The sequence below is a fragment of the Polypterus senegalus genome, chromosome 9, assembly GCF_016835505.1.
Source record: "Polypterus senegalus isolate Bchr_013 chromosome 9, ASM1683550v1, whole genome shotgun sequence".
NCBI lineage: Eukaryota > Metazoa > Chordata > Cladistia > Polypteriformes > Polypteridae > Polypterus > Polypterus senegalus.
The window spans coordinates 121,886,465-121,947,412 of NC_053162.1; the positions used below are offsets into that span (position 1 = coordinate 121,886,465).

General features: G+C 37.8%; 1 protein-coding gene across 1 annotated transcript; it reads left to right on the forward strand.

Moving 5' to 3' along the window:
• The first annotated feature begins 27,485 nt into the window (after positions 1-27,485).
• Positions 27,486-59,919, forward strand: tnfrsf1a (tumor necrosis factor receptor superfamily, member 1a). The gene is made up of 10 exons (XM_039763680.1): positions 27,486-28,060; positions 50,241-50,400; positions 50,607-50,735; positions 51,686-51,835; positions 52,334-52,418; positions 57,706-57,773; positions 58,622-58,750; positions 58,860-58,897; positions 59,076-59,199; positions 59,295-59,919. Exons 1-10 carry the CDS (start codon positions 28,019-28,021, stop codon positions 59,561-59,563), a joined length of 1,194 nt encoding a protein of 397 aa, XP_039619614.1. The 5' UTR covers positions 27,486-28,018; the 3' UTR covers positions 59,564-59,919.
• The last annotated feature ends 1,029 nt before the right edge of the window (positions 59,920-60,948 follow it).

Sequence of the window (60,948 nt, forward strand, 5' to 3'; positions counted from 1 at the left end):
CACAAATTGTCAGGACACAAAAAAGCGCAGAGTCACAAAAGTACAATCAACAGAAATGACATGCAGCAAATGTGTCAGCTTTTGGTTTTCAACAAAACACAATGTTTGGCCTATATACTATATGTCTTCTCAGAAGAAATATAATATGCTCATCTCTCATACAAATAAATCCATCTTAAAATGATGACATAATATTAATAATAATAATACGTTTCATTCCAAGACATCGTTCTAAACACCCAAGGACACCGCACAAACAATAAAATCATAAAACATAATAAGTAAGCATGCATATAAACATATGCATATATCTAAGGAACTGAAAATAAACAAAATACAAATACAGCCTAAGATCATATAGTGTTAGAGATGTTTGCAGCTGTCTGCTTAACAGTAACAATGTTGTACGTGTATTTGTAATCTGTTGTGAAAATCCAGATGTGGATTTGTCAGACTCTTCCTATGCCTTTTCTTTTACCATATTTATTGTGAGAAATGTGTATTCACAATTATATACATTACTAGGTGGCTTTGCCCCCTGCTCGCTTCTCTCGCCAAACCCTCCTGTCTGTGCTATGAGCCAGCAATTTTGTGTCTCTGCGGATTTCACTTTCACCAAACAACAAAACTTTTCATTCTCGCGGATAGGCCACTTCATTGGGACTTTTCCCTGATGGCAACATGAATTAGATGATCTACATGTTACTTCACCGAGTAATAATTTCCATTTTTTTGCGCTAAAGCGATCTTTACTAACATTTTTTTGAGACTTTTGAATTTTCGTACTTCCATTATCTCGAACCTGCTCTGCGCCATTGTTTTTGAATTCTTTACGATGTTCTACTTTGTCATCTACTATTTGTCTTTTATTTCCTGCCCCTAGAATGGTTAAATCTCTTGGCACAAAGTCTTGTCTCGCGGGACGTGAAAGTATCTCTCTGAGAAAATCATGTCTCATCTCTCTTGCCAAGATTTTTTTATTATAATAGAGAGATGTGAACCCAAAGAGGTTTCATCACCTTTTGCAAATATTGTTTCATGTTGGGGAAGTCTGTCTCAGGCAATGTGCTCCAGAAGTGACTGACACTTTCCTGAATTCAGCTTTTGGGTGTCACTCATCTGACACTAAAAAATATCACTTTTCAATAGAGTTCACTTAGTTGGACACAGCTTGTGATAAGTGAGATCAGGTAGAAAACAGTTACTTGAAATGGAATATAATTCATTGTAATCATTACTGGTTTAACTGTCATTATCTGAGTTTACCTGTATTACCAGATCACCGACAAATCAATTTACTCCATTATCTACAGTTCTTTGCATCCTTTGAGGTTAGACCAGAGCCGGACTGACGTTTACAGTCAGTGGGAGCTCTCCCGGTGGCTTGCTGCCTGGCCTGGCCTGCTATTTAGAGCAACTAGTGAAATAAACTAATGGTGAAATTAAATAATGTTATTAAACTGGAAAACAAACAGGCATTATTGCTCTGTATTGGGCACAAATCCTTTGTCCAAGTCAAGTTTTGACAGTTAAACAGGAGCGCTATGATGAGAGGTGCGTATGTCTGGTGCGTTTGTGACTAAAGTTATATATGAAGATTGTTTAACAGTTTATAATATACTTTAAATTATATTTGGATGTTGTATGGGTTGTGGTAGTTGTTATTGTGTATTTATTTTGTTTTATTTTTGTTTCACATATTAATGAAGTGTAGCGTATGGTCATATTTTAATATTTTTTTCCCTTTTCCCTAAGAGTGACTGAATAGGCTAAACAAAATGTTTTATTTTATTTTTTTATTAATGAAACACAAATGCGAGTGGAATGATTTGTGTGCGGACCTTTGGCCTCAGGTGGTGAAGCAGCAGCCGCTCAATGGTCTGATACCTTTGGGACTGGGGTGATGCAAGATGTTTTCCAAAGCCTTCTGACTCTCCCCTGTTTCAGGCTCAGGTTGAAGATGCCCTGTAGAGGACTCCCCAGCTCCAACATATAGACCTTCAGCAGTTGTGGCGATACTCCATCTGGACCCACTGCTTTGCTGGCACAAAGCCTCCTCAGCTCTCTGTTTACCTAGGCTGCTGTAATTCTGGGTGGGGGGAAACTCTCTGCTATGCTGGTATAAGCAGAAGGATGGGTGGAGGGTGTAGTACTTTGAGGTGAGAGTGAGAATGGGTTACGCCCAGGAGGACAAGAGGAGGGCTTGCGCCTCCTCCAGACCGAGAGGGGTGTCCATCCTGGTTATGCTGGAGGCCTCGGGTAGAGCGCTTGGAAGCCCAGCCCTGTAGGGACACGTGGCCACCGCTAGGCAGCGCCCCAGTGCCTGATTATCCCGGGAGCCCGGCACTTCCGCCACACCAGGAAGTGCCGGGGGGAAGACGACAGGGGACACCCGGACGGCTTCCGGGTGCGCAGCCGGCACTTCCGCCACACGGGGGTGTGTTTGTGGGAGATTGCCGGGAAGCAGCTGGAGCCCATCCAGGTTCCTATAAAAGGGGCCGCCTCCCTCCAGTCATGAGCGGAAGTTGGGTGGAAGAGGACGGAGGAAGAGGACTGGAGGCGGCCAGGAGAAAGAGAGGCACAGGACTGTGTGGCCTGGACATTGGGGGAATCAGTGCTCGAAGCACTGGGGTTTGTGACTGCACTAATTTGTAAATATTGTACAAATAAACGTGTGTTGGGTGGAACTATGTTGTCCGTCTGTGTGTGTCCGGGCCAGCGTTCACAGTGGTCAAACCTGCTAAAAGAGTTGTTCATCAGGCTTGCTTTCTCAATATCTCTTTCGATGGAGGTACCCCACTTCGTGTTGAAGCCAATGATTATCTCCATCCCATCCCACACTTCCTTCATGCTGTTATTCTGCAACTTCTGCTCCAGCTTTCCCCTGTTCTGCTCCTTCGCTGCCCTGAGCTGGACTCGGAGTTTCTTCTGCACATGCTTGAGCTCATGCTGATCACCGCCTTTCAAAGCCCTTTTCTTCTGGTTCAAAAGGCCCTTGATGTCACTTGTAATCTGTATTTCCTCAGCACAGCACCTATTATCTCCATACCAAAAATGTATCTTAATTCAGCATTCAGCTTCCAAACACATCATAACATTACATATGTCCATCTATCCTAATATTTCTGTTATTTCCAGTTTTGCTTCATTTAATGCTATCATTGGCCACATCTCGCTCCCATACAGCATATCGTATTACTCCTACACATCTTTCATACTCTTTTCCCTTCAATGCTAGAAAGGCTATTTTGGAACTGGGTTATAAATTACATTGAATAACTCCTTATGCTCCATCTCACACTGAAATCTCAGTTCAAATGGCAGACTCAGCACTTCCATAAATGCTGCTTCTTTTCTGGGTTATCTGTGATCACTGGTCACACTTTCAGGAAGTGTTCATGTTTTTTAATCATCTCCTGTACATACAAAAGTGTGCATTTATTTTGGAATCCTTGTATCAAATGCTATCAAGCTGATTACATGTTTAAGATGTGGGGTATTAGTGTGGCAAGTGAATTTATTTTAAAGTGTAGGTCTCCTTTTGAAATGAATAAGCATGTTATATTTCCAGCATGATCTGAACATTCAAGTACTCTGCCATGAGGTAATCATCTGAATTCTTTGCAAACTCCTCTCTTCACAATACTTGCAACAGTCATTTGCAGAGGCCATGTCATGCCCAAAACAAATACATAAATCATCTTTCAGCTAGCACTGTCAAAAGAGCTGTAAATAATATTTATTCACCTACTGGAATGTTGAAAGTCTGATGTTCTGCTATCAAGTGGACAAGAGAGTGTTAATTTGAATAAATGAAATGATATTGGCTCAAAAAGAATGGATGCATTACACAATACATTGACTATTAAGACAGCAGCTGATGTTTTACAAGTTCCTCACTGAATAATAGAGCAGTATTGGTATAACCATGTTTAGATAATGGATTGATCTTGACATTTTTAAATTAGTTTAAGATTCATCTTTGATTAATGTATGCTACCCACTGTAGTAAATGCTGTGTTAACTTTTGGTTTTCTCAATAATAATATTTCTCACAAATTGTGTAAATATCTGGCACAGTGCAATAGCAGCTCACACTACACCTCCTTTTGAAACACCATTCCATGATCAATGAGGTGGTGAGTGTCCTATATCTGCTCAGACTGCTTTCCTTCTAAAATACAAAGGTCTGTTACCACAGTCAATTAGTACCCTTGAACTTCTCTGTTGTGTGCTGTTATTTATATCTGCTTTAACCTGAAACTGACTGGTGATTCACCCTAGATAAACTCCTGTCCACCATTCCTAATGTATACAACAAATCCAAAGTCTGTATTCACCACTGTAATTTCACAGTTCTTCTTATATCTGAAATTTTTCTTTAACTACTGTATAGAAACAACACGTTAAGAGGAAGCATACATTTGTGCATTGCCTCAGCAATGAACACAACATCAGCATAAGCTGTTCTCAGTTTTTGAATACTTCCAAATACACCAGCCTTCTAGACAATAACGATGATTTCAAAGGGTTCATATCTGGGCCTCCCATTACAAACAATCTTAGCAGCAGATTTGAGTATGTAAGGTACTGAGCAGTCAGCCTAAAAAAAATCTGGTCATATAGGGTAACTTCAAATGGTTCCCAAAAAATGAAGAGGCACTATATACATATAATGGTACACCCTAATGTACAACCAGATCTAACAATCACTTTTAAATTAGGCCTAATCCGCCTTTTAACTTTTTCATATAAAACTCCCTGTATGTTTTCGTTTAATTGGCCTGGACATGAACTGTTTGTCTAATTTTGCTCAGGTCAGACACTTGGGCTATCTTTTCCACTGCCTGGCATGTTTATTGCCACATATCATGGAACTTTGTTTACCTTCATGTTTTAAAATTATTCCATTGTTTGCGCTTGAGCAGAAAATCCTTAGAATAAATCAATCTTTTCTTGAGCTAGTTTAGCCTTTAAAAATATTTATTTTCTTTCCTGTTGTAAAACCTTGTAACAATGTACTTCCTTCCAGTTTACTCTTCTGTGTCCACAGAATACCTGCATCATTTACTATGGTGATTTTTGTCTTCAAATAACATTACAATTTTACAATAGCTTCAGCTGAAAATATATTTGCTTCATTTAACACCACAGCATATTCTCCATTTTAGAAAACATAATCAGAATGTATTTTACTTAAAGTGGGATGAATTAGTTCTTTTCTGAAATCAAGCCTCAGTTGGTTTTACTTCAATGGCTACTGGCTTTATGTCAAATCCACCTTTGAAACTCTGCTACTGACCTAATAAGTTGTAAATTCTAACACACCAGCTTGTCTTCCATTGTGCACTGTATCAACCTAACACCAGAAATGTAAGATCCTCAGACACCAGTGTTGTTACTACTTCAATGCCTCATTATTCAGCACTCAAGAAACAGTTTTAGCTCTGTGACTAATAGGCTGCCTATGAAATTGGCCAAACCAGTGTGCTAAATACTGCTAAATTTTCTGCAAAAGTTAATTGCACATGCAGTGTGTATGGTTATTGCTGCAGGATGTTTGGCTTGCATTCCAATCTTATCACTATCCAGAGAGTTTGTACTTTCTCACTACATCTTTGTTTCTTTCCTTTCCATATGTCAAAGATGCACAGGACAGGTTAACTGATATATTCAAATGTAGTCTTCATTTACATAATCATAATAAAATCTCAGGTAGTTGTAGACAATCACTGCATGTTTATGTTCCCATTGCTCATGCAAAAAGACAATTTGCCCTTGGGGATTAACAAAGTATATCAAATCAAATGAAATAAAAAAAATCACTTAGAAAGTGTAAATCCCCAACTATTCGGTCATCATTCTGGTATCAGCTACCTGTAACTTGCCATGACAAAATCAAAAAGGTTTGATATTCACATAGTGAATCCCCAGTCATGGAGATGGGCTCTTGTGTATAACAATGACTGCTCAGCTGAAAGCACAATGCTTACAATGGAGTTAGTATAGGGTTGCATCAGTGTGCATTTGCAAAGGCAGGAAAAGCTTAAAGGTTATTTTTAAACTGATTCCACAAGGTTATGCATCCTGAAATGTTGTGTCTTTAACCTTGTTTTCTTATCAGCATGAAAATAACCTATAAATGTTTTCCCAATGCATACAATGCCCACAAACAGTAAAGAATAATTAGGACTTCAAGGAAGCAAGGTGTAAGAGCCAGTCTTAGAATGTTTGTTAGTGTTAAAATGTATGTGAGTATTTGCTTAATTTTTTTTAGAATGTGAGTTTCTCATAGCTACACAGATAATGGATGATTCTGTTTAACCCCTAAAGCTAACTTGTAATGGAACCTCCTTATTGTTCAGCTTTATCTGAACTGTAGTAATGAATATCATTCAGTCTTTAGTTAGCTAGAAACATAACCTGTTTGATTTGCTTTGTTTCCAATGGGTTAACAATAGCATACAGTTTTGTGACCATGCATGTTTCATGTCTGCATGTTTGACTTATGAATTTTTGACTGTATATTATATGGAGAACTTATATGGGAGCCTCCAAGAAATGTAACAAGATATACAATCCTTGACCAGAAATATCTTATTTAAGAACTTGTCTTTGTACTAGCAGTTTTTCTCATTATTTGTGTGTAAACTGTTTTGCCTTGAGTCTTTACTGAAACATTTAAAATAAAGATATTGAAATGTCCATCCATCCATTTTCTAACCCGCTGAATCCAAACACAGGGTCACGGGGGTCCGCTGGAGCCAATCCCAGCCAACACAGGGCACAAGGCAGGAACCAATCCCGGGCAGGGTGCCAACCCACCGCAGGATATTGAAATGTGAAATGCAGAATTATTTGCATGCATACATGGCAAGTCAAACTCATTGCCTGAACCCCATGAGAAAGTAGAGGCTGCTGAATTTTTGGAAACCAGGAGTGCATGGCTACACAAGGAAAGAAAGTGCTTTGGACTATTCAAACAGAGGAGAGGCTCATTAAAACTTGGAGCCAGCACACATTTCTGTTAAAAGTTGTTTATTTTTGTGCAGTGTCCCTTTTTGTATTCCAGAGTGCTCCATGTTGAATGCTTGCCAGAACGTGGTCACCTTGCTGTGCTTTCATAGGGTAATCAAGTCAAGTCAAGTCAAGTCGGGGAGCATGCACTGGTACAGTATGTTGCCACACCCACTACATGACAAAAGAACTCGGGATCCTGGTTTGCAACCCCCCAGGCAGACGCACAGTCCAGTCCCACCCTGCGGAAATGACCCTCTATCTGCCACAGCCAGGTGTTATGTGAGCGACCCCTTGGCCTGGTAATATAAGATTTAAAATTGTGATGAAAGGTCATGAGAAAATTGTGTAAAAACTCATGCCCTGCAATTTCAAGCTGTATAATTTGGCACCTTCAGAAACAACTAGATTCATCAAATGCAGTCATTAAATTTAACATGTTGTATGTTGAATCCTGCAGTGTGATTCCAACCTAAACATGGTGTGTGTGTGTATAAAACTCCCTGTATGTTTTAGTGAGAGTTCCCTTCAATGGACTCATGTCAGGTTCTAAGTTGCCATGTCCACTGTGACCACCAGGGCACTCCAGCTGCCCCAAACACCTCATCACACCACACAAAAGCACAAGTGTTGCAGAGCACGCATTTATTCTCTTTTCTCTTTTCTTACCGTCCCCACTCCTCCACTGGCAAGCTTCGTCCGTCTTCCTCCCAACTCTGGCTCCCCAAGGGAATTTAGGGGGCTCCTTTTATGCTGCTCCTGGTAGTACTCCAGGTGGCTCTTTAGTCAGATCTGGAATCACTCCCAGGTGTGGTGGAAGCCTACCGCAGGGCTCTACAGCTCCCCCTCGTGCCCCACACGGAACCTAACAGGGTTGTCCCAAACTCCAACTCCCATGAAGTCTACATCTTTATCATTTAACTAAATTGTGCTAGTTTGAAAAAATGTCCTCTCTGTTTCTTTCTAAATAAGATGTTCTATTATAATAAAAATGGGCAGTGACATGTAACAGCGTATTCTTCATTGAAAAAAGGCTCTTGTTTGTCAGTTTATCTGATGTTAAGTCACTTTCGTGAGCTACAAATTGTCACTAACAATGAGTCATATAAGAGGTTACTTCTCATCCTACAGAATTAAGGAATAATCCTGAAACAAGAAGTCAAATTAAACAAGAAGTTCAATAAAAGCGGAATTTATCTGGTTAAGAAAACTTGTGGCAAGGAAGTAAACAGGTGCAGTGCCTCCAGAAGGGGTACTGAATACCATTTCCTGCTCATTGGTTTGCATTACCACGCAGTAAATACACTTATGGGAGCTGACCAATTTTCTTTTTTAAAATGACCACCTTAATTGAATGTGATTTTATTTATTTTATCAGGTAATTTCATAGCTCACTGGGCTGCATAGACTGTCCAATTCAAATAGATTACACCCATAGGAATCACTATCATAATGTGTTGTATGTCTTCTTCTTTCAGCTGCTCCCGTTAGGGGTTGCCACAGTGGATCATCTTCTTCCATATCTTTCTGTCCTCTACATCTTGTTCATCACCTGCATGTCCTCTCTGACAACATCCATAAACCTTCTGTTATGACATCCTCTTTTTCTCTTGCCTGACAGCTCTATCCTTAGCATCCTTCTCCCAATATACGCAGCATCTCTCCTCTGCAAATGTCCAAACCAATGCAATCTCGCCTCTCTGACTGTCTCCCAAACATCCAACTTGAGCTAACCCTCTAATGTACTCAATTCTAATCTTGTCCATCCTCGTCACACCCAATGCAAATCTTAGCATCTTTAACTCTGCTACCTCCAGCTCTGTCTCCTGCTTTCTGGTCAGTGCCATCATTTCTAACCCATATAGCATAGCTGGTCTCACTACCGTCCTGTAGACCTTCCCTTTCATTCTTGCTGATATCTGTCTGTCACAAATCACCCCTGACACTCTTCTCCACCCATTCCACCCTTCCTGCACTCTCTTTTTCACCTCTTTTCCATAATCCCCATTACTCTGTATTGTTGATCCCAAGTATTTAAACTCATCCACCTTCGCCAACTCTACTCCTTGCATCCTCACCATTCCACTGACCTCCCTCTCATTCACACACATGTATTCTGTCTTGTTCCTACTGACCTTCATTCCTCTCCTCATTAGAGCACATCTCCACCTCTCCAGGGTCTCCTCAACCTGCTCCCTACTATTGCTACAGATCACAATTCCATCAGCAAACATCATAGTCTACATAGACTCCTGTCTAATCTTATCTGTCAACCTCTCCATCACCATTGCAAATAAGAAAGGGCTCAGAGCCGATCCCTAATGTAATCCCACCTCCATCTTGAATGCACTCCGACCGCAGTCCTCACCATGGTCACACTTCCCTCGTATATATCCTGTGCAGCTCTTATGTACTTCTTTGCCCTCCCGACTTCCTCATACAATACCACAACTCCTCTCGAGGCACCCTGTCATATGTTTTCTCCAGGTCCACAAAGACGCAATGCAACTCCTTCTGGCCTTCTCTATACTTCTCCATCAACACCCTCAGGGTAAAAATCTGTGGTGTTCTTTCTTGACATGAAGCCATACTGCTGCTAACTAATCATCACCTCACTTCTTAACCAAGCTTGCACTACTCTTTCCATGCTGTGGCTCATCAATTTTATCCCCTTGTAGTTAATACAGTTCTGCACATCCCCCTTATTCTTAAATATCAGCGCCAGTACACTTCTCCACTCCTGAGGCATCCTCTCACTTTCCAAGATTCCATTAAACAATCTGGTTAAAAACTCCACTGCCATCTCTTCCTAAACACCTCCATGCTTCCACAGTTATGTCATCTGGACCAACGGCTTTTTAATTCTTCATATTCTTCATACCTGTCCTTACTTGCCCCTTGCTAAACCGTTGCACTTCCTGATTCACTATCTCCACATCATCCAACCTCTTCTCTCTCTCATTCTCTTCATTCATCAGTCTCTTAAAGTACTCTTTCCATCTGTTCAACACACTCTCCTCACTTGTGAGTACATTTCCATCTTTATCCTTTATTACCCTAACCTGCTGCACATCTTTCTCAGCTCTGTCCCTCTGTCTAGCCAATCAGTACAGGTCCCTTTCTCCCTTCTTAGTGTCCAACCTCTCATACAACTCATTATATGCCTTTTCTTTAGCGTTCGACACCTCTCTCTTCACCTTGTGCCTTATCTCCATGTACTCTTGTCTACTTTCTGCATCTCTCTGACTATCTCACTTCTTCTTTGCCATCCTGACCCGGAAGTATCCGCCGGGGAAGGGACAAGCCAGGGAACACATCTGCCAACCCGCTCACAAGACTCCCTGAGCAATTTGGACCATCAATTTTGGTCCACGCCTGCCTCATTTAAAAGGGAGCAGTGGAATGACGATTCCCTGCGGTTTGCCTGAATGTGATTGTTCTTCCAGGCAGCTCACAAGCTGACGGTTCCATGCCACGTGAGCCCTTCTTTGTGCTGGAGAATGATCTGTTGTATCGGGTGGCAACCCACGAGGGTGAGGTGCGGAAATTGCTGCTAGTGCCGCGTACCTTCCGGCGGGAGGTATGTGAACTAGCTCACGCTCACCTCCTAGGCGCCCACCTCGGGGCCAAAAAAACATTGGAGAGAATCAAGCTCCGCTTTTACTGGCAAGGGATCAACGAGGAGGTCCGGCGCTTCTGTCAATCCTGTCCGGAATGTCAGATTCGCCAGATTCCTAGGAGGGACCGCGCTCCTCTCGACCCAATACCCCTGATAGAAATCCCGTTTGACAGAATAGGGGTGGATTTAGTAGGACCCCTGGAACCCTCCAACCGTGGCCATAAATACATATTGGTCATGGTGGATTACGCGACCCGATACCCAGAGGCGGTTCCCCTGAGCTCCGCTAATACCAAGAATATCGCACGGGAATTAGTCAACTTATTTTCCAGAGTGGGTATCCCCAAAGAAGTCCTCACGGACCAGGGTACTCCCTTCACCTCAGATACGTTCAGGGAGGTTGCCAGATTACTGCGAATAAAGCACCTGAAGACGTCTGTCTACCACCCCCAAACTGACGGGTTGGTGGATCGCTTTAACCAGACGCTTAAACAGATGCTCCGCAAGGTAGTCAGCGCCGATGGCAAGAATTGGGACTAGCTCCTACCGCTCGTGCTTTTTGCCTACCGGGAGGTGCCCCAGGCCTCTACGGGCTTCTCCCCTTTTGAATTATTGTACGGGCGACAACCCCGGGGATTTTTGGACATACTAAAAGAGGGCTGGGAAACTGAGGCCCTTCCCTCCTCCAATATATTGGAGTATGTGGTGCAACTGCATGACAGGCTCGCTAAAATCAGGCCACTCCTAAAGGACCACGTGACTCATGTGCAGGCAGCGCAGGCATGGTGTTACAACCGCAACTCCGTCCTCCGGGAGTTCCGCCCGGGGGATTGAGTGATGGTGCTCGTTCCTACCTCCCACTCCAAGTTGCTAGCTCACTGGCAGGGGCCATACGAGGTTAAGGAAAGAAAGGGGCTCGTCGACTATTTAGTTAAGCAACCTAATTGTCGACCGAGCGAGACGATCTACCATGTCAATTTGTTGAAACCTTGGAAGGACAGGGAGGAGTCTCCCGACACTCGTAGATCCCTCTCCCTATTCGCTAGCATGTCTGCCCTTAACCTCGGTGACGAGCTGACACCCTTGCAGCGGCGAGAGATAACCCAGGCTATCCACGCCATCCCCGAAGTAGTGAGCGAGTCACCAGGCCGGACCTCGCTAATTGCGCACGATATAGTCACGGACCCCGGAGTAATCGTCCGGGAGAGGCCCTATAGACTCCCGGAGGCAAAACGCGACGAAGTGGAACTGGAGGTGCAGCGAATGTTGGATATGGACATTATCAAGGAAAGCCATAGCCCTTGGTCCAGTCCAATCATCCTCGTTTCCAAGCCGGATGGCTCCTGGAGGTTCTGCAATCACTTTAGACGTCTGAACCAGGTCTCCAAGTTTGATGCCTACCCGATGCCCCACATCGATGACCTACTTGAGCGGCTGGGTGCGGCTCGATACTTGACTACCCTTGACATGACAAAGGGGTATTGGCAAATTCCCTTAACGGCATCTGCAAAAGAAAAAATGGACTTTAGCACCCCTAGTGGACATTGGCAATACAAGGTCCTCCCATTTGGGCTGCACGGGGCCCCAGCGACCTTTCAACGTCTGGTGGATAAAGTGCTGAAGCCCCACTAGTCCTATAGTGCCGCCTACCTGGATGACGTCGTCATCTATTCCGGCACCTGGGAACAGCATCTATTGCAGGTCTCTGCTGTCCTCGCGACACTGGCTAAGGCCGGCCTCCGCATCAACCCCCGTAAGTGTTTCTTTGGCTTAAAGGAGGCCAAGTATTTAGGCTACCTTGTGGGACGAGGACAGGTGAGACCCCAATGTTCCAAAATCAAAGACATCCTGGAATGGCCCCATCCGAATACTAAGAGACAGGTGCAGGCTTTCTTGGGTCTAGCGGGGTATTACCACCGGTTCGTACCCCGTTTCTCCGAGAGGGCAGCACCCTTGACTAATTTAACAAAGAAGGGCGCTCCCCTACATGTGGTATGGAACGACAAGGCGGAACACACATTCAGTGACCTTAAAAAGGTCCTAACGTCGGCACCTGTACTAAGGACCCCTAATTTTGGGCTGCCTTTTATCCTCCAGACCGATGCTTCGGACCGATGGGTGCCGTGTTGAGCCAAAGCGTCGATGGTGTCGAACACCCCGTGATGTACCTAAGCCGGAAACTGCTGGACCGAGAGACCAGGTATACGGTGGTCGAGAGGGAAGCCCTGGCCATTAAGTAGGCGGTAACTTATCTCCGGTACTACCTGATGGGTCGCGAATTCACTCTAGTGACTGATCACGCTGCGCTTCAGTGGATGTCCCTACACAAAGAGTCGAATCCGTGGGTCACCAGGTGGTTTCTGGACTTGCAGCCCTATAAGTTCACAGTCACTTATCATCGCGGCGGCCTTCAGGCCAATGCCGATGCCCTCTCTCGCATCCACGACCTCTCGGTTAGGTCCGCCCGAACTGACGGTCTTGGGCTAAGGTGGGGGTCGTGTCACGCACACGCGAGTAGGAGACCGTGGATGGACCTTAAACCGCTTCGAAAGACGTTCGCCGGCAGGGAGAGGCGGGGTACTAACCTTTCTCCTTTAATGTCTTCCAGGAAAAGAGACGCTCCGCCATCATAAGCCTTCCCGCAGTACGTCTACTTCCGCCCTTCCTCCGCCATCTTTCCTGATGCCAGCAGTCCCATCCTCACTCACGGTTCCTTCCCAGCATTCCTCCACTTCCGGCTCCTCCCCTATAAAATGGCCGCCGACGCCTCAGAATGTCATCGCGCATATGAACTGTTTTGTTTATATTTGACCCGATTTTTGATTTATTGAATTGTGGATTGTCTGCCATATACGGGGCTGGAAAATCCCAAACCTTTATGCTGCTTGTTGCTGCATCTTATACAACACTAACAACATTCATCATCACACCTCCAATTTTCAGCTTCATAATCATTACTCTGTCTGACAATCTTTTCACTTCCAAAACACTCCTGACATACTTTCCCTTCAGTATAACCCCTACTCCATTTCTCCTCCTAACCATACCATGATAGAACAATTTGAATCCACCTCCAAGCCACCTGGCCTTACTCCCCTCCCATTTAGTCTCTTGCATGCACAATATATCAACCTTCCTTCTCTCCATCATATCTGCTAACTCTCTCCACTTACCAGTCATACTACCAACATTCAAAGTCCCTACCCTCAGTTCCATTCTCTTTACCTTCCTCCTCTCCTCCTGCCTCCAGACATGTCTCCCGCCACTTCTTCTCCTTCTTCTTCTTCGGCCAACAGTAGCCCAATTTCCGCCAGCACCCTGTTAGCTAACAGTACTGGTGGTGGTCGTTGTTAAACCGGGGCTCGACTGATCCAGTATGGAAATTTGTATTGTTGTCCTCCTATTGATTTGGCAAAATTTTACACCGGATTGCCCTTCCTGACATAACCCTCCCCATTTATCCGGGCTTGGGACTGGCACGAAGAAACACACTGGTTTGTGCATCCCCTGTGGCTGCATTATCGTAATGTGTTGTATGTACTGTATGTAAATCAGCATTTCCCTGTTTTGCTCTTCAGCGCATAAAAGCACCAAACACAATTGTAATGGTACACCATCCATGTTTACTGTCTAGAGCCATGTTAGATTATTGTACTGTAACTGATGCAGAAAGAAGAGCCAAACAAATTATAAACTGATTTAGATCCCATTCCTTTTAAAATGTGCCACATTGCCTTTCAAGTAATTTAAGCAATGCTGGAAAATGTTCTGTCAGTCGGTCAGTTTTCAACTTCAATAACCGATGTTGAGAAACTTCCACTTTTGAAAAATATTAAGAAAAAACTACTTCTGTAGTTAGCAGATTTATGCCTGTAACAGATGCTGAGAGAATTTTTTATCGAAAATGACTATGCCTCTTAAAGAATTAATTGGGCATAATTTAAATAAACCTTTTTACTCACAACTATGCCATGCTTTTGTAAGGATTTGTTCCAGGTATTTGCTTCATTAAATAAAGCCATATTGAGAAATTGTATTAAAGGAATGTCCCTCCGCAGTTTCACTAAATTAAACATACTGTAGTTTTAAATTTACCAAACAGTGCTTCTGCATATTGATTTTATTTTATTTTTTCACACTGTCCACATATTACATACAGTAAGTGAATATCCAAATGATTTTCACAAAAATATTACATATTTAGTCCTCTACCCACTTCTGTTCATTCCTTACTATAAGCTCAATGACCTTTCATCCTCAGAATGATTACTGTTAGTTGGCATTTTCCGTGGTAAAGAGACAAATCTACTTTGGTAATGATTCTTGTTTCCATACTTTTAGATAAACATGTAAAAAAGTTTACTGCTCAAAACACAATGCTGTTTTTCACATCTGTTACATATGCATATATCCAAAAGGTTACTCTATTAGAGTGTGCTTTTGTTTCCTGTATACAAATAGAAAAGAAGTTTAGCATGTGTATGTGAAATCCATAGGCAATGCAGAACCAGAAAAACAATTTATATAGTATGAATTTAATTTCAATAACTTTAGTGCATATGTTTTGAAAGAAACAAAACAGTTATCTAGTGGTTAGCTTACTTGCTTAACTGCTCCACGGGCTCAGGTTTCATCCCAACTTGGTCAAAGTCTGCATTGACATTACACTGGGTTTAATCAGTATGAATATACAGGTACTGTATAAGTGAAGCTTGATATCTTGTTCTTTTATTTGCTATTCCTTCATTTACAGTCACTTGCGTTGATTGCAATCAACACCATGATACTGCATGATTTAACTTTATCTTTCATATTTTCGATGTTCTCACTAGATACTCCTGAACTTCATTCACTTGTAAATGCTCACAATAGTGCTGGACAAAATAAAGATTGATTTGGGCTCGTCCTGATTGCTAAAAACATTTTATCTAATTTCTTGCCACACTGTGAACAGCATAAGGGGGCAAGGACATGGTTTGACAGAAATAATAACGATGAGGTTTAATTTTAAATTAGACAACCTTTAAGTAATGGCAAGGCTATCAAATTAGGAATCAACAACAACAACAACAACAACAACATTTATTTATATAGCACATTTTCATACAAAAGTATGTAGCTCAAAGTGCTTTACATAATGAAGAATAGAAAAATAAGAGACACAGTAAGAAAATAAATCAAGTCAACATTAATTAACATAGAATAAGAGTAAGGTCCAATGGCCAGGGGGGTCAGAAAAAACAAAAAAAACTCCAGACGGCCGGAGAAAAAATAAAATCTGCAGGGATTCCAGGCCATGAGACTGCCCAGTCCCCTCTGGGCAATCTACCTAACATAAATGAAACAGTCCTCTTTGTATTTATGGTTTTCACGGAAGGACTTGATGATGATGATCACGTGGACTTTTGGCTTTTAGTCCATCAATGCTGGGGCATCATGGTGCTTTGAGTAGGTTGGTGATGGCGCAGGCCGCCACCACAGAGAAACCGGAAAAAGAAACAAGAGAGAGTAGGGGTCAGTACGGATTTTAGAGCCACCATGAATAGTTATTATGATGAATTGAACATACAGAGTATCAGGATTAAGTTAAATTGAAGTTATTAGAAGGCCATGTTAAAGTAATGTGTTTTCAGCAGTGTTTTAAAGTGCTCCACTGTATTAGCCTGGCGAATTCCTATCGGCAGGCTATTCCAGATTTTAGGTGCATAGCAGCAGAAGGCCACCTCACCACTTCTTTTAAGTTTAGCTTTTGGAATTGTAAGGAGACACTCATTTGATGATCTAAGATTACAATTTGGAATATAGGGTGTCAGACATTCCGATATATAAGATGGAGCAAGATTATTTAAGGCTTTGTAAACTATAAGAAGAATTTTAAAGTCAATTCTGAAAGACACAGGCAACCAGTGTAGCGACATCAAAACAGGAGAAATGTGTTCGGATTTCATGTCTGAAATACACCAAGGTCTTCCTCGGCGTCGTCGTTGCTCCTTCGAGGCGCGTGGGTGAAGCTTACTTGTCCTTGAAATTGGGCGGCACGAGGTGGGGTTAATGTTGCGTCGACATCAGATGTTGAGGATGGTTTATCCTGCAGCCGAGCCTTCAAACCTCTGAGGTACCTTCTTCTGGACAGGAGTTTCACATAAAAGAGTACTTGAAGTTCAGGCTCTCAACCAAAACAGGTCAGTCAGAGGGTGAATAAACACTGTCAAATTCAAAATTAATGGAAATAAATCAGTTTAAAAGCTGTAGTAAAAAACTGTAGTAAATAACAGGAAGCTTTCTGTATGTGGGGTTTGCGCAAATGTTGATCAGCAACAGCAAGAACTCATAAACTGCAAAAGACAGGATTCAGGCCCTCTTTTATCTCAAAATTCAAAGTGCAAACAAGAATTCTGAAAAAAAATGCACAATTATAAAAAGGAGTAGTACAGAATAAACAATATGAACATACACTGAATTATAAAATACAGTACATAATCATGTTTACTTCTGTAAAAATATCTTCAGCAATACAAATTTAACAAAGCTAATGGTGATAAGCCAACATATGCTGTTTGGCTGCTTTAAGAGTGGCATGGCTTGCAGGTATAGAATGTTAACATTTAGATTTTTAAAACAATTGAGCACTGTTCTACCAGTGAGGAAAGAATAGAGGAAGTTCAAATTTTAAGTAGTATTGGAAAATGTTACATGACTATTTGGACTTTAAAGGGCACCCTGTATTAATTAATTAATTAATTGATTAATTAATCCAACTTTATTTTCTATAACATCCTTCACAGAGCTCAAACAAAATAAGGTATTTTACAAATCTCCCAATATAAAACTCAAATCAAAAAGATGATAGTGAGCAAAACAAAAGAATTCAAACACACAGGTCTTACAAAGCCCAGCAAACACAGTACGGTGAAGAGAAAACAAAAGATAACATAAAAAGACAATGAAGAGGTCTAGACTGACTAAAGGAGAGATAATAAACTGTACAGTAGTGGAAAAATCATTATAGTACACAAGATGGTCATTATGCCAGAGAGAGAGGATGTTCCACACGCCTACCCTGATAGGATGCCTCAACTTAGGACCCCAGTACTGCTGTGCAGCGGGTGATGTCTTAGCACCACACCAGTTCTGATCCCAAACAGGCCTGACCCTGTTTGACTCTTCCGGGAATGAGGCTCCTAAGGGCTTTCCCCCATCCCCTTTATAATGCGAGCAGCTTTCTTATCAACGGCTGCAGCAGAGCTACTCCCACGGAGAGCAGAACGGAGCCTTGTCTGCTGTTTCAGAGCTGCATAAAGTCTTTACAGTGGCTGAAGTGCCAATCCTGCCACCAACCCCCAAGTTTTCCCTGCAATTTGAAGAGCCATGTTCAGGGCAGTTTAACATCATACCCAGGATGAAAAAATCATATATATATTTTTTAAAAATGATCCTAAGAACAGTTTAAAAAGAATAGGCCCAAGGATAGAGATCCCTGAGAGGAAGAGGAATAATTGCCCAGGTTGACAGAAAAGACTCTTTTTGTTAGGCGTGACCTGAAACATTCTAAAGCAGTTCCTTGGATACCCAAATACTGGTCAAGACAAGCAAAAAGGATGTCATGATCAACAGTATCAAACGCTGCAGCTAGATCTAAAAATAACAAGCCAGAGTCACTTATTAATAATAGATTGTTTTTAACCCATTAAAGTGCTGACTCTGTGCTATGGTGTGCCATAAAACCAGGCTGAAATACTTTAGAAATGCAAAAAAAAAACGTTAGCAGTTGTAGAAAAGCAACTTTCTCCAGAATTCTAGAAATAAAAGCAACTTGGAGATGGGTCAGAAGTTGGAAAAGTCTTCATTTTTTTTAATTAAAGGCTGCACCACAGCATGCTTAAAATAGGTTGAGACTGAACCATTCTTGAGACAACTGAACAACTGAACAAGATTAAAAGGTTTAATGAGGTTTAAAAAGTCTTTACCAAAAGTTTACTTGGACCGCACATGTGAATATTAAAATCCCCAAGCATTAAAAGTCTTTCATAATTCAATGTAATTCCTGTGTATAAAATCCTTGCTAAATTTAGTGGTCAATACACCACTGCACACAACACAGACTAAGAATGGTCCATTTCAAACAGCTGTAATTCAAAACTGGAATAACTGTCATTTGTCAATTACTGACAGTAATAACAGCATTTAAATGTTGTCACTAATCCACCACCCCGACCAGCAGACCTTGGGAAATTCAAAATCTTAAAATCAGATAGAATAGAAGTAATTGATTCAGAAAAAACAAACTGTGGAAAAGCAAGTGCCTGAACTGAGTTCTAATCTTTTTAATAGTATGTTTGTTGTGATAATTTTTGAAAAAATGCAAGGTTTTGGGTAACTTGACAGAGAAGAGATGTCTTCTATTAGTATTCGAAAAGTGGCTTTGAGCAGTCAGTCTTTATTTAGGAGTTTATTTATGGTGCTAATAGCAATAAATGCACACAATATGACTGCATTAATTGATTAAGGAGCCACAGAACATTTTATTAGTTCATATTCTAAATGTAAGAGCGGGTGTTGAGTGTTCTGTACTCTCCTTACCAGAATTAGGCATCGGTTTATCTTGACTTGTAGGCGACCTTGGTAGCGTAGCCGACTGAGTCCTAGATGTGTGGAAAGGCTCACAGAGATGGTAACCCCTGTTTGTGGACTATTTGCTAATTGTATTTTTATTTCTTTAATCATACAACAATGTGAATTACTGATTGGTTGGGACACTATATTTGTTTTATTACAGGCACAGCCATTTTTGGAGAAAATATGTTGGCTATTGTCATGGTAATATATCCCAGAACCATCCATGAAAATGCAATTTGTGATGTCACCAGAACAAACACACAAAAATGACCAATGGGCACTTTCCTTATGTATGTAATGTAACTCTTGTTAAAAACACTTCCCAGTATTCAAACTACTTTTCTTCTTTTAACTTTTAAATGTACCTTGCTGTTTTGAACTTGACGACCAGTGTGCATTCAATGGTAATGACCCCAGCACAATCTATCAACTACATTCTCATCTCCTGATTCCTTTCAATAAAAATTCCACTGTCTAGTTTTGAATTAGTAGAGAAAAGTTTTAGAAAAACTAAATAAAAATGATGTATACAAGGAAGGCTATACAAAAAAAGAATCAAACTCTACGAAAAGAAGTAAAATTTCAAAAACTGGTAATCCACATGTAAAGCAAAAAAATATACAATTAAAAAATAGAATCAAATGAGTTCGCCAAACAACAGGTACAAGGCAGCTAATGAGAGAGATTTTTAACTGCCCCCAAAACAGGCAGACTCAACAACTGCTGCAACAGTAGGCCTGCCCCCCTCTGACACAACATACAGAAACCAAGAGAGAACAAATAACAAAAACAAAAGGCAAAAGGAAAAGTTCAAAATAATGAATAAACAATAACTTATTTAATAAAAAGGCATCCAATACAACATGAAAGAAAGCAGAAACATTTAAAACCATACATCACAAAATAATTCAAGAAAACAATAGAATAAACAAACAAATGGGACAAAAACTAATGCCAAGGAGGAAACCCTGGATAAACTGTAACTGTAACTGTAAAGACAAGTTTAAAGAGTATTATCAAAAAAGAGGTTAAAGCAGCATAGCTGTTTTCTGTAAACAAGGAAGGCAAGAGAGGGAGAGAACAACACGAAATGTGTAAGCAAACAAGAGTCAAGTTGAAGCAACTCTGACAGCTCATTCATTTCCTTTTATATTGAGGAAGGTACTAGAATTCAGGAGATTGAAGGGCTTTGCCTACTACTACTACCACTATCTTACCACGAATACTACTATCAAGCTGACAAGCTACAAACCCATGGAATAATAAACTGGCCATTTTACATTGTCTAAGTGGAGCTACGCCCCTAATTTGTACAGTGAAAGAGTACTACTAAAATGAGAGGGCTGCTGTTCATTTTAATTTATTGAAGAAACACATGTAGATAATGAACTTAAAGTAGTCAGGAGCTACAGCCTTTTGATCACAATGTAATGCTGACGTGATCTACATAGCAAAATATCTAGGAAAAAAAAACAAACGGAACAGGTTTCATTTTTATCTTTGAGGAAATCGTTAACAGCTTTACCACAAAATTACCTATTCCTTTGATTTAATGGTAAACATATACCAGGGCTTTCGTGTGCACTTCTTCACTACAGAAAAAAAATTGCTGAAAACTGCAATAGGCAACGGGTTTTCATTAAACAAAAGAAGAATAACAAAAATAATATGACTAAGAATCAGAAATTAAAGACAAGCTTAAAACAGTAAGGCAAATGAATGTGTCATGGCTTTGGGATGACTTCTGTGTTTTTGGTATAGTACTATGGTGAGTAGGAGGTTTGGCATTTGAGGTAATATGATTGTAATCTGGAATGATTAGAAAGGTAAAAAAGGCAACTGCCGGTGAGGCATCAAACATTTAAATGATTAGCAGGTTGGTAATGCTTTACCAACTTTTCATGTGCTACAAAAGTCACTATATTTTTATATAATCTTCTTACCTGTGAGATGGTGTATGGTGCAGATAGTTTACATTCTGACACGCATTCTGTCATTAGCATCAGGTGTAAGGAAGACTTTACTCAGCACAAGAAACAAACAGTCATACTCACATATACTGGACAATTTAGAGTTGTCACTTAACTCTGATACCTTAGGATATAGCTACGCTAATGTATTGATTGGTAAAATGTGAACTAAAATATAAAGTATTCATTAACATAAAAAGAAATCAGTGGCAGTCTTGTTTAATGGTTAGCACTGCAGCCTCCGAGTTTAAGGGATCTGATTTTACTATGTGTTCGTTTTTTCCTCATATTATACATCCCAACAATGTACATGTTAAATCATTTAGCATTTAGATTCTCCTGTTATGAATGAGTGTGAACCTGCACTGGATTGATATCTTAGCTAATTTTCATGCTTGTCTTGTGCCCAGTGTTAACAGGGATAATTCCAGCTGAAGTTAATAAAATAAATGGATAGATAAAAATATCGATGAAACATGGCTCTGCCATTCTGTTTCATTTGTACAAAGCCAAGTGGTCATTCTTTTGATAATATTCATAATTGTTTACTCAAAGAGAGACACCTGTAAGCACAAACTTCGATCAGTCCTTTGATGATCTACTTTCAGAACCTGCAGACTGCTTGCCTTTATACATGAATGATGTCTCAGGCTGCTAAGCCTTATGATTTTCATTCATTTGTTCAATTTATTCTTTACAAATATCTACATACTGTAAAATACATCAATAGCAAAGAAAGTCACCATGTAACATGCTCTGAACACTAAAACTACTGACAGGTCAAATAGATAACAATGATTATCTCATTTCAATGGCACTTATAATGGGGTGGCAGACATTAGGCAGCAAGTGAACAGTCAGTTCTTGAAGGTGATGTGTTGGAAGCAGGAAAAATGGGCAAGCATGTGGATTTTAGTGACTTTGACCAGGGCCAAATTGTGATGGCTATATGACTGGGTTACAGCATCTCCAAAGCGACTGGTCTTGTGGGATGTTTCTGGTATGTAGTGGTTAGTATCTACCAAAGGTGATCAAAGAAGGAAAAATTGTAAAACAGTGGCATGGTTATGGGCATTCAAGGCTCATTGATGTGAATGGGTAGTGAAGGCCAGCCCTTCTCTTCCAATCTCTTAGAAGAGCTACTGCAGCCATAAGTACCTACAATGGGTATTTGAGCATCAGACCTGAACCATAGAGCAATGGAAGAAGGTGGCCTGGTCTGATGAGTCATGTTTAATTTTAGATCATGTAGTTGGTTGGGTGTGGGAAGTGGGAAACGAATGGGAGGAGAATGCACTATGAGAAGAAAGCAAACCAGCAGAGGCAGTGTGATGCTCTGGGCAATGTTTTGCTGGGAAAACTTGGGTCTTGGCATCATGTGGATGCTAGCTTGACAAGTACCACTCTAAATGATTGTTGTATATCACATACACCCCTTTATGGACACAGTACTCCCTGATGGCAGTTGCCTCTTTCAGCAGGATAATAGGCCCTGCCATGTTACAAAAAATGTTCAGGAATTATTTGAGGAACTCAGAAAAGACTTCTAGATGCTGACTGGGCTTCTAAATTCTCCAGACATCAGTCTGATCAAGAATCTGTGGAATGTGCTGGAAAAACAAGTCTATTCATTCAGGCCCAACTCTTGCAACTTACAAGACTATATGCTACTAACATCTTGTAACCAGATACCACATGACACCTTCAGACGTCTCGTGGAGTCCATGTTGATGGGTCAGAGCTGCTTTGGTGGGACAAAGAGGACCTGAACAATATTAAGCAATATTAAGCATTTTAATGTAGTGGCTGATCAGTGTATATAGATAAGTAAACAATAGTATGCAGAACAGTATCTTTGGTTAGCATGAAACTAAAACCATTTTAACAAGTTCCAGCTGAAAACAAATATGGTCAGTTAACAGAGGAGAGAAAAATAAAAAATCAAGGTAACAATGTTGCTGAGAAAAATAAACAATCCATGGTGCCCAGGACCAAGTGTGGTGGATGACTGGGGGTCCTGCCCAGCCGGGTCGCTTGGAGGGTCCGGGAGAGGAGCAATACCATCCCCGGGCCATGAAAGGGCAGCCGCCCTGGTCTGCGTGGGGGCCATGGGAGCAGAGTTTGGAAGCTCATACCAGCTAGGGCCCGTGGTCACCGCCAGGGGGCACCCAGATACTTATTGAGCCCTGGAAGGCACCACTTTTGCCCCACCAGGAAGTGCTGCCGGAAGAAGATTCCAGGTATGCCTAGAGTGCTTCCGGGTGCAAGAGCAGTACTTCCGCCACACCAGAAAGTGCTGTTGGGAGATCAGAAAGCACCTGGAGCACATCTGGGGTTGGTATAAAAGAGGCCGCCTCACTACAGCAAGGGAGCCGGAGTCGGGTGGAAGTGGACAGAGCTTGCCTGAGAAGAGTTGGAGGCGATAGTGAGAAGAAGAAGAAGAAGAAGAAGAAGAAGAAGGAAGTCTAAAGGACTGTGTGTTGGTTATTACTGCACTGGGGGTTGGGTTTGTAAAAAGGGGTTGCAATTAAATGCGTGTGTTTTAAGATGTTCTGTTCTGCCTGTGTATGTCGGGTCCAAGCATTTCCACACAAGCAAAGTCAGGGTTCAGCTAACCTGCCTTTTCCAAAATAGGAGTCCTACAATAACATGTGCATGTCTAATTTCATATAATGTTATATAATGTGAAGGTGCATTGTTGTGTGAGCAACATTAATCTCCATGATTCTCAGTCACACACACATCATCTTCCATGGCAGGAGAATAGCCATTATGACCATATCATTGCTCACTTTTAATATAGTATCAATACACAAGCTGTTTCTTACAATTTGAATAAACTAGAAAAGGTAATCATCACAATTAAAAAAAAAAAATAAAGCTGTAGTGGCACAGTCATTTTCACCGAAATCTTACAGTTCCAGGCATTTCGATTTGATTTTGGGCTCAGTATAGCAAATGCATATTCTGTCTGTGTCTTTTAAAATTTTGAAGTTACTCCATTTTCTTCACACTGAGCTGGCTCACTACCAGTAAGTGCAATGAGGTAAATGTGTGTGCCGTGTGATGGACTGGTATCTTGTTGAAGGCTGTTTATTGCATTGCTCCCAGTGCTAATGAAATATGTTCCAGCTTCTTACAACCCTGTAAATGAGCCAAGAAAAGAGATGGATGATTCCTATTCGTTTCATGTTTTATTTTTGTTTTGTGATCACCTCATATGCTGTATGAATAAAAGCATTATCTGAATGAATGATTCTAAATCTAAGAGTTTCAATCTAATGTATCTCCTTCAGTTCTCATTAAACAGAGAGTGCTAGCGACAATTATCAATGTATACATATACTGGGTTGGGTTGGCTCTCCACATTGACAACATTTATGACCCTGTTCATGGGGATTAAAAACACATCCTTCCAATTTCCCATACTATATGTAACATTCAGACTAACCTCCTGGTTAATCTCGATTTCCTTTGATTGGATAGCATGATAGAATGAAGATCATTTGTGTTTTGCAAGATTGCAAAATTAAGTTATTATTTCTTTATAATGAAAAGAAAAGATTAAACTCTATTTTTAATACATTTCCATAAATCTTTCCTGTTGTCTCATCAGCCATTTCAATATGAGCAAATGTGTCTTTAACGATTCACATCTATTGTCTCACATTGGCATTTCCCTTTTTATTATAATCCATGTGCATGCACTTTCATTATTATTCATATTCTTCAGGATCCAACTTCCTATAAAAAAATGTTGCTGTTTCAACTCTTTATAAGCTGGCTTAGTGTTATGAATATTCTTATTAATGATTGGTTTATTTTCACTAACTAAAAATCTGTTGGTGAATATTTTTCAGCTGCTGTTTGTGCAAACACTTAATCCTGTTCATTGCCATTGTGCACTCTATAGTGAATAGATTGTGCCCAGCACAGAATCATCTACAGCCATCAATTTTTTGTGTTCATAAGAATTATTTATGAATGCTTTGAAATCACTTTTTTGTCTGGCACCCCCTGACTCAACAGTGCAAGAAAAACCCTGCATATGATATATCATTCAACCCATCTTGATGTCTAGTTATGCATACCATTGAACTTTCAGGGGTTCCCCATATTTTTGGCACTTTAGACCCAAAAACCCACATTTTTAGGTCATTTTTGGACCATTGTTTGTGCAGGGAATTATGTCCTTATGATAAAGAGTAAACTAATAGGTGTCTTCAGCACAAATGAAAAACTTGAAGTCATACATGCCACATCAACTGACCACCAAGGTTCACCTGCTACTGGATACAAAGGGGTCAAAGTTACTGTTTTTTTATAAAATTTTGAAAAATAGGGATCAGTAATAAATCCAAGCAGAGTGTTATTTCTAGTTTACTGATTGCAAAATGATATTTTTGATATTTGATTCTTTATTGGTTGTTTTTGCCCTCTATAAGCCACTCACAAAAAGTAAAACTGACCAATTTCAAACATAAGCATTGTGGGTATCATTTTAGATTATTTCATAGTCAGCAATTACGAATATGGTGTCACTTTTTATTATTTTCTACTACAATCAAGGATCTTTGCACTTTAAACATTTAAATTGTAGCACACATTTTATTATTATAAATTGCTGATGTATCTCTTGTTTTTTATGCACTTCTACCTCATGAAATAAATCATTACATTTCCTATAAGCACCTCAAATTAAGGCAGCTTACACTAATTCTGACTTTTTCTTCCTTTTTTCACATGAAATCGAAAGATCCACCATAAATTTTATTCTGGAGAAATTAATGCCCACAGTGTGACTGTTGCCCATTTTATAACTTATACATGATGCCAAGCAGCATAGAACATTTATTAGTATGTGTTCAGAAAAGTGAACTGTGCATGCTGCCTATACTAAAACTCACTCCAGACACCGTGTGTTTTTAGGCTTAACAAAAACAAAAATGATCACAAGCAATCTTGGGTGACATGATGGTGTTCTGCATAGCGCCGCTGTTTCACAGTTGCTTGGCTTGAATCTCACAACCATGTTTCCTTTGTGTCTGTATGGGTTTCCTCCAACATTCACAAAATCATGAAGGTAAAAATTTGACTAGCAACTCCAAATTGAACTGAGCGTGAGTGTGTAGTGTGGATGTGAGAATAAAACTAGCAGTGGATCTGTGTCCTCGCCTGGGCTGTTGTAGGCTTTTCACTCAGTGCTGCTAGGACAAGCTCTGTCGCACCAGTCCTCTGCAATCATTCTCTGAATTAAGTAGATTTGATAATGATATCCAGTCTAAAGCTTTGCAGCCTAAACCTGGTTTTTGAACTTTAGAAACACATTCAAACTCTTAAAAATAATAGTTATTTAATGTCACTTCATGCTTCTTTACTTGGTTGTCTGGTTCCTCATAGAAACATTCCTTGACCATGCACCATTTCATTCTGGGAATGTGATGTTGGTTCATTATACTTTGATGAATTTGTTAACATGAAAAAAATAGAATATTTAATCTATGGCGGTCTACCCAGTAGAAAACTAACAGATTAAGAAAACCTAGACTTAGCCTGCGTTACCTTATGCTGCAAGAGTCCTTTTAAAATCATGACCCATTGGTATTTCACAAATCTGTTAAAATGTATTCATGTTTATTTACTGCACTGAACCTGTTGTGGATCAAAATAAACAAAAGGTTCTTTCTTAAACCTTCATGTGGATAAGCCTTTTGGGCACCAAAGATTGCTCCCCAATGGCATCATTCAGAACCAGTCTGGCACATTTATTTCAAAGCGTGCAGGTGGATCAGCCAGTGGAAGTGCACACCACACATCAATTAACTGAATGTGCGCAGTGTTCGTGTCATAGTGAGCCATAGCTTATCTTAGATGCTTAGATGTAGTGGGCACTCGTGGTAATCGGATGTTTTATACACTTATTACATAGACAAAAATTTATATTACTTCATACTAAAAGGTCCGTTTCACTGCATGCTGATACTTAAAACAAATTTGAACTGAAATGAGCAGATTCAGAAAATAGAGAGGTTTCAGCGTACATAAGAAAATGTAATATTATTAAATGTTACCCCGTATTTGTGGCTACACACTTAGGAACAGAAATCAATGCCTTGAGCGGCTCCTGCAATTTAAACAAGCCAAGAACTCAATCCTGGGAAAGCCACGCATGTCTGTAGCAAATGGAAACGCTTTGATAATGTGCACGTGACATATTTAAAGGGTATTAGCGCCAAATGAGGCTGGATCACTTCGAAAAGCAAATTAGCCTCGTCCTCCTGAAAAACTGTCAATGACCACTTACATTGCCGTAATGAGGTAGGGCGGATGAATCGGCGCTTTGTCAGATTACACTGCACTTTCATACACTTCTCAGGCTTCCTGTACAAGCGCAATCTGACGCTTTCCCTTCTCCCCTCCCCACTTGCACAATACAGTACTCACTTCCCCGAAATGATCGGAGGTGGAAAGATACCACACTGAAGGAAATGGACAGTAAGAAAATTACTTCTGAAAGCCCTTCAGAGTAACACCTTGGAACCTGAAAGCCGACGTTCTAAAGAGACGCTACTGTTTTTGATGCACCAGAAGTACGGTCCATTAAGTATTCTCGATATCCACAACCGGTGAATCAAAACCGATAGAAAAGTTGTCGTCGAGCAGTGATTGAATTAATGGACTTGCATATCAGTTTATCTTCGCTGTTGTGGAAATGTTGGGCCACGTCTCATAGTGCCGTCGGAGTTGGACTGTGTACCTCTGCCTCGCTCCACCGAACCGGTGCGGGGCCGGGGAGATGAGGAACTGGACCTGCTCTCTTCTGTTCACCTTGTTATTGGTGAGTGGCAACTATTGAATGAATGAATGATTTAAAAGCGACATTTGCGATATGCGATATCTGTCCTGTGTAGTTACGAAGCGGTCAGATTGGTACACTTTGAACAAGTCGCACAAAGCGCAAATTGTTTAGTCGAAGAACGTGAGTACAGTCCTAATACGGAAGCCGCAGTTTCCCAGAAAGAGATTTAACCATGCTTGGCATTCGGGAAGTCAAAGATTTGTACAAAACCTATTCGATTTTTAGATTGACACGAGCTGATTTGTTTTGAACGCTGTTTTCTGGTGTCTAACTCCATTAGACCGGTGTAAAGAGTATGTTTCTGTACACTGCTGGTACTGCTTATGTGTTGATTTTTCACCTCTTCTTTTTCGCCCAAAACGCGAAAAAGTTAAACACCTTATTAATTTATGCAAAGCCGTCTTGGAATGTACACCACCCTTAGAAGTCCGTAGACTTAGCTGGAACACAGACAGTCTCAGTCTGAGGTGAGTCACAGAAGGGATTTTGATGCGCCCAGGTGGTAAAATGAATTTTGTACTTTATAACACCAAAATTGCATAGTATTTTCAAGTGCCTGCTAATATTAAAGTAATAATAATGGAATCATTTGTAGCTGTAGATCAACCACCCTACCCTTTAAGCCCTATTAGTATATACATTATTGAAAATAATGGCAATTGAATGGCACTTTATGGTTCTTTACTGGGTTGTGTGGTTCTTCACAGAACCATTCATGACCAAGTACCATTTCATTCTGGGACAGGTTCTTTTCAAATGAAATTGGTTCTTTGTGATTTGAAGAATTTCCTAATGTGTAGAAAAAAAACCTGAAATATTTCATGTATGATAGGTTGCAGGACACTAATAAATTAAGGTAACTTGGATTTAACTCTTGTTACTGGATGTGAGCAGCAAGAGTCCTTTTAAAATCAGGACCCATTAGCATTTCACAAATCTGTCATCATCTATTCATAGTTATTCACTGTATGGAGCCTGTTTCAGGTCTAAACAGATAAAGGTTCTTTCTGGAACTTTCATGTGGATGTGTCTTTTGGGAACCAAAAATGATTCCCCCATGGCATCACTCTGATTAACAACTCTGGCACCATTAGGTTTAAGAGTGTGTACCTGAAATACCAGTACATGAGCAGCCAAAGCTTCTGGTCAATTTGGACCCAGTAACACCCTTCAGTTTCCAGCCCATAACGTGTTTTGTGGAAATCCCTAAATTCACGTATACAAATTTTCACATGTGCCTTTTTGATCACAAAATTTTATGAAAGTAAACCAAGGCACTGTGTTCTGTTCATTTTAAATCCACATTTTTCATCTGCTTATTACATTTTTGTTTATGCATGCTGTGATTTTCTTGTTAGAACCCAAAGGTATATAGCTAATTTGCTTGCTGTGCCAGAGTATTCTTTCCTGTGGTGTGGTGCCCTGTCTGGGCCAGGTTTCTGACTTGAGTCCTGCTGGTTCCTCAGCAATCGTAATTAGATTTATTGGTGGTGGAAGTTTTTTAAATGGATAAATCTAATGTGGAGCAGAAAATCAAAGCTAATTGTTATCATACAGGACAGCTAAGGAGTTAAGTTAAGTGAGAGTTTTAGTGAAGCTAGAACATTGTGCCTGAAAGTGTAAGGGACATCTCTTGGAACAGCAGATGGCTGCAATGCCAAGTTCATGTACTCCTCTGCTGTTTGGCAAGCATAGCACTAATTAAAATTAAAGACTTACAAGGAAGTCAAGAGGAAAGGGAAAACTTTGGCAGCAACTGCATAACCTCTAGTGAATGACCTTGATTAGTTAGAGAATCCAGTCACAGGGAGTTTATTTTAGGTCTTCTAAGAGTTTTATTACAGAACTAACCTGCAGTATATCAAGAAACGAGAATACTAATTGAGAGTCAAGTCCTTGTCTTATTTCCATCTGTTAGAATTCTCTTATTACAGTGAAATAATTAACTTCAATCACTTCTCCACAGCAAATTCTAGACATGGCATCCCACTCCTACTTTCTGTGCCCCCACCTCACGCCCTGTTTGTTGTCAGAATGCAGAGTTAATGCAGCATTCTTCTCTGAGTCACTGCCACTGTTGTCATTGGCAGCAGCTGTTACCTACAATTCCATGATCCTGAAAGTTGGGCTGTAGAGGTAGTCTGCAGGATTGCTCAATGGCATCATGTAAATGTAATGCTTTTTGAGCTCACTTATAATTTCCTAGTTGTTACCACTGGATCTGCAGTATTAGTAAGATAATGTCAGAGCTGGGATTTTACATTTCCATTTGGTGATTTTAATTTTAAAGTAAAATCTTTGGTGAATAAAATGAAGTATACATATACACCATATTCTGCATAAGCTGTTAGAAAAGAACAGTTCCATTGAAAATGTTTCAGAAGTTTAATAACGGTTATGTCTGAGTTGGTATTGTCTGCAGGACAGAAGGATTTTTAAGGAGCCTCCTTTTATAAACTGGTCTTCTCATAGTGTTTGCATATATCACTCAAAGTGGAGATTCTGAAACTGATCATGCACTGTACACTAATTTTACTTTTATAATGCACCTTACACCAAATTAATTCCAGTGAGTATTGCATTGATAAAAGCATGCAACAAATACTTTTTTCTTCCAGGAATTTTAAATATATGCACAGATAGAAATGTATTTCTTTATGATTTTGTTTTTTAGCTTTTTGAGAATCTGCTTCAGATGACTTGTACATCTGTTGTAGTGTTGTCTTGTTATGCTTAATGTCATTTGCTGTAACATGGAATAGTTTCAGTCAAGATTTGTGACATCTGTTTGTCCTACACTCTATTGAATATTGTTTCATTATGTGGAAGGGATTACACCACACATTTAAATGTAATATTTCATTTTCTCTCTCTGCTAGTTTAACAGCCATTTTCCAGGTTCATTAAGGTTGTCCAGATGATCCCCAAATTTTAGGGGAACTGGAACATCCAGTTTCACAGTTAAATGCCTTTCATGATGTCAACCTCCTTTAGTCACCATTTTTGATGCACAAACGGGTCAAGGACATTATTTTAACTCCTTGTTGCAGGGATTAAATAAAACTACTTCCTAGTGGTGGTTAAACATCGTGTGGCAATTACAATGGTAAAATGTTATAAAATTATTTTTAAAAAGACCTAATAATGGAACACTGCTGCAGTTATATTTGAAGTTTAAGGATAATTTACTTTTGAAATTGGTCTTAAAGTAGATGTCAGTGATAAATTTTGTGAAGTTCACCACTGACATTAATTTTGGAAATATAGCTAATACAGAGAAGGCAGTAAAACCAATTCAAAAAGACCTGGATATTTTGCAGAACTCGGCAAACACTTGGAAGTGTAGTTTGATGTAGAAACGTATGAAATGGTACATGCAAGTAAAAGAGCCATTCAAATATAAATACAAGATGGGTAACACTATCTTAACCGGAAGCAAACTCTGAAAATGATTTGGGGGTTTACATGGATGAACACCTTCTCATTGTCTAGGTGATGGACAGAAGTACACTACTTTTAAAGAGTAAATAAAATATTTGAATATATTGTGAGAACTGTTGAGCATAAATCAAGGGACGTTAAGCTCAGCCTTTTTAATGTGCTAGTGAGACTTTACCTTGAGTACTGTGCCTGGGACATACTCCTGACACCCACCTGTTCTCTTGACTCCCTGGTAGTTCAAAACCAAGCTGGATTGGTGGAGAGTGTGAGATACATTAAGGTTCAATTTGCCCAAAAGTGCAAGTTCATATTTATTTTAATCAAATAGAATCTAAAGTTCCCGTGACAGTGTATTTAGGCTATAGCGGGTTGGATAATGGATGAATAGTATCCAAAGTGCAGTTGTTAATTATTCAATAAATAGATGTTCTTAAAAACAGTGAATTAAAAAAGGAAATGTTATAAATAGTTAAAATCAGTTCAAATGCATCAGCAGTATCTCTTTAAACACCCTGTTTGTTTCTCTCGCCCACCAATGAAGCATACCTTCACATTCAGTCCATAAGGTGTGTCCAAATCGCTAGATCCATCATCTTCGTGGTGAACACTACTAGAGATAAATTGCTCACCCCGCTTACTCCATCCTCGTGCAGCACCTCCACTGGCCACACAAACTGCAGTTCCTTCACTGGCAAACTCGCATGTCTCTCTTGCTCTGCATCAGCAGTCCTGATGCCCTTCACCCTGAACTTGGTCACCCCTCCTGCTCCTTCAGTGGCTCTGGCATTCTGTACCCACAGAGTCTAATCTGGATTCCGCCATTTCTTCTGCCTCCGCTATCCTGTCGTAGGTTCGATACTTCACTGCAACAAAGGAAATTCGTACTACCCGTCTACACATCTCTCTGTCAACTGATGTTAAAAACTGACTCTCCCATCCTTTGTGATGCAGGTGTTGCTTCTAAACAACTCCTTGTGCAACCAGCGAGGTGCCACTATGCTGATTATTCAGTTGTATGTGCCAGTTATTTAGCTGATCTCTCTATCAGCCACACTACCTGTACCTGTCTTTCCACACACAATGCCACTACACACAGAGCTGCACTGTATTTTAAATCTGCATCTGCTACTTTTTAAAACGGCCCCATGACAAAGTGTGAGCAGATTTGGTGACCACTACTACAATTGCATGGTAGCACTAGATCTTCTGCAGATGACAGCTACCAAATGCAACCCAGGACCACTAGGTATATCCTACTCTGAAACCACTTTAGTCTTGAGCAGAAGAGGATGAGTGGGGACCTAATCTAGATCTTTAAAATTCTCAAAGGCATCGATATAGTTGACCTATCAGACTTCCTTTAATTAAATGTTGAATTACATACTACTGAACATCAGTGGAAATTAGGGGAAAGCATATTTAAGACCGAGACCAGTTAACTACTGCATTGCAAAAAGAGCTCTGGGGGCCACAGTCAAACTACCAAAGTTATGCAGCTGTAGCAGAGACCTTAACAACTTTTAAAAAGTGTCTGGATGAGATACTAGGACAACGTGCCTATTTTCAAACTTCATGGACTGAACTGTCTTCTCTCATTTGTCTCACTCCTTATTTTCTTATGTTTTATTTTAAACAAGTGTTAAACTCATAATATTGTTTATATTGTAAAATGCAACTAAAAGTACCAGGACAAATTTGAGCTAAAATTCCATATTTCCAGGTCACTTTTTATTGCCTTGTAAACCAATTTAAGTTTCAGAGTATTCGCCTGCCTTCTGATTTTTGTGAATGATTTTATGGTATCAATGAACTTTATAAAAATGAACTTTATAAAAATCTTTATTCAAACTTCTCATGATATAATTTAAAAGATTGTCAGAAACACAAATCTTTCAACCTCTATTTTTCCAGTGTGAAAAATAATCACTGTCATCAAGGATGTCACAAATAATTCATTTTTGAACTTTCAGGTTTCCGTCACCTTGGATATACAGTATGCTGGGTTCATTACTTCATTGTTTATGACAGTTATCAGTTTTCTTTAGTTCTCATATACTTAGGCGTTGAGAGATACATCATATCCTGACAGCACAGGGTACAAAAAGAAGTCATCTATTGATTGCCAGCTTAGTTCTTTGCAAGGCGCACTACCATGCACAGACCCATGCTAACAGTCACCAGGCCAATTTAGAATTGCTAAATAAACCAACATGTAAGTCTTTGAGATGTGGAAGAACATCCATGCAGACCCAAACAAACTATTGCTGGATCATGAATCACAGTGAGGCAGCAGAATGCACATAATGCTGGTAACAATTTGGAAACTGTCACTCATCATTGACAATTGGAACAATTTCCAATTTATCACTTAGATCATCCTTGGGAATTTTGAACAGATGAGCGACAACCAAGAACTGCATTTCAGAATAACATCATGCTCATTCTTTGTCTGGGGATGCTTAGTTTCTTTGGAAATATACAATTGTACTAGACAAAAATATGTAAAGATTTATAAATCCTGAAAAGGGGTTTAAAAAAGAACACATATTTGGAATCTGTGAAACTCCTGAATAGCTGAAGCCTTCAAATTGTGTGGTTTTGTTTTTTTTTATATACATACATGATGGACACATTTTTTTCATGATCAGAATACAGTAAGATTGTTTACTTATTTACTTATTGATAAATGTGCAGGCACATTAAGTGACTTCTTTAGAGCCACAATATGTGCCAGTGGCAGACATTCAGTTTTGCAGTTTAAAATCCAATATTTTAGATGCTGTACATGACACTTAAGAGAGGGATGACTAGATTCAAAATACACTACCAAAATTTAAAGTAACAGAATAAGAAACCACTACATTTTACTTTCACTCCAAGTATTTCACTCAGAATATTTAGATTCTGGCTCTAAATGCTTTTTGGAAAAAGAAAAGGAAAGACCTTAAACTTCTACTGTGGATTATTCCCAACCAAGTCCCAGAATCACTTTGAAGGTCAGGAGTGTTCAGTGCCACCATTTTAGAATTTTCTTTTTGTTTTCCCTGATGTCTCTTTATCATCAAACAAAAAGCCAACTGTTAAAGCAGCTTCCAGATTGCCTGCTTTCATTAATGAAGAACAGCAGCAAATCTCTTCTGGTACCTGTTGCCCTGCAGGAATGGTAGTGTCGTCTTCCCTTTCTTACATGGCTTCATTCTCTTAAAGAGTTGGGAAACCTTAGCATGTTTTGAGTTAGTTGATCTTTTGAGGTAGCTGATCTGTGGCATACAGGGCAAGTGTTAGCAGCTTCCTGGACTGTCACCCTCTCTGACTTATCCGGACATTCCTGAAGAATATTCTTGAAAGGCATTTAGAGTTTCATTGTACATTTCAGTGTAGTTTCCTTGTTAACACTTTAGTTTAGGTACTGCAAAAATGCCTCTTTTATTCACATACTCTTATGTAACAAGGCCTTAACAAAGGCTTCTTCTGGTCGTCAAAATGCTTATAAAACATCAGCAGATAGTTCATTCATCTCTGCACAGTGTGGCATATTGACATGGTGGTAAAATTTCTCGTTATTATGAAGAATTCACAGGTCTTATATCCAATATGTAATATCAAGAGAAACGTGTTTCAGCTAAGCCACCTCACACCCCTCCAAAGTGAGTTTTGTTAGTAGGTCACATTGCAGGGGCAATTTACTGATGCCTTGTAAGTGTTATGAAAATTAGAAGAAGTGTTTATTAAGGTCTTGTTACACAATAGAAAATGTAATAGATGCATTTTTGTAGAACCTAAAGTTTTACCATTTCCTTATTTTGTCTTGGGGAGTCCCATTTTGGAACTTTGATATTTTGGTGTCAGCCTTGCCATCTGGACCACTTTTTACAGTTTTATGTGGGTACTATAGAATATAAATTGATTTAACTTTCAACACTGCTATCAGCCAAGCCATTGTGAGATAAGAGCTAAGAGTATTGCACATGACTGATTAACTTGGCAGATGTAAATGGGCAGACATACTGTCCACACTAGCGGTTTCACATGATTTATGAAAGTAACTCCATCTCCACTAAAATGATGAATATTGCACATGACTTGGACATTCACTTATACTGGCCAAGCACATATCATTGGAAACAGGGAGTTGAAGTGTCCTCCATGCTAGACATTCATTTACACCTTGCATATACACAAAGTTAACAGCAATGGTGAATACAAAAACAATGTTTTGTTTGTTTGGACTGAGGTTAAGGTGAAATTGTTATTGAGAGTAACAAATGAGAATAAGTGATTAAAGCAGCTGAGAAATTTATCATTTGTAATGAACTGGACCCAATAAGGTTTAATAAGCACAAACCAATTAGAGTGCAATTAGAGTCTGTTTGAAAGCTCTACATTTTCATTGCAACAGCAAGCCACCATTTTCAAAAACATTGTCTGCCAAATCGTTATCAGTTCTTGAAAGAGTTTTCAGATGTCTCGAATTTTGTGGGTTAAAAATGCTGGGGTAGTTTTGACAAAAGATGAAAACCGAGACTAATGCCTACATTTTTAAATAACAATGTAGTTGTGAGAACATACTCATAGTATTTATAAAACACTGTTGGAAGTCATGCACATGGTTGTGTGATTCATATATTCAGAAGTCTTATTTCTTGATATTCCTCAAATATTCAAGAAATACTGTCATAGTGAATGTTAAAAGTTAAGAATATGTTGTTAGATTGTGTCTGGGTGAAGTTATGCAACTGCTTCTCCTGAACTGTATGCGTCTTTTCAAAAATATATCTGCAAATGACAAAATGATGACATAATCTGATACTTTGGCCCAGAATGTTGAGTATACTACTGAACAGTTAAGTTAGCCCAACACAATACTAAATAAAACAGTTTAGTAATGAAAAGATAAGATCTCATTTACACTGAGAAAAAGAATCGGTAGGAATGCTTGGAGATTCATCATGCTTAGAATATTGTGGACAAAATACAGCCCTAGCTACTGCTTTAAATTTTGTTGGAGATAAACCAGGCAAACATTTTCAAACAGTTTCTCAAAAATATATATTTTTGTCAGTTTGATATTTGAACCCTTATCAGGCCTGGATAAGTGCTGTTCCAGTCTGAATAACATTAAAGTATCATTAAATCGTATTTAGAAGTAAGCAAATCAAAGCATTGACGCTGGAGTGATACTAGGTGAGGAAACCTTACATGCTTGACATGCATTCTTGGTCACCGTTGGGTCATCAACAGGTTACATACTGAAGGCCATATTCTGGAGATTATATCTTTGTTCAGGCAGGAAACTAGTAGCAAAGTGCTATATACAGTACTGTACACGTTAAACTATAAATATCTCTACATAAGGAATCACAAGTACCTATTGGGAATAACTTGATTAAAAACACCCTTGTTATATTTATTGAATTCATTTTCTACATGCTGAGTTGCTGTGTCAATAGAATCAGCTACATTTTTGGAAGCTTTAAGGAAAATCTTGTTATAGGCTGTTCATTTTCATGGGAAATAAAACTGCTTATTTTATTAGTTAAGTAGATGTACTGTTAAGAAGTAGAGGAAGACAAAAACTTTAAGAAAAGTGTGTTTTTTAAATTGACATTATAAAAATGAACAACATTCGAGTTTATGAGTGTGTATATTTTGTGCTATTGCCTCCAATAATATAATGTCTTTTTATAACCCACTTAGTCCTGAAGAAAGTTGCAAGGGGTTCCAGAGTCTATCCCAGCTAGCACAGAGCTCAAGGCAGGAACAAACTCTGGACTGACGTGACAATAATAATAATAATATAATGTAATAATAATAATAAATGGTTTTAGTTTTATTGCAGGGGTCATTCAAAGTTTATACATTTTCATTACCCTTTCTATGTCAGCTTAAGTGACATTCTCAGCATTTTTATTTTTCTGATAATTAATTAGCTGTTTTACCATCAGTAAATGCTTTTCTGTCGTATTTGGTCTTGATCAGCACTTCTCAAAATGTCTGACTGGAGACTCTTCTTTAGTATTTCTGTTTCTTAAGATTTGTGACAAATTACTGTGCCATTATTTATACATTCTAAAAAACGTATTGTAACATTTTAATGTGTAAATACCAGAAAGATCCGGAACCTACCAGTAATCAGTAACATTACAGTGAAAAACAAGGAAGGAAGTTGCAGTGTCTTGTGGAGACAATTTTGGGAAGAGAAGTAGTGTTGGTTATTGACTTCTAATTTCGAAATCTCCTGTCTGGTCAGTTGAAGAATATACAATGGTGTGCCTCAAAAGCCTTGAAGATTTTAAGATGAGAACTGAGTGATTTTCATATATAATGGACTTGCATAAAGAAAAACACAGTATCTCTCTTTTAAAATTTGGAAAGCCTGTTTGTATGTGGGAATATTGTTTTTAAGATAAATGAGGGTCGTGGCGGTTGCTGCATATGCAGATCGTAAGCTGAAAGGCAGCCAGTACTCTTGGTTTCATTATATATCGGAGAGAAGTAAAAATGCAGTAGATTTGTGCCAAACTCAAGATCTGATTTTTAAAATGTAATACAAAATATCCATTATATGACTTATATAATTGTATGTATTTAGAACATTAGAACAGGCCATTCAGTCCAACAAAGCTTGCTAGTCCCATTCACTTATTTAGGGTTGAAGTTGGATATTTCACTATAAAACATATTAAATAGATAATGTAGGTAGCATACAAATAGAAACAAAGCCTTACAATCTCACGAAAAACAAGTTATCTGCAAACATGATTCTGTCCACTGATTTATTCCTGTACTAGACATTAAGCCCGTTACAATAACAGGCTCTAGAACAGTAGTGCATAAACATTAGTAGTAACAGTCTATATTAAATGGCAAGGGACCTTGACCTCATTCTGTTTCTTGTCTTAATTTTTTTTTTTGTCAAAAATATTTTTGCGAGAAGCCTAAAGTAAAATAATAATAAAGATATAATAGAAATGTATATGACAGTACAGTACGTATAATTAACATTGCCTTAGTGTAAAACTTTGTAACCATCTGTAAGACACAATATCTGAAGATATTTAGGTAAAATTTTCTATTTTTTTACCTCATGAAATTTTTCTATACAATCTCATTATAGACAACATTTCTTGTAAATATTCTGTCTAAGTTTGGCAACAGTTTGCCTTGTTCAGTACCATCTACAACCTTGACAACAACATCTGAAAAATTTCTAACTCTTGATAATACAACATATAACTGACCGTGGCTGAATACTGGTTCTGGCAAGTAAATGCCAACTTTTCTAAGGTTTGCTCTTCTGAGTCTTTCTCTTTTAGCGTTTTTCGGACGGTCATTTTCTTTTTCTTCAATCGATCTATTTGCTCATATTTTTCTTTGTCTTTCAGCCTTTCTTTTGTTGATGTTTACTTGTTGAGCTAACCGTTCTTCCAGGAGATGTTGCTTATATAGGATTTGATTGTCTGTGTCTTTTGTCCAACTTGACGTGTCCTGTATTTGGGTGGCATGTTGTTAGTAGATACGTCTGTAATATTTTCTCCTACAGTAATACTGGCTTGTATGTGGCTGTAATATACATCACTGTATTGTGTGTCTTTAATTTTCTCTCGCAGTAATACTGGTTTGTATTTCCGTAAAATGCCTGTCATTTTCTCTGACAATAAAACTGGCTTTGATGTCCGTAATATAACTTTAATTTTCTGTCACAACAGTGGGCAATCAGAAGTGTTTCCAGCAACTGATGTAATGTGTGGCGTGCTGCTTATAATCGTGCCTGTGGCATCTCCCCAGCGAGTACTTTGCAGTTCCCCAGCAAGTATTTTAATCTGTGGGGGCATGCAGCTGATTATTTTATGTGTGGCGTCTCCCCAGCAACGGATTTTATGTGCGCGGCAGCGACTGCCCAATCAGCACTCTCCCCAGCAATGGTGTCCTTTATATCTTATCATGCGCAGCCGTGGCAAGGCCATTCACTGTGTGCCCAGCTTCCAGTGTGTGTGCGTCCACGGTGCTGAGCGCATGGGCGGGGCATGGCCCGAGCATGCGCACTTCACCAGAAATCACACATATACGGACACCTGGACGCACACAAGGGTTTTATTAAAGAGGATTCTTCTGTTCAGGGCTGTGAGGAGTTAAAGCATATCCTCGTGGCAATGAATGTACTCTAGCCAGAACTGTTATGTAATTTTGTTCTTTATCTGGCATTGAGTTCTTCCAGTTCACTTTTCAAGCAATATGCACATCAGGAAATATTTACCATTAAAGGGCATAAGCAGTTTTGACCAGAAGTAACATTATTTTAAAGTATCCAGAATCATTTCTCCCTTCACTGATTTTTTTTATTTTTTTTTTTGTCAGTGTTCCCTCTGTGTTGATGGGTTTGGTGTGAAGAGTAATTCAAATGAAAACAGATTAAAGTAGTAATTACACTGTTTAAATAAGAAGCCATGACTTTTCAAATGGACAAGACAAATTAGTGTGATTAATTTAAAGAGTAATTCATTGCAAAATTGTGTATTTTATACATAGAATAGAAATCAAATTGCTGCTGGAGGAGTGTGTAAAGGTGGGCAGAATTGTCAGAATCTACTCCCAGTGTAGGATTTTACTTTTCAGGGTTTAGCTCCAGATTTGCAAGCCACCCATTTGGCAAAATATATATAAATAAAGGAAAAACCACTCACTAAATACCCTTTTCAGATACTCCATGAACTGCCTGTTAACATTTATAAGTTTGATGTGTTAAAATAATTCCCGAGAGAAATAATGCATACAACTCTAAACGTTAGAGACTCATCAGAATTAAAACTTCAAAAAAATGATTCTGCAGTCAACATAAAACTCCAAGATAAATTACAGAAAGTTTTGCCCCTTGTGTTTTTATACTGTATTTATTTAAATTCTAAACATAGGAGCATAAATTCTATTAACACACATTTTGCTGATTAAATATACTCCTCCGTCCATGTATCCGTTTTCTGGTGCCACTTTTTCCCATAGACAGGATAGCTGAAGTTTCATTTGGCAGCAGTAACCCCTGCAAACGATTCAGTTTTACCGGAAAAATCCAAAAAGTCTGCCAAGTAAGACTTCTGTTTAGCATAGTGGGTAATAGTGTCTCGGAGGAACTGTAGAACAGAAAGTATATTAAATCATTTTAGAGTGAAGAAATTTCACTAATGCTACTTGAAACCAGATGTTTAGTAAATGAGAAGTGACAGTCAAAGTCCATTTTGTAGGCTTGGTTTTTATTTTTGGCTTTGACTTTTTATTATTTTAGTTCAAGAGAGTGAATAAATAGCCAATGAACTATTAATGAATTATGTGCTGACAGTATTCAAGGAAAAGAAAGATGATTACATGATGCTATCAAAGACAATCCTGTTAACACTAAATGACACATTTTACACTCCTGTTACTTAATTTTACCATATACAACTTTTGCTTGTTGTTATAAAAAGTAATGTATAAAGGAAAGATTGTTCATTTTTTTAAAAGTGGGCATCTTTTTAATAAAAAAACTGACCAACATAGCAACCAAAAAATGGAAATCATGACTAACTTGGACACATTTTCTGTGTATGTTTATTAAACAAAATGTAATTCTCATTAGCACTGCAAATATAGTAATAAGGTAAGACAAGAACCTTTTAAAAATGGCAAGCATTATCACCACACTGTGCTACAGTTCCAGCTACTAGGGCAATAAAAACAAGGGTCAAGCAGCTATGATTTTAAGCCCAGGGAAGATGGGGCAAGTTAGAGTGTTCTTATATTCATTTTGCTTTTCACAGTTTTTAAGTTCCCAGACAGTTCAAGTACTGTATTTGTCATAAACATGTGCTTGTAGCATGGTATGAGTTTTTAAACAGCAGCTCTGGCAAGCAAGAAAGGAACTTTGTATTTCTGGCTAAACAAGTTTGCTCATCTAATGCAACTGAATGTTCAAATTCAATGTGTATGTCTGCATTGTTTGTCATTATTTTACAATGACAGTGTAAAGCCTAAGCAGACAGTATGTCCACTTTGTCAAAAGAGGAAAACAATGTTTACAAGTCTAAGCAGACAATACAGCCCAGACCTACAAGAACCAACACTCTTTGCTAGTTTTATCTTTAAAAGGTTTAAGGCAGATAGCGCTCTCACCATTTTTCTTTATCCCCAAATAGCTTAGCAGGAACAGTAATTCAGTGCTTCTTATGATTTCCCAATTCTTAGTAAGAGAATAATTCCAAGATGGACTTCCACTTGATATTTTATTATACCAATTGAAAACATTTCCCATGAAAAAGCTCTGTCTCATTACCAAATTTACTTGTGCTGCCTGTCATTATCCAGCTGCCTTAAACTGTTATGGTACAGGTGCTCCACTTAAGATCATCATAACCTTTGACGCTTTTGCTATTGATAGTGTTGAGCGTTGCTCTTGTTTTTATTTATTTATTTTTTCAAATGATGCAAATTTTGTTAGAAATTTGACGCATCAGGTACAGTCAGAAATGTGCAGCGAAGAGAGTAAAAAGCAACTGCATTATTGTAAAATGTAAGTTGATATATTTTACATTGTCACTATTTCTTATTTGTTTTAATAATTACTTACCGGATATTTGACATGAACATGCAAACGTGTTAGAGCAAACATATGGCAACACATTCCATAACATTAAGCTGGCGTAGCAGGGTTACTGTACAGTATATTATCTAGACTTAACACACTGTGTCAATTCCCTTTGCCTTGTTTAAGTTTCTACTCTCCTACTGCAGCATTTATATTTGTCAATTATAGAAGTTCTAAATGGAAGTGAAAAGTTCTGCTAAATTAGTTCCTTTTAAGTCATGTAAAGTATTGCCTTAAAGTTTGGTAGCATGTGTGGCAGAAATTAAATTCCATGCTCTGTTTAAAAGGCTGTGCAATAAGCTTTTTATTGATAGCTTAAGAAGAGCATAGTTCATCACAAAGCGTTGATTAAAAGCTATTTCAAAAAAGCAGGTTACGCACAGCTGCATTATCAGTAATAAACAATTTTCTTTACAGAAGTGTTCATCTTATCTTTTTTTATTCTAGTTGAAGCAGTTCTCTCACTTCTTAAAATTGATTCTATTTCAAAAGCCTTGGGAGTTAACACAGTAAAAAAATGTTATCTTTTTTTAAAGCAGACAGATAAGTGTAATATTTTCACTATAGCAGTAATGATCCTATAAACCAATGAAACTATAATCAAGGAAGAGTTTAAGTAATGTTTTCATTATAGTTCTACAAGCAATAAATATCAATAACATAATTTCATTAGGCAGTATCAACGCAAGAAGTAAGCCTCTTACTTCATAACCTTGAAATGTCTGTGTGAGGTATGCTTAAATTATGAAAATGCACCACAAGGAAATATCCTGTCTCCATTTCTCTTCACTCTGTACATCTCCGACTATAAATATAACACCAAGTCATGTCACTTGCAGAAATTCTCAGTTGATTCTGCACTTATGGGGTTTATCGATAGGAGGGAGATGAGACAGGGTATAGGAGTGAGGGGTGGAACTTGGTTTCTTGGTGTAAAGAGCATTGTCTTCACCTTAGCATCGGCAAAACCAAGGAACTGTGTATTGACTTTCACCATACCAAAGAGCCTTTAATGCTGGTCACTGTTCAGAGAATGGATGTAGAGGTTGTGCACTCCTACAAGTATTTGGTGGTCAGCATCAATGACAGGATGGACTAGTCTCGGAACACAAATGTACTATATAAGAACAGGCAGAACAGGCTCTTCTTCTTTAGCAAACTGTGTTCCTTTAATTTGAACATCCTTCACATCTTTAGCAACTCTGTGATGGCCAGTGCAATATACTACACTATGGTGTGCTGGACTAGTAACATCAAGAAAAGCCTACCAAATTAACAAGCGAATTAATTCTGGACCCCCTGGAGGTCGTACCAATGGAGAGAATTAAAAAAAAAATAATAAGTGAATGCCATTATGAACAGCACAACACATCCCCTCTCTGACACACTGAGGACTTTCATTCAACAAATTATTCAGGAAAGGTATGTCAAGAAACACTCCTTTATACCAACTAGTAATACTTCAGATGTTTTCTTTATAGTTTTTTTTCCTTCTGTTGTGTGTTCAAACCATAGTATCTATCTATCTATAAGAACTTCTATAAAAAGCCATATTTCCCCCTAGTGACAAATATAGGGTGGTCCAGATCTAATTATGCAATTTTCATTACACTATAACTTAAGTTTATTACATAGAAAATCACCCGAAAAGTCCCGGACCATCGAGAAATGTGCAAACTGACGACATAAAGAATTGTCTTTGGGCTGAACTGGAATCGTCCCCGCATAAATCAAAGTCATCCAGACGATCTGGATCTGCATAATTAGGTCTGGACCACCCTGTAGATCTCTCTCTCTCTCTCTCTCTCTTAGTCTGACTTTTTAATTTAAATTCAAAATAAGGTGTATATACATGTTTTGGTTCCTGAATTTATTTTCATTGTTAGCACTGGCTTTTGACTCACATTACATGGCAGGTGGATTATTAATAGTATAAAGACTTAATACTAAAAGGTTATTCCTTAGAAACTGTGACAAGGTAAGACATGACACATTAAAAATATAATTTTCTAATAGAAAATTTCCACCTGGCAAATATGAAAACATTGTTTTGTGAAACATTCCTGCCAGTCAACAAGAAAAAAGAAGCAAAATTATTTTCTCACTGAGCAGGTTTTGTTATTACTCATTTCACACAAAACAAAACACAAATAGCAAAAATAGGAGTATCATTTGAGTGCCTGTCACATTACTCGCCCTGAATTCCATCAATGCCTTGATTATAGGTTTCAGTTCAATTTTATTTTATTCTGTTTCACTTCCCATTTACAAGCTGTGCTGCTTGTACCTATTGTCTTTGGTTCACTCTGATGTTCCATCCCTCTCCTGTTCAAATCATATGCTATGGAAGAACATTTAGGGCTGAAATGAGAGGGAAAAATTATAATAAATGTTAGAATGTCAATCATCATTTTTCCTATACAGTATAATTTTCAGTAGGCTGTCCCATTGCTTGTTAGTACTTCTCACCATATTGTTTTTCAGATACTTAATATAAAGTGTTGTGTTGGTTGTTGTCATGCTTATGTCTTGTTGTGAAAGACCATAGCACACAGTGTTAGCTGAAGGCACAGGAGATTGCTTCTGTACATGCACACAATTAGTTATTCAGTCACTGTATAGTACATGAGTCACCTAAACCTAAGCCTGCTCTCCTCTTCTGTCATGCCTCATTCCTCATTGCTTATTCTGTTATTTCTTTGGGTAAAAATAATCTTCTTTTAAGATTCCACTTTGATTATAAGCAATGTAAACCAATTTGTCCTTTCACTCACCATAGATCTGCCATTGTGGTTAAATGCATTATTTAAACATTAATAAATCTCTCAAAAACCTTCTTTAAATATGAAAAAACAAACTCTACACAAAAAAAAACCACTTTTTTCACATGTATTACCATCAGTCATTTTATGTACTGTATCTTGATTTTTAATGCAAATTGTGCATTAGATAAACCAGAATGAATGTATTTGCTCTCTCTCTGTTCTCTTGTAAGCGTTGCTGATTGAGCCAGAGAACATAAAAGCTACATAAAGATTTTTTTGGAATTATGCTATGAAGTGTAAAGTAAGTCATAGTAATATATGTATATATGTATGTATGTGTGTGTGTGTGTGTGTGTGTGTGTGTGTATGTATGTAGATAGTGGGATGACATCTAGCTGGGCAGAGTATGTAAGCAATCTTTAAAACCAAGTTTTATCTTACAGTCTGGTATTTTTGTTGTAGATCTGCACATTTCAAAAATAAGTAAATTGTGCCATTTTTTTTGCAGAGGATATTCCAACATGGTCAGCACACATCAAGGTAATTAGCTGAGAGTGTATCTGCATTGGGCAGATGCTTTTAGAGCCTCTTACAGCTACAGTCTAGTATAAATTTGCATCATCGTCATTTTATGGTGATTTATCATGTCATAATAAGATTTTATGATTAGAGTATTTTTACTTTTACATTCTCAGTCCAAACCGTAGTGTATTTTTATGTCACAGTCTCTTTCTTCTTCAGTCAGGAACAATTTTCTTACATCTGCACCTCTATCAGATCATAAATTTGCCTTCTCATAGGTTTACCTTTCCTCACTTCTATGTCATGCACTGGCAAAACCTCCCTACTACAAACTATTACTACTACTGTTCAGTTCTGGATCAGAAATCTGAAGAACCTGTTTTCATTAACACTGGGTCAATAGATTATTCTATTTGGCTAGCTATCAAGTGAAGAGTTTGTGACTTTGCAATACATTTTCTAGTTCTTTGGCTGTTTCAAGATGGTATAAAATTTTTGGAACAATAATTTGCCCTGATGTTGTAGACTCTGGACAAAAGTTGTAAATTACTCAGACCAGAATGTATCTACACTCTTTTCTGGAAGTTCCTATGAAAAGCTTTAATTGCCAGCAGAATTTTCAAGTGGTATTTTGACTGATCTAAACCAAATTACAAGAATATTCAATTAACACTTTTATTAAAAACTGTTCACTTTGCATTTACATGTTATTGTACTTGTATAATGTACATTGTAAATTTAGATTACAAATAAATTGCCTATTGTAACTAGGAATCTGCATTGATGATTAAAACTTAACACATCCATAATACCAGTAGTAAAAGTGATCAGAGCAGTGATTTTCTTTATTCCTTGATTGGTAATAGTTTCTTGAAAATGCAGGTCTACAGCATATTGCATCACAGGACAGTTTATAAATGAATTACCAAAATTGCTGTTTTCAGAATTACAATTTTAAAAAAGGCAATTGTCACTAATTTAAAAAATTTAAAACAATATTCCTCTTTCTTTGAAATATGCAATGGTGTATGGCATGAGGCTTCCAGATTTTCAGTTTTATTGTGTTGATGATGGATAGTTTAATCCTGGATCACTGTCCTCTGTGTGTGTTTATTTTTTTGAATACTGAATATGCAATTTGATACTAGAATATTACCACTTCCATTTGTCATTTTTTCCTTGTTCATTGTTACCTTACAGCATTTTAGCTCCACTTCAGAATCAGGACTGGATTGTCTTTTGTGTGAAGTTCACATATCATTGTCTTGTAAGTGTTTCCTTAAGGAACTTCAGTTGGAATCTATAATGAAAACATATGCTTATAGATGTCTATGAAGTAGTTTTGCAATAGGAGGAAACTGCATCTACTGAATCTCACTAGAAAAAGGGAAACTGCCCTTTAAAACCCATCTTGCCTCACAGGTGCAATCATGTAAGCACATCCTTAAGTCTCATGGTTAAAACTGCTGATTCAAACAAGTGCTGAAGAATTAAATGGCAATGCAACAGTAATATATTGTGTGTGGAGGAGCTAGGGATGGGTGGGGATGAACTGCAGTGAGGAGTGACCACATAAATGAGTGTGACAGTGTATATTTCCCATTTCTGCACATAATCAGGTCCCATTTGATTTTATGACCAACAATTTTTATGGAAAAAATGTTTCCTCTACAAATTTTAGTCAAAATAACAGATTTTTATACGCTAAACACAAATATGCATTTGTAATTTCTGTATCGTGTAGGGTTTTGAAGAGAACTGCAATTACGCATTTAACATTGTAATGTCTCCAGCAACATAGGCCTACGCCAAGATATTGCAATCTAAGCAAAATGAGAGAACACTAGAAATGTGTTGCAGGAGATTTTCGTTTGTAGTCACGGTCTAATGCTTTGCATGTCAATGTCCAACAATAGTCTCCCAGCATAGACGGACTCCACTTTCCCTGGTAGAGTTTCTCCATGTTGGGAATATCTTAGTCAAACCTTTTACCATGTTCATCACTGATGGTGCCAAAGTTGGCAAGGAAGAATTCCAAGTGGGAATGAGGCAGTCAATGCTTCACGTTCGGCATGTTGCAGAAGGCCATCAAAGTGACAATCCTTCATCAGATCTTGGATCTATGGGCCAATGTAAACACCTTCTTTTCTCTTGGCATCGCTGATATATGGAAATATTTGTTGCATGTATGCTAAGGCTTCACTTTGCTTGTTTGTGGCCTTAAAGTTTTTCATTAGCCCATGTTTAATGTGCAAAGGTGGAAGAAATATGTTCTTCAGATCAACCAGTGGGTCATATGCAACATTCTTATGCCCTTGAACCAATTTCCTGGGACATGGCCAGTCCTTCGTCATGTAATGTAAATCTCTTGCTCAGCTGTCCTACTCGCTATTAAAACAACCGTACTTGGTGTATCAAAGCTGCAGACCGAGTATTATTGCAACAACCTTCAGATTGCTGCATATATTCTAGTTGTACCTTGAGTACTGAATGTGTTTCAGTAGCAGCTGCATGTTTTCATATGTTTCCTTCATATAAATGGCAAGTCCGACAGATATGGAAGGATATTGCCATTGGGCAGCAAAAGGCCTTCAAACTTAACAATGATAAGTCAATAAACAGTCGCCATTCTGTTGGATTATTTTCACATCCGAGAGCAGAAACCAATACATTAATGTCACTGCAAAATGTCAACTTGTCTGAAGATTTTTGACAAAAAACATGTAAGAAAAAACATCATCGGAGGTTAAAGGGTTATTTGAGAGCAGAAAATGTGAAGACCCGTCACAGCAGTCTCATGCAGGACAAGCCGGCCATCTAGTGAAAAAAGACAGCATGATCTTGGGCCTCACAAAGGAGTGATTGAGTGTTGTTCCAGGTGCTGGTTCACCCCACTCAATAACTGTGTGGAGTGGGTGCAAGCTTGGTGGGGTCCTCCGCAGGGATCCATGGTATGACTGTGGGTGTGTGAAGGATGACGGGAGGAGGACTGACCTTGGACAGTCTGGCTGGAGCTGTGTGGGCAGCTAAGATGGAAGTCAGGTGATGAAGTTCGTGGCTGTTTACGTTTTCCCCGGCTAAGCAAGCAATGGGTGAGCCGGGCAAACAAAGGTGGAGTTATGCTGGACTCATCTGACTGTGCAGTAAGGACCAGATGACTCTGTGTTTTATCCTCTTCTCTTAATGGATTTACTTATTACAACTTTTTAATCTCCACTAGCATCTTCATTTTATTGGATTATTTATTGTGTATTACACACTGCACTATTGGCACTGTTTGTTGTGGACGTGGTTTATAATTAAAGCACTTTTGCACATTTCCACTGTCTCCTTGCCTTGTGTGAGTGTCTTCATCTGCCGGCTCATCTGGTCATGACTATTGATGGTGTAGGGTTCAAGAGGTTCCCAGAATGGAATTGGGAGCTGCAGCTGACCTGTAGCGTCACAAGTAGCATTAGGTCAGGTGGTACCAAATGCCTACACAGACTATTCAGTAAGGGTCAATAATATTGTAGGACCGACCCATAACAGAGATGGGGATGATGGTCAAATTAGAGGCCATTCTGTCTAATGCAGTTTTATCCTGTCCATGATGAGTTTTAGTCATCCGACATCGGATTATGCAACACTTTGTCCCAGGTGCCCTTCTTGATCCAAGCCAATTATAATTGACAGGCTGGCATTAATATAACATTTCTTTTTTTTTTGTCTTGTGCATGTAGTCTTAAATCTTATGTAATAGTATTCACCTTTTTGTTCTCACTGTTTTGCATTATGTTTTTAGAACAGGTAAATTTCCCTTTGTAGATTAATAAAGATCTATCTACTGTATTTCTTTGTGCATCTACCGTTAATACATGCCAACATTCTTCTCTGTACAATATAAGTTAATGTGAAGCATGTCACACATTCTACTTCTCCTTCCCTTAGACAAAGTTAGTTTCAAAATGAATGGAATTGTGACTGAATAATTTTCTCAAGGCTCATTACGTCACCCACTTGTACAAGGCTAATTTAGAGTCCTTGATAACATAACCTGCCTATCCTTGGGATGTCAACAGAAATCAGTGTTTTTAGGGCATACAATTATGTAGACAAAGGTGTATTTTCACACTCAGTTCAGACAGTGAGTAGAGTAATAAATCAAATTCAGGCCCCTAGATTTATGAGGCAGCAACACAAACCATTAGTAATGTCCAATATAAAAGAGGCTTATCAGGAAAAAATTAAAGAATTTCAAAGTATATAACATCTTTTTAAATGTGAAACTAGAAAGTTTCAAAATGTAATGCTGCACTGCCTTATACTAATATTCCCATGCATATTTTTTTATGAACCTGCCTTATTTCTTTACAGTGTCAGAGACTGTCCCCAATAACAATGAGGGAATGAGCCATTAACAGAACAACTGTCCATTCCTACATTCTTTCAGACTTAGTAAAAAATGACTTGCATTTTTAATGGGATAAGCTTTGGTAAAAATTGGTTTTTAAAGTTTGATCCCATGTATGTAAATCTTTGAGGAGAAAATGTATTGCTTTATTCCAGTTCAGATAACTTGTGTTTGGATTGAGACCTTCTGCCAAACTATATTTTAATAAATTGGATACCAGGACGTCAAGTTAGATGACCTTGACTAGGACTAGGTTTTGATTAGGCTATGTAAATCTCTCTTTTCTTTATTGTCAATTATTTGGATATCATCCAAAGTAAAGCTGCAAGGTTGTGGCACAGTTATAATTTATTCAACCACCATTAATTATCCTTTATTTAAACTTTTGTCGTCCTACATTTCTTTCTCTGTTTTTTTTAGACTTTTGGGTTTTCCAATTCTATCCCAAGATCAAACCTAAATGCTGAGGAACTGACTGGTGAAAGAAATGTGGCTGTTCCTATCCCACCTAACCAGACAAATGACTGCAAATCTGATGAATTTAGAAGTGGTGAATACTGCTGCAACAAATGTCCTCAAGGTAAGTTACAAATTCCTTCTCTTATTTACCTAATTATTTGCTGATTGGTTCATTATTCTTCTTATTTTCTATTATTTACGCTCCATCAAAACCTTCATGGAAAAAATAGCAGTGTTCATCATGTATGGGTAGTAGTTATATGTGAAGTTTAATGGATTAATTTTTTTTACACCAGTTTATTCAAGCTTACTTTTGTGTGTGTGTAGGATACAAGCTTATCCGTGCTTGTAAGAATCACAATGAACGGTCGGAATGTGAGATGTGTGAAAATGGAACCTTCCTCGCCTTAATCAACTTTAACAAGAATTGTTTTCGGTGCAAGGAATGCAACTCTGGTAAGCTTTTGGCATAGTTGTCATGTGCTGTCTGCTAAGTATAATTCTAACTGCACTTTGGAAGAAATATCAGAATAATTTCCCTGCCAACAATTGAAGATATCCACTTACAATTAATTCCTATACTTTTCCATGCTTTGTCATTCTATAGTTTAATGCATGTTAATGCAAGAGCTTCCTTATTTGAAAAAAGTATTAATCTAAGTTACTGTGATTCTTTTTGACTTTTGTATTATTCTAACTGGCTGTTCTTTAAAGTTTCATTGGACATGGCATGTTGGCGCACACTGTTGATTTACTATACATTTAATTGAGCCCTGTTTTATAAAATATATAATTTCTTTTCAGAAACTAGATGCCATCACTTTTAAATGTACACATTTAAGTAAATCAGAACATTGTCTAGGCCCAGTTACTTGTGTCGAACAAGACTTCTTGCAAGTGTGTTTGTTTCCCATCATAAATGATAACTTTGGTTAGTCAATTTAAATTGACTTGCCATGACACATTTCATTCTATAGACTTCATTATCTTCTGCTTCCAGGACTGACATTTGTGCTATTAATGACCTGAATAATGATCCCTGAGCCCTCGTGTAATTTTTAGGATTTTTGTAAAACAAGAAGGAATCTGTACTCTGTAACTTAAGTGAAAACAAAATGGCAAAAAGATCAGTTGTTGGCCAGACAGCTAGTAAAAGTTATCTACTTTACTATTTAAATGTAATGAAAAAATATTCACCCCAGTATATTACTAAATAAGATGCAAAAGTTAATCTACTGTAAAGGCACTTGTCTTCTGGTCCATCCTTACACTTTTAGTTTTATTAACACCAGAGATCAATAGCAGTTCACATTTTGCCTCGTTTTTCTGCTCCCAGTAGTTCTGTTTTAGTTCATCACTATTGTATGTATCTTACTTATAACCCTTGTCTTTTTTTTTTCTGTAAGGTCTGAGACAGATAGAAATCTCCAAATGTCGATATAACCAGGACAGGGTGTGTGGCTGTCAGACAGGATATTTTAAACGTCCAATGGGAGACACCTTCAAATGTCTAGAATGCTCTCATTGCGGAAATAACAGCAATGTTGTCAAACCATGTAAATATGCATTTTACCATTTACATAGTTGCCAAAGTTTCCATTATCATATCAGTTCAATTCAGTTTATTGTCAATATACTTTATAGTTCAATTTAAATGATTAATATTTTTCTAATTTCACTGGTGCAGTAAAATCCAAAATGGTGACAAAAGAGTTCAAATTTCTGATGACAATAGCAGTGGCAATAAGTATTCTTAAATATGGAAAAAAAATCAATGTATATAAATGTCAGATCTACAAGATGTGCCAGAAAAATAATGGAACTGAGCTTCAGAATGGTTTGTAACATTGACTCAATAAGGCTAACTAATTAATAGTTAAGGTAATAACCTATTGAAAGTCATGACTGATAGGAGTTTAATGGTACATACATAAATAAAAGAAAATGTGTGTTTCAATCACATTTTAGCTGTAAAAAGTGACAGGATAAATATAAAAAAAATCAAATTGTGTTGTTTGTGTATTTGTTCATTCTGTTTATCTGCTTTCTTCTAGGTTTTGACAACATTGACACAGTCTGTAAATGTCAAGACAATTACTTCAAAGGTGACAATGACAAGAACTGCAAGCATTGCTCAGAGTAAGGAGTATTTAATTATTATTCTTTTTCATTAGCTGTAACATTAATTAATGTTTCGTTGCATTATGCTCAGTCATTGCTAACAACAATATAAAATGGCATTATTTCAGTGCCTTGCTGAATATTTATCAAAATCAGTTTTTACTTTGTTTCATATAATTTTAATACTGGAAATTTTAAAAGTGGTAAAAATGATGTCTCAATTAGAATACGTAATACGAAAACCTTTCAGATTGACACTCTTCCCAAGCAAGGTTAGTGGTGCAGTGGTTGTTGATTAATATGTGCTAATATTCCTTTGTCTGAAGGTAAATTCATATTAAATCAATATTAATATTAAGCCATACTACTCGCAGAGTAACACCTCTAAAGTATTCCCATTGACACGTACAGAAAAACATTACCACACAATATAAATATAGCTACTCTATGCCCCTACATGTACATGACGTTTACATTGTGATGTAAATTGTTTTTGGAAAAGCATAGCAAAAATTCATTTTCAAAAGGATAAGACACTTTGAAATGCACTATATATTTTTATCATGTTTTGTTTTTAAAGGAAAAAGCGCATAAATGCACTGTTTTCTGAAATTATCTGAGATTTATGTTTTGCACTATACTCTGTTTAAATTGCTTTATTAGACATTTGTATCTTATTACTGTATATCTATGTCTTTGTAAAGAGGGAATGAGTGCATATTGTAAAATAATGTCACTGATGTGGTAAGGAACAGGAGTTGTTTTACATCAGATGAGCAGATGTGGATGGTGCTGAACATTAAGATGATTAGTTAAAGTATTCCATCTGTACAAAGCCATTGGACCTTAAAATACACGTAAAAAATGGTGTGGAATGGTCTCTTCCATATAAATTTCACGTTAGTGATACTCTTGGAGAATCCCTCAACTGCACAATTAATATACAGTACAATAAAGTACATTAATATATATTTTTATTTATTTATATTTTTTATGTACCCAAATAAATGTAGATTAAAATGAACAGTAAACTGAACCAAGTGAACAACTTAATATTTAAATTGAAACTGAACACTTTGGGTCAAATGAAGTAAACAAGCTGCACAGATAGATTGGTAAAGAGGTGGCTTAATGCCTCTATCCACATCGACCTTTACAGATTTAGGTGTGTGTATTTATATGTGTTCATCAAACATGTGCGATGGTAGGGCAAATTAGCTGTGAACTATGTTCACTTATAAAATTTCTTGGAGTGTGTGTATGCATGCGCACACAACTGTGTCTGCATACTTTATATATTTAAATTATGTACATCAAAAAATACTCATGCAAAAATGATGCAAACCAATGCGTCTAGTTCAATGACTACATAGAGCAGACTACAAAAATCCTGGTTAAATTAAACAATTCCTGCAGAAGTTATCATTGGACATACTGTAGGTCAAACCACTATTGAAGGATACTGATATTGATCCTAGTAATTGGATGTTAAGTGCTTTGAGTAGGTTAATAAAAGTGCTATATAAATGTGATTAATTATTATTATTATATGAGAGTACTGAACCAAACTGTGCCAAAAACAATAGGCCCCGAAGCCTCTAATAAGGCAAACAGAGTGCAACTTGTTTGAAAAAGAGAGGTCAATTTTTTTTATTGTTATTTATACGTTATTACAGTACATAGGTTTCCACAGGCACACATAAAGACACAGATGTTAAAATCAACCTTTATCTGTGTTTTAAATATCATAAAACTATAATCTGAAATTAACTCGATAAGGAATTTTTGACCCCATCTCCAAACTTCTATTTATATTTAAGAAAAAACAGAATCCTTACACTCAGTGCTGGGGTGCTTACTTACAATCAATAAGATTTCACGATAATATGTTATTTAAAAACATCTCATATTTTAAAACATTGATAAAAAAGTATCAAGTTGAATGTAATCCATATTATCAAGTTAATTACTTAAATATATATTGCAAACAGGACTTTTGACCATGAAGCAAAGTTGGCACCAGGATAAATTTAGTAGGAGCCACTAGATTTTTCACTGGGATTGGAGACAATTCATGATTACAATACAAATAAAGCCCACATTATATTTGGTTTATAACAAGTAAGTTTGAGAGTACATAAGCAACAGAATCCTGCACAATACAACACTGGTGGATTGCACTGCAGCAAACCAAACGTATGTTGTGTTACTCAAAAACATTTTAAGGAGGCACTAGTAGTTTTTGTTTTTTATTTTTGCTTTTTGGGTATTTGTTTTAAGTTCATATGTGATTTTATTACCTACTAGGGGGTTACCTTGTGCTCACTTTGTTCACCAACCCCCCACCCCCCCTTTGCCTGCGCTATGCGCCAGCCACTTCGTGTCTCTGCCGCTCGTGTTGTAAAGGGGGTGAGGGGGTTGGGGGCTGAACGCATCCCAAGGAGACGCAAACACTCCTCTGAAACCCCCTCTTAGACAGTGATACAATGGGAAACAGGTTTTTTTTTTTTTTTTGCCTCCTCTTTGCTCGATCAGCTGCTGAATTGCTGCTGCTGCCGTGCCACATGATCTGCATCTCGCACAGCGCTTCGAACATTTAAAAGTCTGTACAGCAGCTCTCCTACTCTTTGTCTGAGCGTGGTTAAATCTTTTGGCATAAAGTCCAGTCTCGCAGGATGTGAGTTCTTATATTTTTTAAAAAGGGAATAAGAATCTGAAAATCTAACAAAATCACATTAAAGTTTGATAACTTCTGAAAAGAATGATACCAAACATATAATGTATATGTAGGTTTTAAAATAAGCCTGATTTAAAGTGTGACAAAAAATGTGACATAAAATCATTGCACAAAATTTGTTGCACTTTTAGGCCCAGGATTTTATATATAGAGAGTAGATTTCAAATGAATTCATAATTTGTATAATCAGTACCAATTTCCTTCCTGCATTGCATTTTGGGTTGCTTCATCAGTATATATTTTTGACGTTGTTAGACATAACTCATGCCACAGGTAATGTGATATTGAAGAAGTTGTTGCTGTAAGAAAACCCTCACTAGGTTCACACTATATCTTTTTGGAATCAACAACTCAATACAGGGTGCATATTGTTGGTTTTCAAAGAAAATATTTTAAACCAGCCAACAGTTCTCTTACAGACTGACTATACCCTTTTACCAACTTGTAAGGCACCATTCAGTTTTCTGCTGGAAATAGCATTTAATTTAATTTTATAATATTGTTATCAAGTTACTTTTCCTTTCCATTATCTCATCATAATGTAGACAGATACCATCATGATATGATTTAAGATCCTATTTTCTGCTGACAAATTTTAGATAGTTGTTCAGCATATTCGATAGTCTTCAGACATTGAGTGCACAAGTATAAACAACGGAAATGGTGAAATCTTGGACCATTAAAAATAGCAAATACTAAAATATTGTCACTCAAAACAAACCTTTTTTTTCCTTTTCACCCTGTTAAGTCAAGAGTCATAATTTAGCTGAAACTGAAATGACATTTCCTGTTTGGATTTAAAGCCCCTGCCATATTTGTTAAGTCAAAATGCTATTTCACAAGAAGACTTACATTATTTTCATCAAATAACCAAAGTCAGGTGGCTTCTAATCTAGTAGAAATAGATACAAGTAGGAATAACTACTATTTGGTCTGAAGGACTGTTTAACCATTTGACATATTCCTAATAAATAATACACATCAGTAGAAAATGCAGAAAGTCATTAAAATAGGAAAGACTTAGATGATTTATTATGTATAACCATGTGTCCATATAGTTTATTTTGTTTGTGTCCTGCTCTCATGTTTCTTTTATCCCTTTTATATTCGCAACCTGATCCATAGTCAATCTGCAGTTTTTTTGAAACTGGAGATAATGTCCTCTTGATAATTTATCACACCAATAATAATGGCAAAAGAGCCACAGATATAAAACTGTGTTTATTGTCTAAAAGTAAACAACATTAGGGAGGAACAGGAAAAAGACCAATGTCAAAGAAGACAAACCCTGCTGCCTGCCAGTCTGTGCAGGTCTTTCTACATACGTACAGCAGTTACAGATTTCTTATGAAGTGGCTCCCTCACTTACATATCTTTTAAGTCCCCTTCTATATCTCTTTTTCTCTCTCTCTCTCTGTTTTCCTACTCACATGACCCTGGCCTTCAATTTAACTAACCCCCTGGCTTTATATTCTGTGCTTATTAGCAGGCCCTTGTTGGCCGGACCTAGAGCTCTCTCTAGAGGTCTTCATTTTCCTGGCACCACTGAAGACTTAGCACTTCAAGGCTAACAGCTCAAAGTTGCTCACCAGCTAGAGTCCATAAAGGGAACAACAAAGATCTTTGAAAAAACCCCCTTCTACCTTGGGGCTTGTTGTGTGCCCTCTAGCAGGACTGAGGCACAGTGAATGCTTATAGAATACCATCTGTGTACGAAATAAATAAATTATAATTTAAATGATAATATGAAAATTTATTGTGGCATACTGTATGTAAATGAGTCATTAAATTGCGAGAAGTGCATAATTAAACAAAAGTCATTTCACTGTTATGAAATGCAAATTCTTATTTTTATTTTGGTTTAATAATGTAGTTATATCAATTTTTTATTGCAGGCTTTATGACAAAATGGCCCTATTTTAGGAGCTGTTGTAGTTTAACAGTGGAGTTTTCCAAATAGCATGGTTCCGAATGGCATATTAAAGTCCCAGCCCCATTTATTTTACAGTTCATTTTCTCATGATTAGCACTGGTTAATCATTTGCTTTCAATCACTTTCACCTTGTAGCATGCAGAAGACTACCAAAGATCTTTAGAACTTTTTTTCTTGCATTCGGACATGCAACACACCTACCCGTAAGAACTGGGATAGTTTGTTTGGTACTCACAATTTAAGGTCAACAAATCAGTGAATAAATACAACAAATCAGCAAAGTCAGTTTAACCTGCAGATCTCAAAATTGACATTGCACATTGTCTCATTCAGATAAGACCAACAAGAAATCTAAATAATATTCAATGTAAAAGTTTCCTTTTTAACCTGTATTGATCCAATGTGAATTAAGTTAGGTGTGGAAGAAGTATCAGTGGTGAACATTTTCTGTGCCTTTTTATATTTATTCTATAATTGCAAATTATTGACACTGAATGAATTTTGATAGTTAACTAAAATCTTATATTAGATAAAGTACATCCAAGTGCACAAAGATCTCATTTATGTATTTATAACCTTTATTGAATGGACCAAGTTATCCAACACTAATGTACGTTTCTCTCATTTCTCCACAGGTGTGGAGATCACCACGACAGCAGTTGCAAGTCAGCATGTCCAGCGCTGGTCACAAAATCCAATAGTGGTAAATATCTCTAGTGCTGCTGTAATGGCATAGAAAGTTGGGCAAAAAATCTTAGTTGCATGATGCACGAAAAGTCTTAACTCTGAAGTTAAGAACATTTGTTGATGTGTTATTGGCTGACTGATACCTGCATAAGCCACTAGCCTAGGCTTGCAAGTCACAGTAAAATCATGAATTAATAAATAGTATGTTGGCAGCCAAAATGCCCTTGCATAAAGAGAGAGACAGTTACATTCTTTTTTTTTTTTTCTAAGCAAATTTTGTGCTCAGTAGTTTGAGGGTGAGAACAGGCATGGCAACGTTTATTCTAAAATTATGACCATTACCAACTTTAGATGATGTCTAGTGTGATTTTTATAAACATTTGAAGCACACTTTTGATTGTAATTTTTTTAATATTTACTGAAGGGTGAAAAAAGCTTTGGGCATTAACATTGCTTGAATTTCAAATCTTCTTTTTGGATTTTGCTTGTTATCCCATTTTTTTATTTAAGTTTGTATTTACAGTATATGTAGACATTAGCAGAAATCACAATAAGCATAATATCATGTTTTGATACAGTGACCATGCCTGTATTTTGTAATCCCTGGACAGTAGCTATGCTTACTCAAGAAAATCCTAGGTGTCCCAAGCAAAGCATTGTGAGCCAGTAATACTGCATGCTTTGCTGCTAATGCTGTTCCTTCTACAAGGGGAGATTCTTATGTATAATAATGTCGGGAATGTATGTTTGTGTGTAGCGCACTGTTAGTACCTTGCTTCTACATATAATATCTGTAGTCAATCTAACCCCATATTTCTAGTTTCTTTTTTTCATTAAAGAAATGTTTCTTTTTTTGATTTGTAGACAAAAACGACCTTTGGCAAAACCTATGCATCGCTGCACTTTCTGTTCTTGGCCTTTGTTTAATTGCCTTCAGTGCATGGAAGGTCTTCAAACATATAAAACCCAGATCTGTCACAGTATATGATAATGGTAAGGAGCAAGTTATAAATGATGTTTACCTTCTTATGTGTGTATGTCTAATGAGGTAGATAATTTGTTTTCCCCAATTATAATTGTCTTTTTTTTTTTTTTTTTTAAGTTTGTCCCACTGAGCCAACAATTTCACAAGGCACAACGGTAACTAAACTCTATACATATTTACATATGTTTGTAGTAGGGTGTCTGTGAATATGATAACCTGTCTTGGAATAAGCATTTAAGGAAATTTAATTGGGAATTATTTACATTGGAGCAGCTGAACAAAACCTTAAGTGAAACTACTGTAAATTAATCACATTTTATTTTTAATTTTAAGTTTCCCATACAGCTGCCAATTGGGAAGGGGATTCAAGAGACAGCCACTCCAGAATGTGTGTCTGCTGTTCAGTCAAGAAGCCCCACTGCTCAGCTTCCTGATTGTATTCCCCAGTGCACAGATAGTAAGTAACTGAGTGATTATCATCATTTATTCAGCTGTCATTTTTTTTCCCTCCCCGTAACCATTTCAATTTCCATACTTTTTCTTTCTTCCCAGGTCCCTTTTTCTATTACTCAATTATCAAAGTTGTGCCAGTCAATTGCTGGAAAGAGTTTATCCGTAGATTGGGCCTTAGTGACCATGAGATTGAGGTTATTCAGCGTGACCATCCGTATTGTTTCAGAGATGCACAGTATGAAATGATGCGTCGGTGGAGGATGAAAAATGGGCCTGTGATGCCAGGAATGCTGACAGTCACCCTAACAGACATGGAATTAGCTGGCTGTGCCGAAGAACTTTACAGCAAGTTGAAGTGGCAGGCCTAAACAATTATGAAGGAATGAGTCAGTTCTCCACTGTGATGGACATTATAGTAGCAGTAGGAAAACTATTACTCAATGTCTAGTCTTCTCTAGAAAACTACAAGATACACTCAAGTTTGAGTATACTGAGTGATCAGTAGAACATGGTTTTTTTTTTTTTTGCAGCTGATTTTAGAAAAAGATACTATCGGAGCCTCCTAACCACAAGCAAGCTGCTGCAACACATATGGCATTACATTATTGGAGTGGATTCACTACATTTGGTATTTAAGCAGCATTTGTGTCTGCTTGAAACTTTGGAAAGGACAGGTCTGGCTTCCAATGACCCTGAATAAAATTATGTGAGTTTGAAAATGTTATGTTGATTGCCAGTGATTATATTTAATGCTTACCGTCATCTGGTGGCCTAGGGTTATGAATCTTGTGTTTTGTCATCTTCTACACCTGGCAAACTTCATCTACACATAACTTGTATTCCTAATATAAGCCTGCAACAAGTGAAAGTTTCCAAGAGAGATCATTTAAAGGATTAATGTGGTTCCTGAGGCGTTAAGCTGCACCAAGGTATCTACGTTTTGATAAAGAAACCACTTCATTTACTTGTTGCATCAGTCTGTGTATACTGCAGGCCTAACCTGTGCACAGTCATACAGATGAGTTTTGCCACCTATGTTATGAGACACTATAAAAATAGTTCAATTTTTTTTTTTTTTTTTGTGATAAACCCCATCACGCTGCACTTTAAAGGGCATGACCAATGTCTAGGTACACACAGAGATGTTCATTTACATAGTGGATTTTGAACCTATGTCCTTGATCTTAAGGTTCATCCGCTTAATCACCGAATTCCAAGGTATCTATGCAGTACCTTTAATCCATTTTTAGTACATTTACTACAATCTTATAAGGCCCACAACTTATTCCATAGGGAAGGGTCTCAAACATTAAAGGCTTTCTTTACAAAAATTAAATAATGATAAAAAACAAGTATAATTTTTGTTTTACCTTAACAGTAAATGTTAAGATTACCAAGTCAGATGTTCCTGGATTCAAATATTTTATGAGTAACTCTTAAAATGTGCTTTTTACTGATATTATACATTTATTTTTTTATGAAATTAAAATATGAGTTTAATAATTAAGAATTATGCTTCAGTTATTTTTATCATTTGTTAATTAAAATTGTGATGATTCTCCCCATAAATCTCTATCAGATAGGTTTTATGCAAGCCCAGTATCTTTTACTGGTGATGGTTATACATCAAAAAGTTAACTCTATTTATTAAGAATTTTAAAACAAATGACACCGCTTTCCTACATAGTCACTTTCCTTTGCGATGCAATTTTCCCAGCGTCATGCCAAATTTTTAATGCCCAATTTCTACTCC

Coding starts and splice junctions, on each gene's coding strand:
- tnfrsf1a (XM_039763680.1), top strand. CDS start 28,019: ATGAGGAACTGGACCTGCTCTCTTCTGTTCACCTTGTTATTG. Junction 50,736..51,685: donor GTGCAAGGAATGCAACTCTG/GTAAGCTTTTGG, acceptor TTTTTCTGTAAG/GTCTGAGACAGATAGAAATC. Junction 58,751..58,859: donor TGTCACAGTATATGATAATG/GTAAGGAGCAAG, acceptor TTTTTTTTTAAG/TTTGTCCCACTGAGCCAACA.